Below are 72089 nucleotides of genomic sequence, written 5' to 3'. Positions count from 1 at the left end.
CCCCCAGTTTGAAATGGGTACTGTGGCAAAACATTATCTACACTGGTCCACTTTTTCCTAAATCCCCCATAAAATGGTATCTCCCGAAGTTGGTGGTGATGGATGTTTTAGCCACATATTTCAATGGAATTGTTTCAAAACTCACGTAGCATAAAAAAGTCTACATAGTTCACGTAAAAACAGCCCACCTTATTAAGGCTTTAATTACCTTATCCAACCGTCATTTACAGTTGGAAATATAACTCGTTCAAATATTAAATCTCTATACTTTCGTTAAGATTTTTATTTTTTCATTTCATGGGAAGGGAGAGATTAGCCAGAACTTACTTAACGGTTTTTTACTTGTCGATTTTTATTTTGATTCACAGTTGGAGATACATAGGAGAATTTTTCTGGCAAAAGTTATAGGCTGACTTTTGCATAACAGAACAAATCAGTTTAGGTTGACACAGATTAATTAAGGTCAATATAGCACCTCTGTTAAATTACAGGACAATTTCCGGGTCATGGTCTGGGGAAATTCCAGTATTCGTTAATAGATCAAAATCAAACCATTTTGGGTTCCCATGCCAAGGTTTTTATAAAATATTTTGCTCTATAGTTCGCCTAAGATGGGCTTTGGGCCATCTTGGTTTCTATGGGAGTAGAAAACCTCATCACAGAAAACTTTCAATGTGAGTCAATGTTTTATACCCTACAACACTATGTGGTGGAAACATTGGTTTCATATATAGGAAAGTATATATGGATCTTCCTATCTCGCTGAGCTGAGTCGATCTAGCTATGTATGTCCGTCCGTCTGTCTGTCCATGTTAATTTGTAATCACGCTACATTACGGCCCGATCCTCACTAAATTTTGCGTAGATGTGGGGTTATGGTCAGAATATAAGCCTATTGCTTTTGGTGTTGATTATCGAATAATATTTAGGGGTTTTGCAGATGCTCTACAGTGGGTGAAATAGACCATGCGAAATCACAAATATGCCGGATATATATATATATATATATATATATATATATATATATATATATATATATATATATTGTACAAAATACTTTGTACATACTTTTGAGTGCGATTGAGGCGCTGGGAAAATGTTGCAATAAAAAATAAATGTTCTAAAATTAAATATTTCCCAGCCGCCATAAAACATCACATGTGAAGAATTCGGTGATCTTGTGCGCTGACGCATACGATAATGCGTGAGATAATAAAGGTTATGACCCACACGCACAGATATCGATGCGCTCAGTAGATGTGCAAGACCACTTGAATGAAATGACTAGTAGCCCTGCAATGTTCTCCATTCAATATTAAAATAGATAAGAACAATCGTGTGGCTGCGACTAGGTTAAGTTAGATTAGTTTCAGTAGTACGTAAGGAACATATTTTTTAAATAACATCAGAATTGAATCAACAGCCTAACCATTCGGTTGGTTTTCTTTTCTCATTCATATATATATATATGTATTTGTATATATATAGCGAAATATATGCAATGTGTATATACAACTGAATGGGATGAGCTACAATGCTTATATCTCAAGAATGGCTGGACCGATTTTTACAAATTTTGTCAATTCAGAATGCCCTCGTGGCATAAAAGAATTAAATCTAAAAAAAATCATAAGAAGGCGCCAATAATGATGTTAATATAGATTTTATAGTATTTTGTGATATTTTTTTACTTTTTATTGCATGCAACTTTTTAACTTTGGCTTATAATATTGAAGAGAACATTTTGTAATATTTGTTCATCTTACAACACAGGTTGGGATTATACAATTACTGTCCGATCCTCACGAAAACTTTCATAAGGGTAGGGTTAGGCTCAGAAGGGCTAGGCCTATTGTTTTTATAGATGTCCGCAATATATTTAGGGGTTTAAATGGACCAACAACTAAAAATGTTCTTGATTTTGCAACCGTTTTAAAGGTCACAAGTAGAAATCAAAGGACAGGAAATTTCGCATGAAATTAAAAATTAGGACAGCGGGTAGTATGTTTGTGAAAAAATATCAACATTTTCATTCTACTGAAGCTCGGAAAATAACTTAGAGGCGAAATCTAAAATACACAAAAGGCGATCTTCTGGCTTTTTACGCTGTTTTTGTTGACGAATATAGCCAAATACGGTAGACAAGCAAATCATATAGATGATACACATTTGGAGACACAGAACGGTTTCTTGCTTTCGGAGATGATCGAAATATAATTTCAATAGCGAAATCTTCCGAAATGGATTTGGAAATAAGGGGGCTTTTAACATATTGCAGTGTTGTAGGGTATGACATGGTCGGCCCCGCACGACTGTAGCCTTTGTTTTCCAATCGATTTGGCTAAAAATTTGTATTTAGGCTACTTTAAGGGTAGAGGACCATCTTACAGAACAATCTCAACATCTATCTATATTAAAAAAAAGTAGTAGTGAAATAATTGACTGACTGAGCATCAACGTCCAGACGAAATGGATGGATATATAATCTGAAATTTTACACGAGGGTCAGTTTTGTGCTTACCAAAAGGGTACGAAAAGTACTAAAATGTACTAAAATTTTAAACTTGGTATTTGATAATCGAAATTAGCTAGAATTTTTAAAAAATAGGGATGAAAGTCACTGATGGAATGCAGGATAGCTGTACCAAAGGGTTTTTGGAAATTCAAACATAAGGGTACCAAAAAATTCTAAAATTGTACAAGGCTTCAAAAATATTATGTGAACGGAGAAATCTAAAAACTTTTAAGTTTCAAGGTTGGTAAGTAAGTTTGATATATGAAGGTGGTACTAAGTGTGCGATCTGTACTATTAAAGGGTATAACACTTGGAACAGTTTGGTTTAAGATGAACGCATAAAGCTGGAATTTTGAAACTTTTTACTGGAGTCCCTGTTGGTGGTAGGAGTGTGAAAAAATGTGGTTTTAAAATGTGTACTTCAAGTGCACGAAAAGTGCTAAACAGTACTTTATTTGGTATTGGGTGAACAGATAGTACATAAAATCTAAAATTTGGTATTAGGATCGTGGGCCATATGTAGCCTCGAAAAATACTGAATGGTACTATGTATATTTGGTATTGGGTGAATTTTGATATTTTGATTACTGATCGTATCTGTGTTTGAAATTTTACAGTGATTTAGAAATGCGTCCTATATTTGTACAAAAAGTACTAAATGGTACTAAAATTGGCATTGGGTGATGGAATAGAGCTGAAATCCTGAAACTTGATATAGATATCGCTGTTGGTGTCTGGGGTTAAAATATAAAGATGGTTTTGGAAATGTGTACTATAATTGTTCGAAAAGTACTAAGTGGTACTAAATTGGGTATTGGGCGAAGTGTTAGAGCTGGAATCTCGAAATTTAATATTTAGATCTCTGTTTGTATTTGGGGTTGAGATATGAAGGTGGTTTTGCAAATGGGTACTATAATTGTTGAAATAGTACTAAATGGCACTAATTTTAAATCACTGTTGGTGTCTAGGATGGAGAGATGTAGATTGTTTTTTGTTATATGTGGGGAGTTGAAATAGTTTTGGACAGAAGAATTGGATGTGCGTCCGTTGTGGTTTTACTAATATCCTCCTCGGTAAACTTCAAATCTCTTCTGGTTGTACAGGGTAAATGATTTTCTGCGAAAATTTTGAACTTTTGTAGGGGAGGTAACAGAAGGAGTGGACCGATATTGTCGAACTCTATCTCGGTCTAAGTTTGACAATAATATTACGATGTTACAAGTTTTGGTCAAATTGGATAATTCCTTCGAGAGTTACCGTGCGCACCAGCCAGACAGACGGACGGACAACCCTAGATCAGCTCCAAATGTAGATTTGGTTTAAAGAGACTCACATTGATCTAAACAGTTATTTCGATGAGGCACGATCAGCCATATGGCTGAGGGTATTATAATTTCAAAAATACCGAATATCTTGCGTCACCGGTATATGAGGCCTTCAGGAAACGTTTGACGAATATAGACAACGTTCTGATTCACTTAAGAATGTAGCTTAAATCTTCAAAACACCGAATATCATAAGGCACCGTTATATTGGGGCTGTAGTAAAACTGGACCTATACAGACAATGTTCTGCCATCGGAGGTATAACTCGTTACAAACACATATACCAAATGTGGAAAAATGTTAATTAGTTCCTCATTGATATTGCAAACTGGTATAACCATATTATATCGTCCTTTTTTTAACGTCCAGTAGGTAAGTCGCAACGATTTTTGTTAGATGGTTCAGAATCCAATAAACATTGGATACCACTGAAATAGATTTAAGTAAAGTCAAAATTCCATTTATAGGATAACCCTTACCGTTTGTACAGTTTCTATCATAAAAAGTTTCATAAAACAGATTTAATTTAATTCGAAATTTCAAAGTTCAAATTCATTCATGCCCATGGCTATGCATTGAAAATCATAGCGTCTATAAAACAACATGATTCTGAATAGCGGAAAATAATAAATTCAATGGTTTTTAATTTAATAATTTTCCAACAATTGATTTGAATTTTTGTTTTTTGTCAAATAAACACTTCATAATTTAAATACAAAATTCATAGAATTAAAATGAATTAAAAAATCAAAAAAAAAAAAAAAACAACCATATATGTTTGTATTTTATGCGTCGATTTCCTGAGTTTACGTCATATTTTGTGATTGAAAGATTCTGCAACAAAGGAAATTTCCAAATATTCAAATGTTTTGAAAAACTTCTCAATTTTTAATAATCCAATGAGTGGCGGTGCTACCTTCCACATTGACGAAATGCTAATAATTTTATCAACCACTAAGTAAACAATGCCGGCTGGCTAACACAAACGCTCCTTTCTGTCTGATACGAAAACGATAGGTTTCACCACTTTGTTTGTTTGTTGTGATCGCTAAAAGATTTCTTAGCTACAGTGGAACTTGAGTATTTACATATAACCTATTGAACATTGTAGTGAGGGATGTACTTAACATTTTAGTAATATGTCATATGAGGGCCGAGCCTGAATTGCCACACGTCCTTATGTACTACAATCATGATCCTGAAATTATGCTAGAATTTTGCAATTGTAACACCTCGAAATGTACATTTTAGACCCCACAAAGTATATATTCTTGATCAGCATAAAATTCTATGTCGATTTAGCGATGTGCGTCCGTCTGTGGAAATCACTCTAGTGAAGTAGGCTGATAAAATTTTACTCAAATATATATTATGTCTGCAGAACTTTTGGTATTGGAAATTATCCGTACAGGTCCACGCCTTCGTATAGCCCCCATATCACGGCACCTCCAGATATTCGGTATTTTGATGATTTTAGCGCCATTATTCACCGGAATTGTTGTAAATTTGGTATTTAAAGTTGGTAAGGGATACTAAAGCCTATGACATAAAATTGTCTGTGCAAATTTTGGTAATGGTACCTCCCTATATTCGGTATTTTGATAATTTTAGCTACATTATTCACAGATTTTTGTCAAGTTTCGCATTTGAATATAGGGTGAGATGAAAAAATTGCAAACAACTTCAGACTGCTGTCATTTCTAAGCCACTCGTCCGACAACTGTAAAAATTATTCCGTGGCAACTCATTATATTGTTTACAAGCGTACAAAAGTATTTTGATGAGAATTTTCTATAAAAAAGTTATTCCTGATGGAATTCAAGCGTGATAGTATGATTTCTTTATATTTAGGTAAAAAAAATACACATGGCTATCGTTAGAGCACTCCCGCATTTAAATGTGAATTAATGTTTTGTGTCTCGTACCGTGATACTGGTAGCGTAGCCCGATGGAAGAAAATGCAAGAACGGACGGAAGAAAACAGCAAAATCAGCAGAAATGGTTCGAAAAGTAAAGAAGCGACTTGATCGAAACCCGCGTCGCAGTGGCCGAAAATGACTCGCGAGCTGAACATATCGCAATATTCCTTTCGGCAAATATTGAAATTCCCAAAGTGCAAGAACTTATACCGTAACAGAAAGAAAATAGACTCCAAAGAGCTAAAGAGTTGCTTTGCTTGGCCGAAAGTGCTGAACTGCCGAATTTGGTTTTCTCTTCGTGTCAAAAGGTAACCAATTCGAACAAATCTAAACTTTTTCCTAAATTTGATGCTATTTCCGAAATTTTAGGCTTTCATTCAATAAAATTTGAAAAAAAAAAATCAAAAATTATGCTGTTTGACTATGTTGCAGTTTTTTATCTCACCCTGTACACCAACAATGACCTTGATACCAAATTTAATTTTTGCTACATTTTGTGGCATTTTGCACTTTTTGTACGTTTATAGTACGCATTTCGAAAACTACCTTCTACTCTCAACCACAGACACCAACAAATATATGCATATCAAATTTCAGGATTTCAGCTCCACCCCTTTTCACCCACTACCAAATTTTGTAGCATTTAGTTCTTTTCGTTTAGTTCAAGTACGCATAACAACAATGTCCTCAATATTGAATTTCAGGATTTCCGCTCCTTTACCAAATTTAGTACCATTTAGTACAATTATCGTACGCATATCCAAAACCCCTCCCTTCTCTCAACTATAGACGCCAACAGTGAAGTCTATATCAAATTTCAGGAAATTTTTAAAATTTCAAATCTCAACCTCAGATACCAATAGTTATCTAAATATGAAATTTCAGAGTTTTATCTCTATTCCTTCATTCAATACCATATACACATTTCCGAAACTACCACCACATTCCCAGGCTAAACAATAACACATTTCAGATTTCAAGCACTATTTGTTCACCCAATACCAAATTGTATCAAATAATAATAAAATATTCTAAATGTAGTACCATTTAGTATAGTTCGCACACATAGTACACATTTCTAAAACCAACTTCATATATCAAACTTACTTTCCAACCTTGATTGGCATACCAATCATACTTCTATCCGTACACATAATACCAAATGGTACCATTTTAGAAGTTTAGTATCATTTTAGTACTTTTCGTAAACTTAAAGTACGAGCATCCAAAAATTCCCTTTGGTAGATCTATCCTGCATACCATCAGTGATTATCATTCCAGATTTCAGCTCATTTTACCCATTCCATTTGTCTAATACAAAGTATTACATTTTTAGTACATTTTAGTATTTTTCGACATTATGGTACGAAAATCTTAGAGCCTTACACACGAATACGCACCTCGAATGGGCCTCGTGCAAATTTCAAGATTCTAGTTTTAAACGTTTCATCTGGGCGTTTATTCTAATTCAGTCTGAGAGAGGTTAATATAATACAAAAGACAGTATTTATCAGTGGTTGGGTATATTGCACTAGATTTTTAGTGCACTAAGAATTAAATAATTAGTGGTAGTGCTATTAAAATTTCAATGCCACTCAATTTTATTGATTGTTCAATTTTAATAGCACTACCACTAAATTTTGTGGATTTTTTAAAAATGTCCACTATGACTAATATATAGTGCAACCATAAAAACACTATGTTTAGTATTAAGTATTATATCAGCTATCATGAAATTTACTGAATTTAGCAGCGATTGCTTAACATTGATATTTTTCAATGGCACAAATTTAGTGAAATGTTTTAATACCACTAATTTAGGGTTCATTTTTTAAAAATATCACTAAATTTAATGCGAGTTCCATTGAAATTTTACTATTAATATCGATTTAGTGGTATTGAAAAATATGCCAAGTGGTTAATAGTGGTGCAATTGTTAGTGCACTAAAAATATAGTGCACTATGCCCATCTCTGGTCTTAAACAACATAAAAAAAATCATTACAGACAACATACTATTATTACTTTTAACTCAGGTGAAGATTTTGTGTGTAAACGCTTAAAAAAAAAAAAAAACACTTTTATAGATTAGTTTATTGTATTAATTGAAATTACCAACTATGATTGGTATTAATTCAAATTAATACATTTCGATCATAGCAATTCCGAAGATTGATTTGCAGTATCTCAATGACGTCATTCACATAGGAAATTCAAGTCATTCGATGAGAATAATAAATTATTGCAATTTGTTTCATTCACAAATTCGTATGATTAACTATCGCGCAGCGTTTCCTTTGGATTTCATTCAGGAATGCGGCCAATTTTACCGTTGCTTCAAAAGAATTTTTTTTGCAACCGTAGAGTGTGAAAGATTTGTTAGTAATTCCATGGGTATAGTATTCCGGTTATTAATTCGAAACATTATTTATTTATTCAATGAATGAATGGAATGGTAAATAAAAATTTCGTTAAAATCGCATTTTTGCCAAAAACAAAAAAAAAGAACAGCATTGCTCTGAAATATCAACACTTCGAGTTGATGTAATTAATAATGATGTGAACATTTTTGACTCTCCTCATAATTTTTTATTGCAATTTTGCGAATATAATGTACGTTCTTGTTAAGCAATTGAATTGTTATGAATAACATGTATATGGGATAAAAAAATCATGGATGCATTCACAAAATAATTTAATGGAAATGTTCAGGTCGTTCTTTGATATTTAAACCAGTAAGGAAAGGTCAAAAGTCGAGCGGCGCCGACTATATAATACCCTACACCACTACGCGTACTTAGTAAAGCTCCCGTAACATAAAATTTATTTTGGGAATTTATGTGAAGTAGATCATACCATCTTTGAACCAAATAACATTGATGTATAGTGCATGATATGACTTCGATAAGGATTATATTAAAACTTGAAAGGAAAAGTCAAAAGTCGGGCGTAGAATATTTAGCTCCCGTAACGAAAGAATTTATTTAAAGTATATCATACCACCTATCTACATTTGTCTTTAGAGCAGTTATAGTTTGGTTTCAGAGGGAAGGCATATCCAATTCTGAATTGATTTTCACCAAATATGACGGGGACATTTTAATCTTTTATAACATGTAGCATTGCTATAGAGTGCATGATATCACTTCGATACCTGTGTGGAATTCTAGCGTGATAGTGTGATTTTTTTTATATTTGGCTGGAAAACCACAAGTGGCTATCGTTAGAGCACTCCAGCATTTAAATGTGAATAAATCTACCATCGCTCGTTACCGTGATACTGGTAGCGTAGCCCGATGTCAAGGAAGTGGACGGAAGAAAACAGCAACATCAGCAGAAATGATTCGAAAAATAAAGAAACGACTTGATCGAAACCCGCCTCGCTGTGGCCGAGAAATGGCTCATGAGCCCAACATATCGCAATATTCCATTCGGCAAATATTGAAAAATGAGCTCGGGGTAAAACCGTGGAAATTGCAAAAAGTGCAAGAACTTACATCGCAATAAAAAGAAAATAGACTTAAAAGAGCTAAAGAGTTACTTCGCTTGGACGAAAGTGGTGAACTGCCGAATTTGAACTCAAGCGCCGGCCATGTTGATGGGGTGGGCCGCCATAACAGCCGATGGTCGCTTTCCGCTCGTATTAATCGACCGAAGCATCAGAATAAATGCCGGATATTATCGCGAAAATATTCTTGAGGGTTTACTTAAAGCCAGGACTCAGCATCATCGCACTCAGCACGCGCCACCCAAGAATGGTTACAAAATGAGGTTCCTCGCGTCATTTCCAGCGCACAATGGCCACCAAAATCTCCGCATACCAATCCGTTGGACTATTGTGTCTGGAGTATTTTGGAAAGCAAGGTTGGCACTAAAAAACACCAAAGGGTTGATCACCTCAAGCAAACTCTTCGCCGGGAATGGGCCAAAATAAAGCATGACAACATTCGGGCAGCGTGTGACGGTTTCATTGGCCATTTGAAGGCTATAATTCGTGCCAAATGTGATTAATTCGAACAAATTTAAATTGGATGCTATTTCCGACATTTTTTGCTTTCATTCAATAAGATTTACAAAAAAAATGTAAAAATTATGGCGCTTGACTTTGTTGCAGATTTTGTTATCTCACCCTGTATTCAAAGACATAAAACTATAAAGATTGGACAAAATGCATATGACCATATGGCATATGCTACGTCACAATATCATGACATGCCATACTTTTCTACTTCCAACGCCACCTATTCAATCAAAGTAACAATGAAATGTCCCATATTTTTTATATTATGCCTTCGCTCTATTCTCTTAAAACAGATACAATTTTATATACACTTTTGTATTGTTTTGAAAAATAAGGAAAAAAAATACAGTTGTAATAAAAATTATTTTTTTCGACATTACTGGGCAATAAATTTTAAAATTTGGCAATAAATCAACATATTTTGCTGTTTTTTAACAAAATAAAAAATGATTTATGTTTTAAAAGAATATTTGACACAATAAAACTTTCGTACATAGTCACATATATCCTAGTTGCTTTGTATTTTTTTTTTTTTTTTTTTTTTCAAACTGAAATGATTTTTTTTTTAAATTTTTTTTTTTTTTCAAATTTTCACAGAGCAAGAATCGAGCCCCAATAATTTAAAATATAACGCTTAATAATTGTCGATACATGCTGTCTTTGTCGATAATACTGTGTACAAAAACGCAAAGCATACTTTAAGGCATATATTTTATGTTGTACTAATGTAATGCTAGTTCACAACAGATGGCGCTATAATATTTAGAAAATTGAATTAACGCAACTACACCTAAACAGTGGTGAGTTGTAAAATTCAAATGCCAAACAAATTCAAAAATAAAATAAAAAAATATATTGTCATACTTTAAAGCGGGAATAAACAAATAGCTCGGTCAACCAACGCGTGAACATGAAAGGAACAGCTGACCATGAGAAAAGCAGGAACATGCCAAATTTTGTCTGCATATACGAACGGTTTGTCATTCGGATTTATTAATTCCATAGCAAATGCCAAGCGTGCAGGAAACTAATATTTTGAAGTTGAGTGGCATTTCTATTGCAGTTAGTAAATTCGAGGCAGCAACATACTACCCCCTAATAATCGTGTCCTCAATTAAATTGTTGTGTAGTTTTTTACTGTTAGCCTAATAACATTGTAAAGGGGTTGCTTCTTAATAAAATCATATCCCAATCTTAACCGATTTCAAAATATAATTTGACACAATTTACACCAAATTCCTCACACCTTCCATATTTCATTGAAATTGGTGTGTCAATTGTACCAAATTTAGTCACTCATGCCGAATTTCATAGGAATCGCACATACGTGTCGTGTTTGGTGTATCAAATATATGGAATCGGCCGAAAATATGTGTGGGAGCTATATCCAAATCAGTACCGATTTCAATATAATTTGGCAAATTTATTTTTTAACAAATTCCGTCACTCATTCTAAATTACATTGGAATCGAACATACCTATCTTGTTTGGTGTATCAAATAAACGAAATCCGTCGAAAATATATGTGGGAGCTATATTCAAATCTGAACCGATTTCAATATAATTTGGTACATTTATTTTTGTTTCAAATTCCGTTACGAATTCCAAATTTGGACACTGTATCTGCAATCGATCAGAAGATATGTTCATATAAAATCTAAATTTTTGGAAGGTACCTCCGAATCGGATGCTATATCTCCAGTTCAAAGTGGAATTTTGGAGTCCATAAATTACAAACAAACATTTTACTCTTTTATAGATATAAATTCTATTTCCCCCCGTTACTGGGTTCTGCTCAAGATTTCATGTAGCTTCAATTAGAAAGAACTTTTAGCACAGATTTTTGGGTACAGGAGACAGATCCAATTGGTGGGAATCGTTCCGAAAATAAAACGTCCTCAAATGAATGAAGGCGTATTTCGTATTGTATAAAATAGTCGTGCCTGCCATATGCCCGAAATTATATTTAAAGGATAAATTGTAAGAAATTGTCTACCAATTTTTTTTCACAATTGGTTTTAGTAAATTTCATATCAGTATGCTATTGGAAAAACACCCTTTACAAGAGTAGAAGTTTTTTATACTCTACACCACAAGGTGGTCAGGGTATTATGTCTTTGTGCCATAACTCCTTTTGATGATCTGCATAGAATCGTATTCTGAGTCGATTTATGTCCGTCTGTCTGTCCATTTTATTTTTAAAAATAAAGTACAGGTCGCATTTATTGCCTGATCCAGATGAAATTTTGTACAAGTCATTTGTTTTACCCAAATTGGTAAAAATTTAGATATAGCTTCCATATTTCCAATTTGCCGTCCGATTTGCCTTTTATTGTGCATCAAACGTGTAATTCAGTCCAAATGGGATGGACTTTGGCCCTTACGACCAAATTTAGCATAGAAACAAATAGGGTAAGTGTGCCTAAGTTCGGCATGTCCCAGTAGTCGGCACTTTTTATTTTTAAGCCCAAATAAATGAAACTATTATAACTAAACGTATTTTGTTTACTTCAAATATATTGTCAACCATCTTTGTGTACAATTTCGCTAAGAAAAGATGATTTATTCTAATAAAAATTAAATTTTTGTCTGTGAAGGTCCTCAACAATCGTCGAATCAGTTTAACTAAACAAAAAATATTATATTTTAATGAATTAATTTATTATTATTATTATTAATTATTCTTACAAAAAAAATTGGTATGCCGACTGTTGGAACATGCCATACCGACAATTAGCAAGTGGTTAATAAAACTACAAATTTATGAAATTTAATAAAAAGTTATTAAAACTTTATTTATTATTGCAAAAACTATACAAAATTTCGAATCTGAATAAATGAACTTGAATTAATAATTGAAAAGTTGCACTCAGAATGGTGAGCGATTAAAAACGCGAAAATCCTTAAAGTGCCGACTACTGGTACACTTACCCTATGTCAAATTTGGTGAAAATCGACAAACTTAGAACCAATGTGCTGAACATTGTGCACGATGATAGTCCCACTAACGGCACATAAAATGACATCAAAAACGAAAACTATGGAGTGTTCTGTGTGTATGTTCGAATCTTTAAGAAAATGTTCAAGATGTTACGACTTTAAATCTAAGCCCATTTTCAAATTCCACTGAGAAAAGCATGTTCAGAAACATTAGAAGCCCCTTTCTGATCAACGAGTCCTATTTTTGAAGTTCAGTGATAATAAAAGACAACAATTTTTATTTCATAATTATTAAACCACATTTCTAATGAAAAAAGCTTCGCGTCTTTGGCTTGTTTTAAGTAAATTGAATTACATAAAAACATAGAATTTTCCTACGCATTCATTTTTCGAAACAAAGAACCATTGCTTTTTTGTTTGCATACTTTTAGGATGACTAATATATATCGAGCCTACAACTTTATAAAGAGACAAATTTATTTGCAATTATATTCCCCCAATAGATGTCTCTAAAATAGTTTTTGTGCTGTGAAATCGAAAATTATTATACCCTCCGCCATAGTATGAAGGGTATATTATGTTTGTCATTCCGTTTGTAACACATCGAATTCTTGATCAGCATAAAATTCTATGTCGATTTAACGATATCCGTCCGTTTGTGGAAATCATTCTAGCTTCCGAACGAAATGAAGTAGGTTGATAAAATTTTACTCAAATGTATATGTATAGAACTTTTGGTATTGAAAATTGGCCGGTATAGCTCCCATATAATGGTACCTCTCTATTTTCGGTATTTTGATGATTTTAGCGACATTATTCACCGGAATTGTTTCAAATTTGGTATATGAAGTTCGTAATGGATACTACAGCCTATGAAAGAAAATTGTCTGTGCAGGATCACGTTTTGGTATAGCCCCCATGTAGTGGTACACCAATTTTTTTAAGTTTCGCATTTGAATATTGTAATGGCTTATGACAAAAGTTGCCTATTTTTTTGGTATTTTTAAGATTTGAAAAGAATTTTTAACGGATTTTATTTTTTTGAAAATTCAAAATTTGTTCCAAATGGTGGAGGGTATTCAAAGTTCGGCCGGCCGAACCTACATCTTTTTTCTTGTTTTCTTTTGATTGTTTACAACAATCAACCACACGAGCAGAAGTGGTTCTCTGGGTCGGTTCTCTATCATTTTGAAATGGGGAAAAAGTTGTCGCACTAGCACCTGTGACATGTACATACACCAACAATGTTGAAAAAAAACAACGTCAAAAATCGCTCGTAAGCACGGTCATCGTTAATTGAAGATCACCTATATTTGTCTACATAAACATTCCTCATTTATTAGCAAAAATCTTTCACTATTACCATTTTTGCAACTTTTTACTAGAAAAACATTCCCTTATCCGAAAATGCTTCTGATTGACTGATATTTCATTTTCGAGATAGACGACAATACCTAAAAAAAACTATTGGTATTTACACGAAAGTGAATGCGTAAACATAAGTAAATCAGCTGGGCGGCATATAAAGGGTGTTTTATTTATCGCCAACAAATGTTTTAATGTGGTACATAAGTCCATGTCATTTAACATTTAAATATAATTTCGGGCATATGACCACCACGACTATTTTTCACAAAACTCATTCTGAAGTCCCACCTTTTCAAGCATTTGAGGGGATATTTCAGTAATGATACATTAAATATTGGTTCCCAAAGCGTAAAACAATGACTTCAGGCATGGGTAGGTGCGCCTAAGTTATTAATGTCCCAGTAGTCTGCAGTTTTGAAATTTAAACTTAAATAACTAAGAATAGAAGTGACCAAATAATGGAATAATTTCAAAAAAACGTCTAAAGTTTTCTTTGCTCTCTTTCTGTAAAAAAAAAACAATGAGCTTCGATCATTTATTACGAGAGAATTTTTCTGTTATATTAGTTAATGCAGACGTTAGGGACAGGAAAAAAGAGATTTGCCAGTAGCCGGCAGGGGGTGGCGATTACTAGAAAAATATAATTTTTGACCAATTTCATCAAAATTAGATAAAAGTCTTAAAATATAATCCAAAAAATACTATAAAAGTATAGTTTTGAGTGGATTTAACCAGCAGTCGGCATAACTATGGTCCTAAAGTCGGTAGTTGCTTTTTTGTGATTTTTGAGTAACTTTTTTAAATTAATGTGTTTGTTTCTCTTTCGAGACGAGCTTAATGATCTGAAATTTGCAGTGAAAAGGAAAGCCAGATAGACACTATCACACACTCACCATTATGCGACGCGTTTCGCCGTTGGTTAAGCGGCTCATCAGGCATATTTGGTGTGGATGATGGCTTAGAAGGGCCGTTCTCTGGAAAGTAGTATATATTTCGAATATTCGAATTAAACACTAGAAACTCACGAAGTTCGACTCAAGTTCTATTAGCAGATCTTTTTCACAGCAAAGTTTGTTTTTGTAGTGATGGATTTTTTTGTCCACAACAAATGCATTGATTCCAATGCATACACTTGTTTTAGTGCTGCTTCAGGAAGTCGGGTTAATGGCTCTAAACGTAGAGACGACAACTTCTAGTTGGCTGCCCACCGAGGTCCGCGGTTCAAATCGCTTTTGTTTACTTTTTAAATCAGCTATTTGAGATGATGGATGGTCTATCAGAAATTCGGACGTCAAATCACAAACGCGGATGCCAATTCACTGATCCATTTCTCGAAACTGAAATCTTCCGCAGTATGACAAGTGACACCATGCTATTGAAGGATGAAGAAAGCGACAATTTTTGTAGCCTGTTCGATTCAAATCACTCTCAGACAGGGCTGCCATTTTTGCCGATTTATCAGGATTTTGACGATTTTTCACTATAAAAATGGAAAAACCCGATTTTCCAATTTTTGCCTCAAAAATTACGACATTTTAATGATCGACACAAATTGTCTCCAATTTTACTTTAATACGGAATGGAACGTTGCTAATTTTTTTTTAGAACTTCACAAATAAAATAAAATACAAGTCTTTTTTTAAGTATATTCTCAATGACTTATAAATTATTTAAAAAAAAATCAACATAAATTTACAATATAAAAATCAAATGGAGTTACTTTTTAGAAGCGTTTTAAGTAATTCCATAAAACAGGATGCTAACTGACTTTATAGACACAAAAAATGTTTTATAATATGAGTAAGTAGGTTTATATGTAAAATAAGTTATTTCTCAAATAAAACTTCACTGCAAAATAAGCGCTTAAATTTTTATATAGAACTTGCAAGTCAAATATTGGAACTTTGATTTTAATTTAAATTAATTTAAATGTTTAAGACTTTTTGATACAGGAAGAGTAGTGAGAAGAAAAATAATTCTTGGTTAGACATTTCTAAAAATCTTCAGAAAGCGAGCTTAGGGAGTTAAAATGTCTAAGTTTTAAAATGAAACCCACACGTTTCAAAATCAAGGCTTTTTCAATTTGGTCTAAATTCGTACAAAAGATCATGGCAAATTTGGAACGAACTTTTAGCTATGTAAACCTGCACAAAATTGAGATTATAAACTTACTTGAGGAAGGAATAATTTTTCCTAAAACTTACCTAAAAAACTTTGAATGCCCTCCACCATTTAGAACGAACTTGTAAATTTTCAAAAAATAACCTGCATAGACAATTTTCTGTCACAGACTGTACTTCCCATTACGAACTCTAAATACCAATTTTAAAACAATTCCGTCGAATAATGTCGCTAAAATCATCAAAATACCGAATATCGGGATTTTCTGTTATATGGGGGCTATATGAAAACGTGGACCTACATGGTCCTGCCTAATGGAAAAATAAACATGTGTGCAAAATTTTAGCCTTCTATCTCAATTCGTACGAAAGATAGCGTGATTACAACAGACAGTCGGACAGACAGACGGAAATCGCTAAATCAACATAGAATTTTACGCTGATCAACAATATATATACTTTGTTGGGTCTGACATGAGTATTTCGAGGAGTTACAAACGGAATGACAAAGTTAATATACCCTCCAAAGTATGGTGGAGGGTATAACAATGTATGAACGAATAAAAAGTAGGGTAAGTGTACCAGTAGTCGGCACTTTTAGGATTTTCGCGTTTTTAACCGCGCACCATTCTGAGTGGAAAATTTCAATTATTACAAAGTTAATTTATTCAGATTCGAAATTTTGTATAGTTTTTGCAATAATAAATAATGTTTTAATAACTTTTTATTAAATTTCATAAATTTGTAGTTTTATTAAAACAATGCGTTTTTGCCAGTAGTCGGCACCACTTGCCAATTATCGGTACGGCATTTTCCAATAGTCGGCATACCATTTTTGTAAGAATAATTAATAATAATAATAAATTAATTCATTAAAATATAATATTTTTGTTTAGTTAAACTGATTCGACGTCTTTATTGTACTTTTCTTAAGAAAATGGATTGTTGAGGACCTTAACAGACAAAAATTTAATTTTTATTAGAATAAATAGCTGACAATATATTTGAAGTAAACAAAATACATTTAGTTATAATAGTTTCATTTATTTGGGCTTAAAAATAAAAAGTGCCGACTACTGGGACATGCCGAACTTAGGCACACTTACCCTATACCGTTCGACAGAAATTTACATTAAAAAGAATGTAGTTTGTTTTCTCTCTCATCTGAGGTACGCTTCCTGCGCAGAAATCAGGAAACAATTGGACTGTTCCAGAACTGCAAGAATAGAAATGTTTTTTAAAACGATAACCAATTTTTCCTTTATGATATCGGAGAAAATTGTAAAACTAATAGATTCTTGCAGGTTCTGAAACAGACCAAATTTGAAAATAGAACACTACAAGTGTGGAATTAATGCTACAAATCTTTTTGAACAAAAGAATGGCATTTCTTCTTTTCCTAGCAGTGCGTATTTTATGTATTTTCGCTTCGTAAAACGTAAACTTTGGCTACCACTGCTGTAGACGTTCTTGTATTGTATTTACATACGACTTTGAAAATGATAAGATATTTGACCTTCTGATATATTTTCCAAACATTTAAAATGTTTTTTTTTATTATCGACAGAATTATTATGCATTTTCAATTGAAAGTACTTAGCGAAGTCTTATCGCTTAATCAACTAAATATTAAGCAAGCAAAACGGTAAGCGCGGTCGTATTTTTTGTTCCCAAACATTGAGTACTTGTACAAAGTATCTAGAAATGTACAAATAATTCTATTGTTAGGGCACAACTTAAATAGATGCGTTGAATAAAAAATACTCACCTTCTTACCACAATATTGCAAAAATACTGAAAGTCCATATATTTGTTGAAATTGGAAGTTCACTATGAGAAACTAATAGAAAAAAATTAAATTTGGTAGAAGTATCTTTATTTTTCATTCAAACTTAAATACAATTTTTCTATTTGTTAAAATTACAAAACACCCAAAATAAAAAATTTCACAAAGAACGTATTTACCTTCCGGCATTTTACAACCATATACACATGGTACTGATTTTCTTACTGTTCAGCATTTTTCAAAGACAATTGCTGTTTATAAATTTCGACATTGAACGACACCGCGGTCAATTTTTGGATGGCATCACTTATTGTCAAAGTCTTTCTAATATCGTATTTCGTAACAGCGTCGACTGTTTATCGATAATTTTAATCTGTCATCTCTAATATTTGCGACAGCTGATTTATTTTGTTTAATTTTGTTTTTATACCCTGCCCAAGGACGAACCCTATTGTATTTGTTGATAACCGGATCAGATTTAGATATAGCTACCATATATCTTCATTTCGATTTCGGGTTAACAAAATGGCCAATATAAGTCTAAATGACTTTTGGTACATCCCACCGAATTCAGTCTAGAAATCAGTATTTTAAACTTGGTGTAAATCGGTTTAGATATAACTTAGCTCCCAGTTATATGTTTTATCCGATTTGGGGTCTAAAGTCCCTCACAAGCGTAATATGCATTCCACATCAATGATCTTTGGTAGCAGATATCAGATACAGCTCTGAAATATGTGTATAAAATTTTGTCAAGATCGGTTGGATATAGCTCCCATATATATTTTCGACCGATTTCGGGTTAATTGTGTACCAAATGGCCAATATCAGTCCAAAAGTTCTGAATTTTGTTTTGAATTTTGGTACATCCGACCAAATTCAGTCAAGAACCAAGTACAACAAATTTGGTGAAAATCGGTTTAGATATAGCTATAGTTCCCACACATATGTTTCATTCGATTTGGTGTTTAAGTCCCTCACATTCGTAATACACACCCCACAAAAATGATGTTTGGTATCAGATATCAAATGCAGCCCAGAAATGCCTCTGTCAAATTGCATCAAGATCAGTTCAGATTTTGGATATATCTACCATATATACCATCAACCGATTTCGGGTTAATTGTGCACCAAATGACCACTATCAGTCCGGATGACCTTGATTTAGGCACGTCCGACCGAATTCAGTCCAGAAGCAAGTACATCAAATTTGGTGACAATCGGTTCAGATATAGCTATAGCTCCCATATATATGTTTCATACGATTTGGTGTTTAAGTCCCTTACATTCGTAACATGCATTCGACAGTCATAATATTTGGTACCAGATATCTTATAGAGCTCGGAAATAACTCTGCTAAGGAGGAGCGTACCAGCTGAGCGTCGGAAATGATTTGAACTTGGAACTATCACAGACAGTCGTGTCGAAGATTCTGACTGAGACTCTGCATGCCATGGCTTTTTGTAGTGGCTGTTGTACTTGGGCGTCTTTTTTGGAGTAGGCGTGTCTGGTATTGTTTTCAAAGGCATCCTATTATAATTTCACGTAGAACTGATTGCTGTCAAGGTAAAGTCATTTAAAATAAGCATACCAATCTCTGTATTTTCAGTAAATTAACCTTGTCAAATTTCACTGTATACAAAGCACGTTCTCATCTCTGATTGGTGTATATACAATGAATTTATAAATATACACTTGACAAACAGATATTGTCAAATGGATGAATTTTGAAAAATGTAACATACGATTGCTTGACGTTACCTTCTTATTTCTACCATAGAGGATTATGTATTTGTATGCATTGAATCACAGTGGAATAAAGAAGGTAACGTCATCCATCATATGATTCCAAAATTATACTTTTGACATTATCAAAATGTTTATATACAAATACATTGTATATATACAAATCAGAGATGGGAACCTGGGTCTGTTCCAAAAAAAAAGAATGTAAAAGATTTTACTACGATAACCGATTATCCTTTACGATATCGAAAAAACAAATGCAGAAGTAGTAGATCCTTGCAGTTTGCGGAAAAGAGAAGTTAAAATGAGGTTACCTTGATTTTATTGTATCATACATAGAATCAAAATAATCATAATGGACAAAGAAAAAATATGTGTCAATGACCTAGTTCCGAATATTGTAACATTGTCGTTCGTTACCGTCCAATTCATAGAATAAACTCTAATATAATATTTGTCACACCGAGAGTTTCGATAATTTGTTCTTTTTCATTGTAATATGAGGTTTGGGTTAAAAAATCATAATATGGAAATCGATTGTTAGAATCATAGATTAGATAGGGTAAATCATTTTGATTGTATAACAAATTTAGAACATTATCAATAGCTGCAAAATATCGCTGAGAAACAAAACAAATGGGGGATTAGATTATATTTTTATATTGTCGCGATGCCATTGTCACGGTGTGTGCGCCTAATCGCAATGAACTTTTAATACCTCAATATTTCGGGAGTAAGCAAATGCCATAGAGAATACATGGGGGGTATTTGATGCATATCAGTCTAAACAAGTTCAGGTAAACAGTGGAACAAACACCAACTGCCGGTACATACATATCGAAACGAAGACGTCTATATTGGAGAATCCAGAAAATAGTCAAAAATGATGTGCCGAAAAATACAATAGGGGGATAAAAAATGTCAACAAAGTCAAACGCCATAATTTTTACATTTTTTTTTTAATTTCATTGAATGAAAGCAAAATATGTCGGAAATAGCATCAAATTTTAGAATAAGTTTAGATTTGTTCGAATTGGTCACCTTTGGCACGAATTATAGCCTTCCCGGCGAAGCAATTGCTTGAGTTAATCGACACTTCGGTATTTTTAAGTGCCAACCTTTCTTTCCAAAATGCTCCAGACACAGTAGTCCAACGGATTGGTATCCGGAGATTTTGGTGGCCATTGTGCGCTGGAAATGAAGCGAGGAACCTCATTTAGTGGTGCTGAGTCCTGTAGAATGTCCAAGGTCTGCGTGTTAACCCTCTAGGGACCGTTCTCATATATTTTCTTTATAATTCAATTTTGTTATCCCTTTTGAAAAAGTAAAGAGTAACGTTCACATTATCGGTTTTCATTATTACATCATTTCCTTAAAATAGGTGCATTTTTTCAGATATATGGCAATAAAACATAAGTGTAACTGGTAGTCACCGAATTTTTAACAGTGGCATCTTCATTTCAGTTTATAAAAACACAAAACGATTTTGTAATTAATTTCGTGAAATAAATATTCAATTCAATTTTATACCCTCCACCATACTATGGAGGGTATATTCATTTTGTCATTCCGTTTGTAACTCATCGAAATAATGATCTTAGACCCAACAAAGTATATATATTCTTGATCAGCGTAAAATTCTAAGACGATTTAGCCATGTCCGTCTGTCTGTCTGTGTGTCTGTCTGTCCGCCTGTCTGTTGTAATCACGCTATCTTTCGAATGAATTGAGATAGAAGGCTAAAATTTTGCACACATGTCTATTTTGCCAGTAGGCTTAAGTTTAGGTTAAGTTCGTAAATGGGCCATGTAGGTCCACGTTTTCATATAGCCCCCATATAACGGTACCTCCCGATATTCGGTATTTTGATGATTTTAGACACATTATTCACCGGAATTGTTTCATATTTGGCATTTGAAGTTCGAAATGGATACTACAGCCTATATTCGGTATTTTGATGATTTTAGCGTCGTTATTCACCGTAGTAGTTTCAAATTACGTAATGGGAACTACAATCCGTGACAGAAAATTGTCTATGCAGGTCCAGGTCTTTGTATAGGCCCCATATATCAGTACCTCCTTATATTCGGTATTTTGACGATTTTAGGTACAATACTCACCGAAATTGTTTGAGATGTCGTAAGTCGTTAAGTTCGTAATGGAAGCTACAGCTTGTGACAGAAAATTGTCTATGCAGGTCCTGGTCTTCGCATAGGGTCCATATACCAGTACCTCCCTATGTACGGTATTTTGATTATTTTGGCTACATTATTCACCGTTTATTTCAAGTTTCGAATTTGAATATGGTAATGGTTTGTGACAAACAATGCCTATGTAGGTGCACGTCGTACAGGCCCTGATATAACGGCTATATTCGGTATTTTTAAAATGTTAACAGAATTTTTGGCGAATGTTATCTTTTTCGAAAATTTTCAAATTCGTTCTAAATGGTCGAGGGTATTTAAAGTTTGGCCAGGCCTAACTTACTGCTTTTTTACTAGTTTTATGTATTTTGCTGTTATTGTCATATTATCAATATAAAATATGGCAACATTAATTCAGTAAACTTTGCGTTAACAGATAAAAGGAAGATAGCCTGACCTTTTGCTTATCGGACAATTCATATTTAAATGAAACTTGTAATAACGAAAAAATTATTTATTAGTCCTACATAACGATGTTTGTTTATTAGTGGGGTAAGGCAGGGAATACAGGATTGCTCATATTCGGCGGACCCATCTGGCAACGCCATAACTTTTGACAGAGATGTCACATCGCTTAATGACATACCGCGTTTGAAGCGTTAGTCCAAGCAGATTTTTACTATGAACCAATACATGCCACGCGAGCGCTCTGAAATAAAAAATTGCCGTTTTTACGCCACTGAAAATCCTCAAATGCCTCTTCACGACGAAAAAGTCACAGTTCGGTGCGGCGTTAGTGCGAAAACGGTCATTGGGCCGTTTTTCTTCCAAAATGAAAATGGTCATGCTGTTATCATCAATCAGGAGCGTTATCGCGACATGATGACCAATTTTGTGATGCCAATTATTCGTCGAAAGCGAATGAGGCAGTTCTGGTTTCAACAAGACAGCGCTCCACAGCACACAAGTCGCATAACAAAACATGGGTCCGTCGAATATGGGCAACCCTGTACCTAGGTTTCGGAAAGAGCCACCAAATCTCATCAGTTCACTTGTTTTTTGCCTAATTTACCTCCGTTTTGCAGCAACAAAATACTATGGTATCCCGAACAAACAAGCCAACACTGTCCTAGTCATACATAACTTTTAACTGGCCTAAATCTATTACGCCAATAGTATAAAAGCGCTATTCTGTTTGTATATCATGGTGGAATACAGTTGAACGCATCGACACAGCTGATTGGACAATGAACTGTCAAACCAATTATGAAATTGAATATTTTGGATGAAAACCTATTCAAATTCGTTAAAATAGTTTTAAAATGCATATCATAACAACCTCCGATTGGTGTTGTATAAGAAAACAGATAACAATCTTCTTATTTTTGAAAAAAGAAAACATATTAACATTTTGATATATCAAGCGTTGATGCCCCTGGGTTCTTCTACCACGTCGAAGACTTAAAACTGCTTATGTACCCGAACCTTAACGAAGTAGAAAACACTCAAAACATTTCGCTGGGCTTTGACAATTTACCACATGGATGACGTGCTTAAAATTTGTAGACTTGCGTACCTAAAACTCGATAGTAAAAATTGTGGCAACGACAGAAATAAAGCAAAACAAACAAATTAAAACAGCTGACTATATTTTATTGTTCATTTTATTTATTTTGTTTACCACACAGTCATGGGCACAAACACACCAACTAAATGAAGCCCCCAATCCTCCCATTTTATGACTTGCATGACTAACGAAAACAGCTGTTTTGAGTGGAGAATACTTTTTTGGCCATAACAAAATACCACCACGTACTCTGCCATCGAAACGTGAACAAGAGAGAGGAGAGAGATTTTATCTCACAAAATACGAAAGAAACCCTACTCAGCCGCTTATCACATGGTTCTCCCTCGGCCCGGCGACTTCGAATGGAGCCCCATGCATGGTTGCTCCACACACAGTATGGAAAAGAGTTTTAATATAACGAAGAACTGGGTATTCCGACCAGTTGTAGAATAGCCGCGTGCATTGAAACATCGCTTGCAATACAAACTAAATTTGCTTTTAATTGCCCAGCTGTTGTACGTTCAACATCAGCCGTATTAAATAGAGAAGTGTGAGTGTGTGTGAACGACAGAAAAAAATAAACTGAAGAATAAAACAAAAACAAACTTTTGAAGGCAAACCACAATATTTGGCTATTTAGCAAATATTTTCTGACACTGGATATTCTTGGGCTGTATTTTAGCTTCGACAATTGTCTGCTGAGTCCGCCCAGCGTCAGCCTATATGTTTGTTTGCTTTCGAAACATTAACATACTAATTCATGATTAAACATTACAAGGGCATGAAAAAGTGGTGTTGTTTTGTTCCTCAATTTCACTTGCCATAAAAAGAAAGTTATAAAAGTGCCCAATTCCATAGAATAAGTCCACAAGCACTTGAGTTAATTTACGATTGAACTGTGTATGAAACAAACAAGCAGGCAAATCGATTTATCTCAACCATTTGATCTCATACAGTGAACCTACATAACAGCCAGCCAGAGCGGAACATATTGTGCGATTAGTGTTAAGTTCGCACTTCTAGATATCGATTTGTTGTTATTTTCGCGTCTTGGAAAAAATCTCAAAATATATATACATATTTATTTGATGGTCCTACTTTTGTCAATCATTCAACCAGGCAACTTATCCAAAATTAATTATTTACCTGCAGGTAGATAGCTATTCGATTCATTGCCAATAACAACAACAACACAGAGCATCGCAGCAGAACATTGCACCACAGAATCCAACAACGCAAATTGAAAATGTCAATGGTACCAGAACTCACTGAAAGTCAGCAACAAACACTCGCTGAGGTAAGTAATGTCGTCGAATGTGCTGTCATCGACAAGCGCATTTGGAACTAAGTATTTTACATATCGACATGCATACATATCTGAATGTTATATATACATATATTCATTTATTATTCGGAAGTGTTAAAAGATACATACATATGTGCAACTAAATATGTTGTAATTGTAATGTAGGTCAGTATGTGTTTAAAAACAAGGAATACGAGATGTGTTCTGAAAGTTTAGAACGTTGTTTTGGAATGAAATTTACTCAGAATGGCAATCAACTTTTATTTTTAAATATCTAGGTAAGGTTTTTCAAATGTGTTTCATTCCAAAGATAATTTTATACAAATACCACAGAAATGAAATGTTATCGACAAAAATCATTAAACATATAAATTAAATTTTTAATGTAAAACAAAAAAAATAGGAAATTGTTTCCGCCTTATTTTATTTTTGACGCTAAAATACCGAATTTATGAGTAAATTCAAATTTGCGATTATCAAAAATAATCATTAATTCTATTTTTAAATACTACAGGAGAGACAGGTGAACCTCTTTTATAGAACAAGTAGTACTGAATAGCGTTATATTTGTTTCAATATTTGTAAAAAAAATCCTATTTTAAGAAGATATAACCAGAGATTTCATGCTAAGACCATTACACCATTGTGGCGCCCAATGATTGCATAACGACAAAAAGACATCCTGTTATAATAAGAGATTATAGTAAAAGATATATGTAAAGTCGTATTGAGAGTTAATCTTAAGGGGCAATCTGAATATGTGTTTTCTTCCAAACCTTTTACTTTAGGTATAGTACTAGTAGAGAACACCCCAATCAATATTTCTGTCAAATTTTATCCACAATCAGCGAAGAAGTTGGCTTTGTCGTCTCTAGAATTTGAAATGACTTTGCCTTCTTCATTTTACCATGGTCTCACCCTTAAATACATAAAGATAAGAATGCATAAAGGTGAAAATACATAAAACATTTTTTTGACTGGCTTCGGAAAAGAACAAAGGAGCTTAGAGCAAAAACCGAACTAAGTTAACCTAAAACTCTTTTGTTCCCTCACGAAGAAACCAGCCGATAGCTTATGCCAGTCATAAAAGCGTTTTATGTATTCTCACCTTAAGAGCATTTTTTTTGCCATAAGTCATCGGCTGGATTTTTCGTAGAAGAACTTTAGGCTGACCAAATTTAAATTAGGGATCGAAATTAAATTAAATCGCGATACGTTCCTTTGTTTTTATACCCTACACCAGAAGGTGGCCAGGGTATTATGTCTTTGTGCATTTGTTTGTAACAGGCAAAAGGAAACGAGATAGACCCATAGTTCCTTTTGATGATCTGCATAGAATCACATTCTGAGTCGATGTATGCATGTCCGTCCGTCCCTCTGTCCATGTATTTTTGTAAACAAAGTACAGTTCGCATTTATTGCCCTAACCAGATGAAATTTTGCAAAAATCATTTGTTTGGACCAAGGACGTACCCTATTGAAATTGGAGATAATCGGTAAAAATTTAGGGGAAATTTTTGAGGAAATATATCAAATACAGCTCAGAAATGCCTTTGCTAAATTTTATCGAGATGGGTTCGGATTTGGATATATCTCCCATATATAACTTCGTCCGATTTATCTTTTATTGTGCACCAAACGTCTATATTTGCCCAAATGGGATGAAATTTGACACTTACGACCGAATTGAGTCTAGATGCTTGTATGTCAAATTTGGTGAAGATCGGTTCAGATATAGCTATAGCTTCATCCTATTTGTTATATTTGTTACCAACAGCCGTAATAAGCACTCCGTAACAACGATATACAGGGAAATATATGAAATACAGCTCAGAAATATCTTTGCCAAATTTTATCAAGATCGGATCAGATTTGGATATAGCTCCCATATATATCAAATGGGCAATACAAGTCCGAATTTAAGAGATACAAATGCTTCGGCATATTTAGCCTTTTGAACTTTAAATTATAATTATAATCACAGAAAATATACAAAAAATATTTTTTCATAGAACAAGAATTCAGCGCCAGGTATGGAAGGCGATTGTCATTTGGACACAATCCATAGCAATTCGAGTACATTATTTGCGATTTCTCCACTGTTTCTTGCTTAGAATTAGCAATAGCAGCATATTTTAAGATAAAACTACCAATGACGTAGTATGTTGTATTCAATGTTTTCTCAATTCTATTTTCTGTATTTCTTGGTTCTCCTACATGAACTTTATACCATTTCAACTTAGTTTTAAATTCAGAAATGTTTAAACCTCGAAAATGAGTTACAATATGTTACAGTTTTATTAATATCTCAGACATTTAGTTACATATATACATCTCTAATGTGTAAAAACCACCCACTAGGAGTGCTAACGCTGATAGTCTTTTAGGTTCCCTATCCACATTCTACTGGCATCTTGTGTGAAGAGGGTTATATTTATATCAGCGCCATGTTTACATATATAAATATGTATACAAGTATGTGTATGTATGAAACATTACATAGTTAAACGTGGTCATAACAAACCCTTAGTTTAGTCTATTTTTAACGAGAAATGGGAAACATTAAGAATACTGTATACGGCGAACAGCAATATCAATCCTAGGAAGTGTATTTATTATAAGCAAGTCTGATACACAAGTAATTTCAATTTGGCTGAGTGACGAAACTGTGTGCATATTTTTATGTACTCGTTATATTCACTTTGTTGCATTATGCGTTTATACACCCTGAAGTCATTGATAGTAAGCGTAAAGGACAAACTATTAAAAGAACATAGATTACAAATGGAATAAAATTACATAAAGAAATCAAAAATTGTACAAAGCACTGCTTTTTACTCAAGCATGCCTCTTTGGAAACTTTTTATGTCCTCCAGCTTGAACATCCCTAAATATTCGTCGAAGACCCCATAAAGTATATAAATTCTAAGTCGATTTAACGGTGTCTGTCTGTCTGTTGAAATCACAATACACATTATTTGACGTAGAGCTTCACAATTTGGCAGAATAATTTGTATTGTATCTAGGATGATTGGTATTAATAATGAGATATATCGGTCACGTTTTGGTATAGCCGCCTACCGATATTCGGTATTTTGATGATTTTTTGCCACATTTTTCTACGGATTTGTCTAAAAATTAGTATTTGTAGGTCATAATGATTTCCAGCACCGGTGGTAAAACATTTTATATATAGGTCCACGTTTTGGTATAGCCGCTATATAAAGGTACCTCCCGATATTCGGTATTTTGATGATTTTTTGCCATTTTTCACGGATTTTCCTAAAAATTGGTATTTGTGGGTCATAACGGATTCGGTGGCGAAACATTGTATAAATAGGTCCACATTTTGGTATAGCCCCCATATTTCAGTAGCTGACGATATTCGCTATTTTGATGATTTTTGCCCTATTTTCCCACGGATTTGTCTAAAAATCTGTATTTGTAGTTCATAATGAGTTCTAGCCCGGTGGCAGAACATTGAATATTGAAGTCCACGTTTTCCTATAGTGCACATATTACAATACAAATATAAATATACAATTATCTATATAGGTTCCCGTTTTTGTATGGCCCCCATACATATAAAAAAATTTGTTTTCTTTACCCAATGGTGGAGGGTATTAAATGTTTGGCCCGGCCGAACTTAATGTTTTTTACTTGTTTTAAGAAAAACAAGTTAAAAAGCACTAAGTTCGGCCGGGCCGAACTTTTAATACCCTCCACCATTTGCAACGAATTTGGAAATTTTTAAAAAATAAAATCCTTAAAAAATTCTGTTAAAATTTTAAAAATACCGAATATAGCCGTCATATTGGGGTCTATACGACGTGGACATACATAGGCATTGCTTGTCATAAGCCATTACCATATTCAAATTGGAAACTTGAAAAAAGCGGTAAATAATGTAGCTAAAATCATCAAAATATCGTATATAAGGAGGTGCCGTTAAATTGGAGCTGTGCAAAGACCTGGACCAGCATAGACAGTTTTCTGTCACAGGCTGTAGCATCCATTACGAACTTCAAATACCACATTTCAAACAATTTCGGTGGGTATTGTACCTAAAATCGTCAAAATACCGAATATGGGGAGGTACTGATATATGGGGCCTATACGAAGACGTAGACCTGCACAGACAATTTCCTGTCTTAGGGTGTAGTATCCATTTTGAGCTTCAAGTACCAAATTTGAAACAATTCCCGTGAATAATGTCGTTAAAATCACCAAAATACCGAATATCAGGAGGTACCGTTATATGGGGGCTATACGAAAAAATGGACTTGCACAGACAATTTTCTATCTTAGACTGTAGTATTCATTACGAACTTCAAATACCAATTTTCAAACAATTCCGGTGAATAATGTCGCTAAAATCATGAAAATACCGAATATAGGGAGGTACTGATATATGGGGCCTATACGAAGACCTGGACCCGCACAGAAAATTTTCTGTCACAGACTGTAGTTCCTATATCGAACTTCAAATACCAAATTTGAAACAATTCCCGTGAATAATGTCGTTATAATCATCAAAATACTAAATATCGGGAGACAATTTTCTATCTTAGACTGTAGTATGCATTACGAACTTCAAATACCAATTTTGAAACAATTTCGGTGAATAATGTCGCTAAAATCATCAAAATACCGAATATAGGGAGGTACTGATATATGGGGCCTATACGAAGACCTGGACCCGCACAGACAATTTTCTGGCACAGACTGTAGTTCCTATAACGAATTTGAACCAAATTTGAAACAATTCGCGTGAATAATGTCGTTAAAATCATCAAAATACCGAATATAGGGAGGTACCGTTATATGGGGGCTATATGAAAACGTGGACCTACATGGCCCATTTACGAACTTAACCTGCCTACTGGAAAAATAAACATGTGTGCAAAATTTTAGCCATCTATCTCAATTCATTCGAAAGATAGCGTGATTACAACGGACAGACAGACAGACAGACATCGCTAAATCGACTTAGAATTTTACGCTGATCAAGAATATATATACTTTGTTGGGTCTGACATGAGTATTTCGAGGAGTTACAAACGGACTGACAAAGTTAATATACCCTCCATAGTATGGTGGAGGGTATAAAAAGGGGTTTCTAAACGAGTAAATTGTTGTAATGTTTACTAGACAAACTTGAGAGCATAAAAAATAATTCAGGAATCAATGAGAAAATGTTGCTTGTAAGAATTTGCAATCTCTCAATAGCTCAACTGTCAAAATTACTAACTTCACTTGTTTTCAAATATGTGCAATATGTGCAAATAATTGCGTTATCGTACACACCTATTATCTTCAATTTTGCTTCTTATTGTTTTCCGCTAGTATCACGAATGCACGAACAAAGTTATTATACACACAGAAACCGGAGTGTATATCAGAAATCAGATTAACGCTGAAGATCTTGAGATATTCTGAAATTTGCCTAAGTAAAATTTTTTGGATTTAATTAAATTAAATAATAGACAACAGTGCTTGCAGTACTTGTGTTGGGAATGTTAATGAATTTATAAAACAAAATTATTGCAATTTTATTTGAAATTTAATTAATTGCTAAATCAAAGGTTAACTTATTTGGCATTAAATATTATTATTACAAATAATAAAAATTAACACGACGTTCTGGTCGACAAGGTCAAACATTTGATACCCTTAGCCGTAAGAAAAACCAAAAATATATATTTTCGAGAATGAATATTAAATCTATGTGAAACATTATGAAATTAAATGGGACTTAAACTTAGATGAAATATATATAAAGGTACCATTGTAAAGAAACTTGTATTAGAGCAATAGATTTTATCTACAAAAGTATCAAATTTTAATGTAGATAACATTTCTGTATCTTGATGCTTTACAGAGAACATCCACATATTTACAGTTCTGACCACAATTTTTCTTATCTCTTGTGATGACGTATATCGGGCAAATTTAAACCTATATATATTCTACATTTCTTCAACACGAGTAATCGAATTCTTTGTTTCATGCATACCCATATACATACTCTATAAACACATGTGTATGTTTGTATTTATATTTAGGAAGTAATTTAAATTTGACATGTATGACTGTAATAGCCCGCTACTCATGATTAAAAATAAATGCCAATTAAAGTCTTAACAATTCTTCCATTACTTTTTTATTCCCTTTTCACATTTTGCTATTAACACAACATCTCGTTAATGTGTTTTTTTTAGTAAGAAAACAAAACGAATCGTCATTAACTGGGGTTCTAGTAATTGAATAAATACATTTAAGAAGATTTTGTTTTCGTTCAAATATCCAATATTTACACATGTATTGATTCTAAGCTATTTTAAAACCGGTCGTTGGATTATATTTAGTGAATAATGGGTTCTTTTATTTTAAGAATACACTCTATTTTTTTATTTTTCCGTAAAATTAGATTGTTTATATGTGTTTGTATATTTACAAAACGACTTGTTATTGAGCAGCTGGCGTTAGTGGGGAAGTTTTCCCAGTAAGAATTTGTCTCACTCTCCCTCTCATTTTGCCCTCACTTATTGGCCTTATGAATGAGCGAACAGCTTTCAGTAAAATTGTTCAAATTATCGAGGAAACGAACACTCCTTATGTCAACACACCGATATTTTTCTCCTAATAAGAAGAAGCATAAACAATAACAGCTGATACACTCTTCTTCTTCTTCTTTTACAATTTTGGCGGTTGTGAAAAGTTTTTGGTGAAACAGAAGTAAACGAACTTGCAAATTTAAAAATTATTGAAAGCGAAAAAATTATAAATTTGTAAAAGAAAAGTATGAACCAACGAAATTATAAGAGACTTGTCAATTTTACATCGACAGAAAATATTTGTGGCAAAATCCGAGATTTCTACTTTTTTGGAGCACTTAGAATAAGTTGTGTAGTCTGTTGATGTTTCTGGGCATTCCTTTTCCTTACGAAGTTAATGTACAATTTTAAAATTCTCGCGAAACGCAGAGATAAACCCACATTTAGTATTTGGCACTCGATTACCATGAATTTCTATATTCATAGATCGTTCAAAAAGGGAAAAACTGATTGTCACGTTTTTACGCCACTACATGATTTTCTTATACCCTCCACCTTGAAAAGGAGGGTATATTAGCTTTGTATATATATTCATAATCAGCATACAATTCGAAGTCTATTTAACGATGTCCCTCTGTCTTTCCGTCTGTTGAAATCACAATACAGCCCACATTATTTGAGGTTATGTTTCAACAATTTGGCACAACAATTTGTATTGTGTTTAGTTGGTATTGAAAATTATATATACGAGATACGTTTTGGTATAGCCCCCATATAACGGTACCTCCCGATATTCCGTTGTTTTGATGATTTTTGCCACATTTTCCAACGGATTTGTCTAAAAATTGGTATTTGTAGATCATAATGGGTTATAGCTCCGGCGGTGGATTATCAAAATACCTAATATCGATGGATGGTATTTTGCACGGATTTGGTATTAGTATGTCATAATGGTTTCTAGCTGCGGTGGTAGAACATTGAATATCTAGGTCCATGTTTTCATATAGCGCACATATTCGATATTTTGATAATCTTAGTCACTCACGATTTTTTTTTTTCAAAATTTGGCATTTAAGACTCGTATTGGATAACACTTGTTGTAATATAAAGATGTCTATATAGGTACCCGTTTTGGTATGGTCCCACATAACGGCCCCACTCTCTTTATGATTTTTTTATACCCTCCACCATTCTATGGAGGGTATATCAGCTTTGTCATTCCGTTTGTAACTCCTCGAAATATTCACAATAGACCCTACAAAGTATATATATTCTGGATCAGCGTAATTCTAAGACGATCTAGCGACTGTAGGACTGTCTGTCCGTCTGCTGTAATCACGCTATCTTTCGAACGCATGGAGATAGAAGGCTAATATTTAAGTTAAGTTCGTAAATGGGCCATGTCGGTCCACGTTTTCGTATAGCCCCCATATAACGGTACCTCCCGATATTCAGTATTTTGATGATATTAACGACATTGCTCACCTGAATCATTTAAAATTTCGTATTGGAAGATCTTAAAGGGGACTCCAGCCTATCACAAAAAAATTTTGTATTCTGGTCCACGTCTTCGTATAGCCCCCATGTATTACTCACCGTAATTGCTTTAAATTTGGTATTTGAAGTTCGTAATGGATACTACATCCTATGACAGAAAATTGTATGTGCAGGTCCACCTTTTGGTATAACCCCCATATAATGGTAACTCCATATATTCGGTATTTTGATGATTTTGGCTACATTATTGACCGAATTTTTTTCAAAATTCCCCTTTGAATATTCGTCATATACATACGGGTACTGAATTAACTGAATTTTTAACGGATTTTATTTTTTGAAAATTTCCAAATTCGTTCCAAATGGTGGAGGGTATTCAAAGCTCGGCCCGGCCGAATTTACAGTTTTTTTAATTGTTTTTATCTTATAATCATAAAAAAAAACATTTTTTTTACTTTTCTCACGATTTTAATGGTAATAATGGGCTGGTTTAGAGTGAATATTGTTCTAATAACACATTTATACGTGCGAAGGCAACAAAATCGTTATTCTCTTATAATTTTTTAAAATTTTTTATTTATGGATTTTTGTAAAAATTCCTAGATGCTGCAAAATCTAATTAATACCACCTTTGAAACCGGTTATAAATTTCCAGTCTAATAGGACAGTCTATAATTTATTGGATTGTCACATTTTGAAAAAAAAAAACATAATTCCTGTAATTTAGCTATGAATTGCATTTATTTATTCCGATATTATCAGTGCGTTTTAATAAAATTAAAATTCTCTACCAAGTCAATTACACTTCGAATCCAAGTGCACGAACCCTGATTCATATTGGCACTTGTTTTCATTTTGACTTTGTTTATTTTGGTTTTTTTGTTTTTCTCGCCATAATACCTATTTATTTTGTGAAAATTTTACCAGTCATTGCACGTTTTTTCAAATAACCACCCCAACACCCAATCGCCTCCAATTGTTCATTCATGCAAAAAATGATTCGAGAAAAAACGTATTTCTGAAACTAGTAACGGCTAAAAAACTAATATTCCTCAATGCCGGTAATACTAGACCATTTGGGGGGTTTTAAAATTCGTTCACGGAAGTAAACATTTTATTGTTGTTGTTTTTTTTTTTGTTTGTTCGAATGTATGTGATGGCCGCTGCGCTTAATGATAGATTGTTTGTTGTTATCTATTTAATGGCTAAAATCGACGTTTCTCCAAATTGTTGAAAATCCGTTTTAAAAATTCATAACATAACACAGACAGATATTTTTGACTATACCCAGCCATACATAAGCGTTTAATGGTGTGTGCGTGTTTTTGGCTATTCTGCTTGGCCGCCAAAGAAGAGACCTCGCTATTGAAAACAAAAACACCAATATCACAACAAATAACCATACCATAGTTTGGCCATAATACGCCATAGCCAACAACAACACTTTAAGTTATTTCTAACTATTTTCTTGTGAGAATGATGTCGAATCAAACAATATATGAATAAAATGCCCTAGACCCACCATTGTTATCTTAAATATACACTCTAGAGTATTTAAATATGTACAAAAGGCAGACAATTTAAGTTGCGAAGATTTAAGTCGTTATTTTTAAAGAAAATTTTTCTTAGATCAGATGTAAAAATGTTATTGTACCTCCCCACTGTGGGAAAGGATCGTATATTATATTTGTCACGTTTATGACGTATACCTTTGAAATTTGGCACAAACGTTTATATGTGACAAGGATAGTTGGTATATCGGTCCACATTTTCCTATAACCCCTATATAACGGTGCCTCTAGATATTTAGCTTTTTGAGGATTTAAGCCACATTTTCTATCGGATTTGTCTAAAATTTAGTATTTATACCCTACACCACATAGTGGTAAGGGTATTATGTCTTTGTGCATTTGTTTGTAACATGGAAAAGGAAGCGAAATAGACCCATAGTTACTTTTGAGGATCTCCATAGAATCACTTTCTGAGTTGATTTATGCATGTCAGTCCGTCTGTCCGTCCGTCTGTCCATGTATTCTTTTGAACAAAATGCAGGTCGCATTTATTATCCGATTGAGATGAAATTTTGTACAAATCATTTGTTTGGCCCAAGGACGAACACTATTGAAATTGGAGATAATCGGTAAAAATTTAGTTATAGCTCCCATACATATCTTCGTCCGATTTGTCTTTTATTGTGCACCAAACGTGTAATATCAGCCCGAATAGTATGGAATTTTGCACATACAACCAAATTAGGCCTGAAAATAAGTATGCCAAATTTGATCAAAATCGGTTCGGATATAGCTATAGCTCCCATATATATGTTTCATCCGATTTGTTATTTTTGTCCTCCGCAGCCATAATATGCACTCTGTAACTACAATATTTGGGGAAAAATACAGCTCAGAAATACATTTGCTAAATTTTATCGAGATCGGTTCAGATTTGGATATAGCTCCCATATACTAAATTAGCAAAGTGGTGTAGGGTAGCATAAAGTCGGCCCCGCCCGACTTTAGGACTTTCTTTACTGGTTTTAGTTCTTAATGTGTGTCAGAACATATAACAGTACCAACCAATATTCGGGTTTTTGATGATTCCAACCATATTTTTCCACGAAATTGTTTCAAATTTGGTATTTAAGATTGTCTATATAGGCTCCCTTTTAAGTTTTACCCACATATACCGGGTTACAACCATTTTATGATATTTTGAAAAGTTTAACTTCATTCTCTAACCGATCTTTTTGGTATTTTCTGAATGAAGTCAAACATTTTCCAATACTGAATCCAGGTCCCCTCATTTATAATTTTTATACCCATACATACATAGTATGGAGGGTATATTGAGAATTCTAAGACGTTTTAGCCCTTGCCGTCCGTCTGTCTGTTGTAATCACGCTAGAGTCAGAAACGGATAAAAATAGGAAGCAAACATTTTGCACAGATCAGTCTTCACCCCCTGGAAGAGAAATGTTTATGTAGGTCCACGATATCGTATAGTCCACATACAACAGTACCTCCCACCCCCAAATTGTTACGATTTTAGGGACATTATTCACCGAAGTTGTTTCCAATTTCGTATTTAGAATTCGTAATTGGAACTACAGCCTATGACAAAAAATTGTGTATGCAGGCCCACGTCTTCGTATAGCTTTCATATAAGGGTACCTCCCAATATTCGGTATTTTGATGATTTTACCGACATTATTCACCGGAGTTGTTTCAAATTTCGTATTTAGAGTTCGTAATGGGAACTACAGTCTGTGCCAGAAAATTGTCTATGCAGATCCAGGTCTTCGTAAAGGCCCCATATATCAGAACGTCCACATATTCGGTATTTTGATGATTTAAGGTACATTATTCACTTGATTTTTTTCATGTTTCGTATTTGAATATTATAATGGCTTACGACAAAGAAACCAGTAGTGACTTCTATATCAAATTTCAGCTCTATCCCCTCACCAAATTCCAAATTTAGTACGCATATCCAAAACAATCTACATCTTCCTCGAACACATCAACTGTAATCAAAAATTTGTACATACTTTTCAAACAATAATATTATGCATTTGCAAAAACTCCGCCAGATAGCAACAGAGATCTCAATACCAAATTTCGGGATTCCAGCTCTATCCCTTCACCCAATAGCAAATGTAGTACCACTTAGTACTTTCCGAACAATTGTAGTACACATTTCCAAAACCACCTCCATATCTTAATCCCATGATACCAACAGAGACCTCATGATTAAATTTCGGGATACCAGCTCTATACCTACAATCAATACCAAATGAGTACTATTTAGTATTGTTCGTACTATGGTTTTGGGAATGTGTACTATACATTACCAAAACCACCTCCATATCTCAATTCCAGATACCAACAGTTTTGAGAATTTCAGCTCTATCCCTTAATATAGTACCGTAAAATATAGTACCGTAATTCTCGCCAAATCCCAACACACAAATATCTAACTTCAGAATTTTAACTCCATCCCTTCACCCAATACCAAATATAGCACTTATCGTCCAATTTTCACATTTCCGAAACCATATCCATATGTACAACATTCGTCCTAATACCAAATTTCAGATTTTAAGCACGATCTGTTCACTCAATACCAAATTGTACCAAAAATAGTATTTTTCGTGCATTTGTAGTACACATTTCCAAAACCACCACCTATTTATCACAAATCTACTACCAACAGGGAGCCTAATACAAAATTTTAAAATTCAATCTTCATCCGTTCACCCTAAACCTGTCTGTTCCAAATTTAGTAATAATACCAAATTGTACCATTTTATAAGTTTAGTACCATTTGAGAACTATTCGTAACAATAAAGTTCGAAAGCCTTTTGGTACATCTATCAGTGACTTTTATTCCAAATTTTAGAGTTCTAGCTCATTCCAAAGTATTAAATATTTACTACACTTTAGTATTTTTCGTATCCTATTACAACGAATTTCCAAAAACCCAGCTTTATCACTGACGTTCTCGTAAAATTTTAAGAATCTATCTAAAAAGCTACTAAATTGGAAATTTTTCCTTTTTTGACTCATTTTCCTTTCTTTATTTTCAATAAAATACAAAGTCGAACGGACTTTGACACCCTTAAGTATCCCCACATCTTGTATTGAACTTGTAAACAATTAAACTCTATGAGTAATATTATTGCTTAAGTATTTTAGTTGCAATTATTTAAAATACCATTGGAATGAATCACTACTTTACAGCCACATGTAAAATAGAGCATTCTAATTGGAATAACAATTTTTCACCCTTCAAAATATTAATTAATACTCCAAGCAATTACAATGAGCAATATTTTGTAAAAAGTACTGCATTCAAGAATTTGCCGTAGTTTTATGATATCATAGCAAAAGTTCAAAGTTCACTCACACTTAACATCTGAGTCTACAGTTCTCCCCCATATCGTTATTCACTCGTTATTTTCATCATGACTATATAGAATACTATAATTTAAAGTTATTTACATACAAATAAAACTTAAACTGGTTTTGATTCTCAATTACCTGGGGATGAGAGGCTACATAGGTCAACTGAGAAATGTAAAAAAAACAACAAACATTGGCTTGCTTATAATAGGTATGCCTTTTTATTTCACTGGTAAGATTTGCTCAGTTATTTATTTTGAAAGGGTTAAAGAGAATTTTTTCTTTCGTGCAGAAGAAGATAAAAGAAAATTTTCGTAAACAACATGGTATAAGAATATACCCTCTGTAGCCATAAGACTATCATTTGATACGGCCAAAACGTGCATAATCGAAATACGGTTATAGACCCTAGATCTCTTTGGAATCCTTTTCCCGTCCGTCTGTGTGACTCTCGAAGGTAGTATCAGATTCGATCCAAATTTGGCACATCATAATTTTAATGTCAAACTTAGATCGAGTTCGGAGATGGGCAATGTCGGTCCCCTCCTTCTGGTACCTCCCTCGCAATAGTCAAAAATTTGCAAATCCAATATTTTGTATCAGTGCTACGTCGGGTGCGAAAATGGACAATATAGGTCCACTCCATCAAGTATCTACCCCACAAATGGTCAAACTTTTGAATAATCATTACTCTTATAAAACGTGAAATAAAGGTCCTGTTGCGCAAAATTGCGCACATCCCTATATTTCTGCGATTATTAATTAATTATACTTCTTATAAAATGTGAAATAAGCAGGCGATTTACTCAAAACTTCACACATTCAAATATTTCTTCTAACCCAAGACCTGATGTGAAGATAGTAGATATCGGCCCACTTCTTCTGGTACCCCAACAACGGTTAAAATTTTGAATAACTATACAGCTTAAAAAACGGGAAAATAGCATCCGATTTCTTTCAACCTCAGTATATCCCAATATTTCTATTTTTACAAGATCTGATGTGAGTATGGAATATATCGACCCACTGCTTCCTGTTTACCCCACAAAGGGGTCAACATTTTGAATAACCAAAATGCTCATAAAATGCGACATAAGCTTCTGATTCTCTTCAAATTTGACGCATACCAATATTTCTTCCAGCACAAGTTCTCTTATGAAGATAATAGACATCGGTCCACTCCTTTTTGTACCTCCCCCACAACGGGTTAACATTTTGAATAACTTAAAAGCTCATAAAACCGGAAATAAGCAGCAGATCCAATTCAAACACGGCCCATATCAACACAAGATCTAGTGGAAATATGGAATATATCGGACGATTCCTGCTGGATAAACGATAAATGCGAAAAAAAGTCAGCGATTCTCAATGTTTGACTAAACTCGAGATCTAATGTGAATATCAAGCCCACAAGGAGTTAAAATTTTAAATAAGTCAAGTGTGCACAATGCATTGACATTAGTTCATGTGTGAATATGGAACACATCGACGTACCTCCCCCAGAAAGAGTAAAATATTAATATTTCTGTAAACCATAAATATAATGTAAATATGGAATATGTTGGTCCACTACTTCTGGTATCTCCCCCACAAAATAAAAAAAATGCCTGTCAATTAATTCCACAAATCTTTAAATAGTTAATTATTGCACATCTCACTATTTATATATACAGGGTGAGATAAAAAAACTGCAACAAAATCAAACGCCATAATTTACATTTTTTCGAATTGGTCATCTTTGGCACGAATAATGGCCTTCAAATGACCAGTAAAACCGTCACACGCTGCCCGAATGATGGTCTGCGGTATTTTGGCCCATTCCCGGCTAAGCGTTTGTTTGACAATTTGGTATTTTTTAGTGCCAACCTTGCTTTCCAAAATACTCCAGATACAATAGTCCAACGGATTCGTATCCGGAGATTTTGATGGTCATTTTGCGCTGGAAATGAAGCGAGGAAACTCATTTTGTAACCATTCTTGGGTGGCGCCGAGTTCTGTTGGAATGTCCAAGGTCTGCGGCCAAAATGTTTGCTTGCACAAGGCTTTGATATTTTGATATTTTCACTATTCTGATGCCACGGTCGATTAATACGAGCGGAGAACGAACATCGGCTGTTATGGCGGCCCACACCATCACCATGGCCGGCGCTGGAGTTCTGGTGGCCAACCAAAGGTGCATATTTTCAGCTGACCTCTTTGGCAAGTAAACACGATAATTTTGTTTGTTTACAAATTGCTGGATAACGAATGTTTTTTCATTGGAGAAAACCAAATTGGGCAGTTCACCACTTTCGGCCAAGCGAAGCAACTCTTTAGCTCTTTTGAGTCTATTTTCTTTCTGTTGCGGTTTAAGTTCATGCACTTTTTGGAATTTCAATGGCTTTACCCCGAGCTCAGCTCACGAGCCATTTTTCAGCCACTGCGACGCGGGTTTCGATCAAGTCGCTTCCATATTTTTCGAACCATTTCTGCTGGTGTTGCTGTTTTCTTCCGTCGACTTCCTTGACGTTGGGCTACGCTATCAGCATCACGGTAACTAGCGATGGTACGAAACACAAAAGATTTATTCAGATTTAAATGATGGAGTGCTCTGACGATAGCCACTTGTGGTTTTCAAGCCAAATATAAAGGAATCACACTATCATGCTTAAATTCCATCACGAATAACTTTTTGTTCTGGAAAATTCTCACTAAAATGCTTTTGTACGCTTGTAAACAATATATTAAGCTGTCACTGGAATAATTTTAAAAGCTGTCGGACGAGTGGTTTTTGTAAAGGTTTTCATAAAATATATATTTATTTTTTTATTGTAACAATTTCAACTTTGTACATTTCAAGATAATTTATGATGTTCCGCAGAAATTAGGCACAGATTTTCTCGTTTTATTGACGTCAAATATTACATTACGTCAAAAACATTTGAAAAAATATTTTTAAAAAATCGGAATAATAATATTGTACATGTACATACACACAGCAAACAATCGTTTTCCGGTAACAATTACTCAATAACTTGTTCTGAGAGAATTTTCTTTTATGTGCAAATATTGCAAAAAGTCATTAAAACATTTAAATAATACACAACATGCGTTATATTTTTAAAATTTTGAAAAGCTGTATTAAAATTTGTATTATTATTATCTGAAAAATAATTAAATTAAAGTAAATTATCGCCTGAATTCCTAGCTAGATGCTAATCCTAAATAATTTCCACTGAGAAAATTTTCCCAAAAAGTATTTGCAAACTCTCAGTTACTTAACTGCCAAGACTGCTGTTCTTTTTACTCGTTCACATTTGCTAGTTTATCGAACAACATTTTTCGAAAACTTATACAAATTATTGGGTTTTTGTACACACCTAATAGCAAACCACTCATTGTTTCTGTGGGAAAGTGTAAGGCTACGGTTAAACCTTGAACACATTGTATAGATTTAATTAGAAACTTCAACTTTTATCAAGATATTTACCTAGACTTTGTATGAGTTATTTATCTGGTCAGAAGCCCTTCGTACGTTAAATTCTCATTGAATAACCGGTTTTATAATCTTCTAATCAGAATTACTCGATCATTTTATGAAGCAAAATATTTTTATATTTTACACTAGATTTTAAAATCTGTTCGTTTCAATTAATTATTATTGAATATTCGCTAAACGTGTGTTGGTGTTAAAAATGAAATATCGAAACGCCTCCAATAATACTGTGCAACAGTAGCTATGTACGATAACTTTTCCAGTAAAAATTACTCATTGAAATTATTGAAAAAAGTTATTTAACAACATTCAATAAATTTTAACAAAGAACAGCTGTTTCGAAAATTTTTGAATTTTTATAGTGCGAAATCTGTTATCTTCATTCGATCTCATTAACTGACATTATATACAAACTATTGCGTTATCTCATAGAAAGTTTCCATTTGATGTGGGTTTTGAGCTCTCAGGCTAACATTTAGGAGACCAACCAATATATGGAATAGACTTTGACTAAAAAAAACATAACTTCGACATGAATATCAGATGGGAGATTCCAATTTTTTTTTAAATCGAAATATTGTTGAAACCATTTCGATAGGGAAGGCGGTGCAACATACAGAAAATAAACTTTTTCAAGCAAAATTATCAGATTATGTATAAAAATTGACCTTTTCGAAGGGAGCTGCGGTAGCCTGGGGCTACATGGGTGTAGTACGGGGTATTTGACGGTACGTTAATAAGAATACACCTTTAGTAGTTTGGTTAGGCATATAAAGATTCTAAAACTTGAGTAGTATCGGAAACCAAATATTAATATCTTGAAAATGTGATAATATAATATTTATGCCGGCAAGCAAGAACCACAAGTATAATTAATTTAAATAGCAAGGGAAAAATGTAATAAAGCAAGTAAAAAAGCAGTAAGTTCGGCCGGACCGAACTGTGAATGCCCTCCACCAAAAGGAACGAATTAAAAAAAAAACGTTAAGGATTCTGTAAAGTATTAAGAATGCAGAATATTGTTAGTCACCGTTATATTGAGGTCTATACGAGAACGTGGATGTGAAAGTTGAAACAATTCCGGTGAGATGAAAAAACTGGAACCAACTTCCGACTGCTGTCATTTCTAAGCCACTCGTCCGACAGCTGTTAAAATTATTTCAGAGACAAGAGTACAAAAGCATTATTGTTAGAATTTTCCAGAAAAAAAAGTTATTCGTGATGGAATTAAAGCGTGAAAGAGTGATTTCTTTATATTTGGCTGGAAAACCTCAAGTGGCTATCGCTAGAGCACTCCAGCATTTAAATATGAATAAATCTTTTGTGTCTCGTACCAATGCTCGTTACCGTGCTACTGGTAGCGTAGCCCGACGTCAAGGAGGTGGACGGAAGAAAACAACAACATCAGCAGAAATGGTTCGAAAAGTAAAGAAGCGACTTGGTCAAAACCCGCGTCGCAGTGGCCGAAAAATGGCTCGTGAGCTGAACATATCGCAATATTCCATTCAGCAAATATTAAAAAATTAGCTCGGGGTAAAGGCTTTGAAATTCCAAATAGTGCAAGAACTTACACCGCAACAGAAAGAAACTGTTGTCCAGCAGTTCAGCAGGTCAGCTGAAAATGTGCACCTTCGGTTGGCCACCAGAACTCAAGCGCCGGCCATGGTGATGGTGTGGGCCGCCATAACAGCCGATGGTCGCTCTCCGCTCGTATTAATCGATCGTGGCATTAGAATAAATGCCGAATATTATCGCGAAAATATTCTGGATGGTGTATTAAAGCCTTGTTCATGCAAACATTTTGGCCGCAGACCTTGAACATTCCAACAGGACTCGGCGCAACCCAAAAATGGTTACAAAATGGGATTCCTCGCTTCATTTCCAGCGCACAATGGTCACTAAAATCTCCGGATACCAGTCAGTTGGACTATTTTGTCTGGAGTATTTTGGAAAGCTAGGTTAACACTAAATAATACCAAAGTGTCGATCACCTCAAGGTAACCAATTCGAGCAAATCTCAACTTATTCTAGAATTTGATGCTATTTCCGACATTTTTTGCTTTCATTTAATAAAATTTAAAAAAAAATTTAAAGATTATGGCGTTTAAATTTGTTCCAGTTTTTTTTAACTCTCCCTGTAATGTCGCAAAAACATCAAAATACCGAATATAGGTAGGTACCGTTATACGGGGACGGTAATTTTCTGTCACAGATTGTAGTACCCGTTACGCAGCGCAAGTACGAAATTTGAAACACTTTCGGTGAATAATGTACCTAAAATCATCAAAGTACCGAATATAGGAAGGTACAGTTTTATGATGGCTATAACTAAACGTGGACCTATATAGCCCATGTTAATACCAAATGTCCTGCGGACCAAACACACATCTGAGTAAAATTGTATCAATCTACTTCAATTCTTTCGACATAGAATTTTATGCTAATCAATAATATATATACTTGGTGGGGTCTAAAATATATATTTCAAGGTGTTACAAACGTAATGAGATATACCCTCCATACTATGGTGGAGGATATAAAAATAAGATTACTCCCTAATACTTATAGCTTTAACCACCGGAATATATACGAAAGCGTAAAAAACTGTTAACCCTTTGTGTCTAATACGGCCATTCCTATTATTTTACTGCAGAGGGTGGTTCCCATTAAAAATCAGATAGTCCAATTAAAGGCAAATCACGTATATGTCTTTGGCTGGTTATGAGATTTTAATTTTCAGATAAACTTTACATAGCTTTAAACACTGTTTTAGCCCTGATCATTTCAATGTATTCAAACACACAATTCATGTGTCAATATCATTTAAATGCTTAGACATATTCAAATATGCAATGGTGTTGAAAATCACAAACTAATAAAAAAAGTTATGGTTTTTTATTAACTCGCAGAAAATCAAAGCAGAAGAAACCAAAGGTCTTTTTAACTTTTTTGTGCAACCAACGTTCTTAGTAAGACGAGGTTACTAGATCACACCTAGATAATGACCTGACCATCAAACAGTCGCGTAAAGTTACCTAGTCAGCACTTTGTGGCGGAAATGACCATTCAAAATGAATAGTTTTGTTTTGACTTTGTATTTTTTAATTTTAAATGAAACTACCAAACGAATAATAGCCTTAAATTCATGGGATTTGCAGGGCTGGTAAAACATTTTTGTTTTGTATTTTTTCTTCTTAAAATTATACGAAACATAATCACTTGGTTTTTGGAACTATGTTGAAATTGAATTTTTTTTATCGAAATTTGGCACAACGATTTTATGTTTTTAATATTGTAATTTGTTATTATGTTTTGTCGTTTCTTTTTTCTTTCTCATTTTCGCTTTCTATTGCTGTGGCCAAATTACTGCTTGCTGTTGGCAGATATTTCACAATAAACCTCCGTTGCAGCAAAAGAAACATAGTTTATTTTCTTATTTAGTTTTTTTTTTTTTGCTTACAAAAACTATGTATTAAATTAAAAATTTTATGCATTTTAAAATACACAATTCACATGTTGTGGTATTTTCTGTGCTCAGTTCCAATTCCGAGTGAAAGCTTGTCACACAAATTGCATTAATGTTTTTATTTTTTCGCAATAATCTTTGATTGATTGTTGCATAATTTCTTTTGATACAAGATACAAATCTATTTTTGTCATCAAAAATTCACGCTTAAAATACGTTTTCAATCGTACGTGGTGCCTCCCAAAATCTATTAAAAAATATTATTGAGCATCATTTTTGGCCCACAAACAACTATATAGCCAATTTCTTCTATTTTAAGAAAACATTGAATACCCTCCACCATTAACTAAAAAAAACATTTAAAAAAAAAGTATCTGGATTCAAACGTGTTCCTCTTTAATCTACAAATATCAGTGTAGTCGGCTGGATAATTCAGTTAAAGCTTTCAAAAAACAATAAAGTGGTTGAAGCCGCTAGAAAATGTTGCTTAAATCGTCAAAATACGTGCACTATAGGAAAACGTAGACCTACATATTCAAAGCTTTGACACCGGAGGTAAAACATATTACGAACTACAAATACCAATTTTTAGACAAATCGGAGGCTAAATGTAACTAGAACCATCAAAATACCAAATATCGGGAGATACCATTATATGAGGGCCATAGTAAAACGTGAACCTACTTACCCGATGTTATGCTACCAGAGGTAGAACCCCTTTAAAAACTATTTATATTAAATTTGGAACAATTCCGTGGAGTAATGTGGCTAAAACCATTAAAATACCGAATACAGGGAAGTACCGTTATAGGGGAGCTATACCAAAACCTTGACCGATATATCTCATTCTCAATACCAGCCATTCTAGACATAATACAAATTATTGGGCCTAATTTAAAACAAGTTAAAAAGCAGGAAGTTCGGCCGTGCCGAACTTTGAATACTCTCCACCATTTGGAACGAATTTGGAATTTTTCAAAAAATAAAATCCATAAAAAAATTCTGTTAAAATTTTAAAAATACCGAAAATAGCTGTTATATTGGGGCCTATACGACGTGGACCCCAACATACATAGGCATTGTTTGTCATAAGCCATTACCATATTCAAATTCGAAATTTGAAATAAACGGTGAAAAATATAGCTAAAATCATCAAAATATCGTATATAGGGAGGAACCGTTATATAGAGCTGTGCGAAGACCTGGACCACAGGCTGTAGCATCCATTACGAACTTCAAATACCAAATTTGAAACAATTCCGTCGACTAATGTCGCTAAAATCATCAAAATACCGAATATTGGGAGGTACCGTTATATGGGAGCTATACGAAGACGTGGACCTGCACAGATAATTTTCTGTCTTAGGCTGTAGTATCCATTTCAAACTTCAGATACTAAATTTGAAACAATTCCAGTGAATTACCGTTATATGGGGACCATACCATTATATGGGGGCTATATGAAAACGTGGACCCATTTACGAACTTAGCCTGCCTACTGGAAAAAGAAACATGTGTGCAAAATTTTAGCCTTCTATCTCAATTCGTTCGAAAGATAGCGTGATTACAACAGACAGACGGACATGGCTAAATCGACTTAGAATTTTACGCTGATCAAGAATATATATACTTTGTTGGGTCTGACATGAGTATTTCGAGGAGTTACAAACGGAATGACAAAGTTAATATACCCTCCATAGTATGGTGGAGGGTATATAAAACGTGATTTCAACAGACAGTCAGACAGACATCGTTAAATCGACTTAGTATCTTATGCTGATCATGAATACAAATAATTTATGGGGTCTACAATGAATATTTGGAGGCGTTACATACAGAATAACAAATTTAATATACCCTACTTACCATGGTGATGCGTATAAAAATAATTGTATATTGAAAATTCGGTTAAAATTCTCAGGTTTGAATTTTGTATTAAACATCTAGTTCTTAATCTTTCAAACATGTATTCAATTGTAATTCAATTGTGGCTTTGTTGCTTTTTGTACTAACTCCAAAGGTGAAGTGGGGCAACGAACTGTAGATGTAAGATTTTTATTGTAAATAAAGTGGTTTAATACTCTTGATATAAATAAACGCGACTTCAAAGGTCATGCGTTTAATAACCTCCACCCTAAAAATATTGCAAATTCTTCTAATTCATTATTGTCCAAATGAAATTGTTATCTTTGATACTGGCATAAGAGTATTGTCGCCGGCCTTTTTCAATACACCCAATATACTAGATCAACGTACGAAAAGGAGCATGAGTTCTTTCAACCGGTTATTCATAGAGCGATAGACGAGCTCTTTCAACCCTTGACGCAATAGACGTTAGACGATTTTGTAAATGTCAACAAAAGCGTAAATCGTCCCAAGCACTCTATTTCGAAGGAATTCCGCCGGACATTTTATACCAATTGGAAGAAAATGGATTAAATTAATAAGCCTAACTAATACTATTTGAAATAGATTTCTAAAATTCTCTTTGGCCACCTTAAATGCGAGGTGAAGTTGTTTCTGAGTTGTATTCGATATATTTCCCCGAAAATCGTTACTTGGTTCACAAAAATACATAAACAGACGGAGTACGGACGCGCATAAATCGACCTAGAGTGTGATTCTATGCAGATCATCTAAAGGAACTACATACAAATATAGGACCAACCGTCATTTTTTTAGATTTTATTGAATGAAAGCAAAAAATGTCGGAAATAGCATCAAATTTTAGAATGAGTTTAGATTTGTTCGAATTGGTCACCTTTGACACGAATTATAGCCTTCAAACGGCCAATGAAACCGTCACACGCTGCCCCAATGTTGCTTAGCGGTATTATGACCCATTCCCGGCGAAGCGCTTGCTTGGGGTGATCGACATTTTGGTATTTTTTAGTGCCAACCTTGCTTTCCAAAATACTCCAGACACAATAGTCCAACGGATTGGTATCCGGTGGCCCTTGTGCGCTGAAAACGAAGCGAGGAACCTCATTTTGTAACCATTCTTAGGTGGCGCGTGCTGAGTCCTGTTGGAATGTCCAAGGTCTGTGGCCAAAATGTTTGCGTGCCCAAGGACTTAATACACCCTCCAGAATATTTTTGCGATAATATTCGGAATTTATTCTGATGCCACGGTCGATTAATACGAGCGGAGAGCGACCATCGCCTGTTATGGCGGCCCACACCAACACCATGGCCTGCGCTTGAGTTCTGGTGGCCAACCGAAGGTGCACAATTTTAGCTGGCCTCTTTGGCAAGTAAACACGATCATTTTGTTTGTTTACAAACTGCTGGCCAATGAATGTTTTCTCATCGGAGAAAACCAAATTCGGCAGTTCACAACTTTCGGCCAAGCGAAGCCACTCTTTAACTATTTTGAGAAAATTTTCTTTCTGTTGCGGTGTAAGCTGTTGCACTTTTTAGAATTTTAATGGCCTTACCCCGAGCTCATTTTTCAATATTTGCCGAATGGAATATTGCGATATGTTCAGCTCACGAGCCATTTTTTGCCAACTGCGACGCGAGTTTTGATCAAGTCGCTTTTTTACTTTTCGAACCATTTCTGCCGAATTTGCTGTTTTCTTCCGTCCACTTCCTCGACGTCGGGCTATGCTACCAGTGTCACAGTAACGAGCGATGGTACGAGACACAAAAGATTTCTTCACATTTAAATGCTGGAGTGCTCTAACGATAGCCACTTTTGGTTTACCAGCCAAATATAAAGAAATCACACTATCACGCTTGAATTCCATCGCGAATAACTTTTTTTCTGGAAAATTCTAACCAAAATGCTTTTGTACGCTTGTAAACAATATAATGAGCGGGGAACGGGTGGCTTGAAAATGACAGCAGTCTGAAATTGGTTAAAGTTTTTTCATCTCACCCTGTATGTTTACATTTTTTTCAAAATTATTCATTTGACAACCCAACATTTCTAAAATACCCATTTTGTACGTAAATTCAAAAACTCTAATCGTTGCAATAAATTTTATTTTGCAGTTCCGCAAAAAAGTCTCCGACTGTTTGGTGGACAATGAAGTCCATGACGATTACTTTCTGTTGCGCTGGCTTCGAGGTAAGATATCCAAACGTTAGTGTGTTCCATATATCAGCTTCAATTAAATTATGTTCTCACCCCACCTTCTATAGCCAGAAAATGGGACGTCGATGCTGCAGAGAAAATGTTAAGAAATGTAGGTATTAAAATTCTTATACCGGTTTCTTTTAGTAGTTAAAAAAAATATTTCATTTCCCTTTCCTTTGTCCAATTAGGCTATGAAAAATCGTATTTCCATCAATATTGACAGTTTGGATAAATGGGAAGCTCCTGAAGTTTTGAGAAAATATTTACCATATGGCGTGGTGGGTTATGACAAAGAAGGATCACCAAGTAAGAAAGGAATACTCCAACGCAAATGTAATGTTCAAATTATTGATTTACCATATCATTTCAGTTATTGTTTGTCCCTTCTACCAGTTTGACATCTATGGCATGTTACACTGTGTAACACGTTTCGATTTCATTCGTTATGTGGTTAAAATCTTGGAAAACGTCATGAAACAGGGCTTCGAACAGAGTAAGACACATGGTGTCAAAGCTCGCCAAGTTGTGGTGATTTTCGATGTAGCCGATTTCAATATGACCCAATACGCCTGGCGCCCAGCTGTTGAATTGGTCATGGCCATGATCAAGGAGTATGAACAAAATTATCCTGAAATATTGAAAATGTGTTACATTATAAATGGTAAGCGTAGCTGATGGAAAATTCTCAATCAATCCTTAGCTAATACTTTTTATTTCAGCTCCCAAGGTTTTCTACTTTGCATTCAATTTTGTTAAGAAATTATTGGATGAATATACCATGAGCAAAATCAGCATTTCCAAATATGGTTCGGACAAATGGAAGGAGGCTGCATTCAGTCATATTGATCCCGATATTATGCCCAAATCATTTGGCGGCAATTTAGTGGAGAATGGTGATGAAAAATGTCCCAGCAAAGTAAGTACTTCAAATGCGCCCGCTTTGTTTTATTAACTGAAGTTATTTTCAATGTAGATTGTCTGGGGCGGAAAAATTCCCAAAGAGTTGTATGTGGAACAGAAAGATGATGATGACAAGAGTTTCATTGAAGCTATTGTGAATAAGGGCAACAAACTGAAATTGGAATTCGATGTTGGCTCCAAGAAACCTACTGAAGAGGACAAATTACTATCGTGGGATTTCCGTACTGTTGATCATGACATCAAATTCGGTATTTACAGCATTGACAATGCCACAGGTGAAAAACGCAGTGAAGTGCCATTAACCAAAGTCTACTCAAATGAAATGAATGAAGTTGGTTTTATTACTACCCGACCCAATACCAAATGTAAGTTCTTTTTTGGCGTTACCGGATTTAGGCAACAATAAACAATCAATCTCTTTTGCAGATACTGTTGTCTTTGACAACTCCGGCAGTTATTTGCGTAGCAAGAAACTACGCTATTGGGTCTCATTGATATCAGAAAACGATGACATGTTGACATTACAATCACAAGTTGGACAAACTGAAGTTGTACCCGCCGATAATAACTGAATCCAGAAAAAAAAAGAACAGCACAACTCCAAATCTTGTACAGTCTATAAAGTAAAACAAACTATTCAACTCATTATATTAAAGAATGTGCAAATCATAGGATCAGATGCTAGCAAGCCAAACATTCCAAACGGGTTATCAGTTTAAGTAGGAAAACTTTAAAATTTATGACAACAAGATAAGAATCCTTTGATGTGCAATATTAGAATGCCTTAGTTAGCAATTATTACCCATCCATCTGTCATCAATATGTAAGCAGGTGTAACTTATTGAAAATATTTATATTTGTGTGTTTAATGAAAGACGTAGCCTTTTTTTAAATATTTGAATCCGGTGTATGTTTAGAATATTTATGTATACAAAACTACCATATGTATGTATGTACGTACTCTTCCGCCTCTCTATTAAATATTAAATGAAATGTGATACTTAATTTGTTTTTGTAATAACTATGTATTTTTGTTTTTGTTTTTTTATTTGTTTCTTTTCTTCTTGTGTATTATTTTTTGTAAATATCTTAAATTTATGGTTACTTTTAAGTAAATGTAGTTTTTTTTTATTTTTTTCTTATTTTCCCTTCTTTAAATTTGTTTGTTTTTGTTTCTTTATGTGTGTATTAATAATTAATAAATTGATTGTTTTTTTTAATGAAATGTTAACAAATGGTTTCTTTTTTGGAAAAAAGTAAAAAAAAACAAAGTCCTCGAAACTGAGACTGTGCGGGTAAGATTTCTGTTTTTTGTTTGTTTTCTAAATTCTATTTAAAAAGGAGCTGTGTATTCATCAGCACAGCTCTAAATTGTCGAAAAGCCTAGAATACATTTACGAAATATTTATGTATGAATGTTCATATATGTATATATTTATAGAAGTATGTATGTGTAGTGGTTGTTTTAATTTAATCAGCCGCCTGTGCTGCATCATACATTGTTATTGGCTGCCGAGCGGCGTTTTCGCCTTCATCACTGAGGGCCGGGATTTTGGGGCATTTGTTGATATCCGGGGCCCACTTGCGGTGGACCCACTGGTCCGCCCATTTGTTGCATTGGGGAATGCATTATTGGATTTGGACTTGATCCAACCATGGGACCAACTGGAGGACCAATTGCCTAAAAAAGACAAAAATACACATTAGTAAATACAAATAAAACGTGAAATTTTATAAATAATTAAAATATAATATTTATATGAAAAATATAACTGTAATAATGATCGTAAGGGAATTCGCGCATTATTTAACTGATCAACCACATACTTAACGTTTTCGTTATTTTCAATAAAAAAAACCAATAAGGAAAAGTTAAAAGTGCCGACTATATGATACCCTACACCACTATGCATATTAAGTAGAGCTCTTGTAACAAAAGAATTAATTTGAAGTAGATCATACCACCTATCAATATTTGGCTTGAGAGCAGTTATAGTTTGGTTTCAGAGGGAACTAATATATAAGAGGCATATCCAATTCTTAATCGATTTACACTAAATTTGACGGAAACATTTTAAACTTTTATACCAAATAACATTGCTATAGAGTGCAATGTTATTTGGTGTTCCACAAAATGGAAACGTACGTCCAGAAATTCACTCCATTTGAGTTGATATTAGCCATTATTTGCACAATAAACCTAAAATCGGATAATGGATATATATGGGAGCTATATCCAAATCTTAGCGGTTCTCAATAAAATTTGACAAAGGTATTTCCGAGCTCTAGAAGATAACGGATTTTCTCCAAATTTGATGTACTTGCTTCTAGACTGAATTCGGTGGGATGTAACAAAATTCAGGTCATTATGACTTATATTGGCCCTTTGGTGCACAATTAACCCAAAATCGGTTGAAATTTTAAAGAATGTTGTATTTTTTGAAATATGATAACACTGAGCTCAAACTGCTTTGTTCAATAAATAGGATTCGAGTATTAAGCGAAATGATTATATTAATACACATTTGTTTGGCGGCTTCACTGGGAGACCTTTGGTTCATTGTATTCATCAAAGGAAGAAATGAAAAATTTGGAGATAAGAGAGATATAGAAGCGACAAGGAGAAGAAAAGTTTGATAGAGAGAAGTTTAGTTAGGATGGTGGTCTGCCTAGTCAGGAAATGGCTTTGGGAAATTTGTAAATGACGGTGGGTTCTATTCGCCAGCCACTTTACTCCCTACTATATGCTATGTCCTGGAACCCAACAAAACTAAATGAGCCCACGTGTTTCAAGGAGGGCTCTCGATTTAATGACACTTGACTTGCATAGTCATAAAGTTGTATATTATTTAGGAGTTATATTAGATGCATTTAGTCTGGCGAATTCTTGTACTCCCAAAATAAACGGTCAAAAATTCGGCCCTGGCACAAGTCATCATGAAATCAGTTTAAATCGGAAATTTGCTCTGTTCCAGAAACTGAAAGTATCTACAAATTTTGATTTTTTTTCCATATCATAAAGGAAAAATCTTTTTTGTAACACATAAACATTATTACAAATGCAGTTCTGGAACAAAACAATTATTAAATTCGGATTAAGACTTCTAATACACATGATGATTAATTATTTACTAATCTTCGGGTCTTCGCGCTTCACGTGCAAATAACAATTAAAACTTTTCGTTTTCAGTTGATATTGTAAATTCAATCAATCACTTGGAATTTAATAAGAAATCCCTTTTATGTTAAATGTTAAAATTTTAGATATCTAAAAAATAAAAAAACAATACCGAACATACCTGGTTTGGTGGTGGTACGTCGTTTGGTAATTGAAGATTGGTCAACAAATCTCTCACAGCCGGAAACAATGAACATTGTCCATGTGGAACGCCATATTCCGAAAAACGTCGCAACAATGTACTAGCTGCAATGGCGCCTGGTGACTGAGGTTGTTCACGCTTTTCAGCCAACTGTGTTAAATTCGAATTAAGATCGTACACCATGGGTAAAACAAGTGAGGGGCTATCCTTCCACTCCTTGCCATTATATGGTATTCTTGTGATTTGTAACTGAAATTAAATGAATTCAATTTTGAAACAATTAAATATAATTACACTTTAAACGACTTCTAACTTACAAAGAATAATATTTTTAATCGCACTATATGCACGCCAGCATTTCCAATGGGCACAATTGGAGCCGCTGATGGTGGCACTCGGGTGCAGAACTGCACTGTCCATTTCAATTGATCTCCTCCCAATTCTGGCTTCATTTCCAAACGCATGATTTGTACAAAATCTTTTAGAACTTGTGGTGCACAACTTAAAACACGAGAAAAGCCGTGCAATGAATTCGGACGATAAGGTGGCGCAGCCACTCTTGTATCAAAAAATTGCTCCAACACAAGAAAATCCTCGGGACTTAATTGGAAAGGTTGCTTGCCATCCGGCGTTGGTGGAGGTGGCAATGGGGCAATTTTCATGTGTAGAGATTGCATGTGCACCTGATTTAGAGTCACCTGACATTGCATGCCATCGACTTTGAACAGGACTACGCCGGGTTCGTTGGAGTTTAATAGCTGTAGAGTGTCATCACTTTGAATGTTTCTATAGAGTTGACGCCTCATGTAGACACAACCAAGAAAACGTTCCAGTGGGCTTATGTCCGGTGTTACACCGATATCTTTGTTAGGATGCGGACTCGGACGACAAAGTAAATCCAGCTTTTCGTGTGTCAATATAGTTGGTATGGCGCCAGCCCATGAGCGGTTTGCTTGAGGCATTCGATTGAGACTTTGTGAATTGCCCGGGTTATTGCCTGTCGGATTTTGGCCAGCCGTACCAGATTGGCTAGATTTGTGATCAGGACTTTGGCCAGGTCTAGGCGACGGTCTGGGCATACTCGGAGATCCGGGCCAATTACTATTGGCTGGTGACATAGCCGCAAATGGTGAATCTTGGTGACCTTGCATGTACAATGTATTAGGGCCAGGACTATGCACCATATGTGGACTCGGCTGAGGGTTCAACGGCGATGAGGGCATAAGTCCACTCGGCGAGGGATGTGGCATATGCGGACCTGGCGGTGAAGTTAGATTATAGTTTGGGTGATTTTGTCCGCTACCAGCACCTCCAGATGATCCGCCGCCAACAGGATGAGGACTAGCTGGGGTGTGGGGATTCGAGCTTGAGGGTGGTGTATGTGGTGCCGGAAAACGCAATCCACTATCTCGTGGGGATTGAGGTCCTCTCATACCCGCGCTAAGAAAAGGCGATGAGCCTCCCGTACCGCCGCCTGAAACGCTACTTGGCCCACCAAAGTTGTCCTCCATTCCCAAAGGCGAGGGAGGGTTGTCATCTTCACTTTGTGATCGACCGCGATAGACTGCATTCTCGTCAACATATTTGGAAAGGAATCCCTATATATGATATTTATAAGCAAAATATTGCAAACATACAATGCATTATGTCATACATACCTTCAATCCTTGTATTGGCGTGAACTCGGCAATTAAGTTACGATCGAAACGACTAAAGGCACCATCGCGTATTGAAACCAAACGTCCTGACTTGAAACGTATCTCAAGACAATATATCGATTGATATGCCAGGCGTATCAGACAAGGCGATTGCGGAAGAATACAGAATGATAACACGGGAACGTGTGGACGCTGCCAAATAGTTGAGAAATGAGAATTAGAAAATTAATTGAATTACGGCTTTTGGTAACATTTATTAATAATTTACCGGTATTCCTAGATGGGGAATAATTGGCAGTTTAGCAATTGATGACAGAGGGTTATAGGTCTCATGTAAGATGCACACCATTTGTGCCAAGCTTTGTTGGTTATTCAGATGAGTAGCCAATTGATCTCGCATCATCGCATGAGCATTTACCGTTGTTATTCCACCCATGAAAGACAATCGGAAACCATGCGATTGTGCCGACCAATAAATATTGCAAATCACTTCTTTTTTGGGACCATAGCCGAGAAGAAGATTTATATAATTGTACGAATTTATACTGACCATATCGGCAATATTTAATCGTTCTAAAAATGATGACGATATCATTAGAAAATTGATGTATTAACGTTTTCCAATGACTTACTGTTTTTGATGTGCTCAGCAAAGTTGTACGCTAATGTATAGAGATATACTATTTTCGACCAGTCTTTTAGTAGATCATCGACAGTTTTTGAAAAATCGTGATTACTTTGTTCATATGTAAGGTAAACTGTTCGTCGGTTGCCTTGCTCCTTGGCATGAGTACTTTGTAGGGGAGTGCTGAAAAATACAAATTCTACAACCCATATACGAATTTGATTATTTTGTTTCATTTGAGAACGAATAGATATGGACAGCAATCGTTTCATTAAATCTTTCCAAATGTGTGGCTCAATGGTGGGCAATGTTGGTCCATGAGGCTGTCCCTAAGTGGGAAAACAATGAAGTTATTATTCTAACTTGTTTCCCTATGTTCAAATTAACACTTACCTTCGCCTGTTCTTGGCTATGGGGTTTTCTGGGCTTTGGCAAGGCGAGTATTTTTAATACTAATGAAGTGGCATTAGATTCCACTTGCAAACCACTATGCGGAATATTGTGTTTGGTCAAGGCTTGTGCTAGATTCAAAAAAGGTATTTTCTCGTCACACATGGCCACTACATGAGCAAGTTCTGGTATAAAGTAAGCCGGATATATAGTCTTTGCCTGTTTTGCAGATGGTGCTCCATGTTCAAAACCCGCTTTACGTTTATGTGGTGGTGTGTCTAAACAGACGAATGTTATTTCAGGAGGAAAATTATTTCTAGCGAGGTATAACTCACCGTCAACATCTGTGCCTGGGCCGTGAGTAGAGACAAAAGTATCAAATTCAATAAGCTTTAGAAGTTTTGTATAAACTCTTGGCACTTCGGCATTTGGAGCGTTACCCGTAGATTGTTGGTTCATATTGGCATGTACTGGGACCAATTGTTGTGAGGATTCATCCACAGTTGCATCGGTTTCTTTTGTCTGGAAAGCAACGAAACCTAAGTGGAATGTATACTCCATTTCATTGGGCGTGTTGGGCTTCTCCTTTAACTGTACAACCTGTAAATAAGAGATAAGTTTGTACATAGATTGTAATTCACTTTTCCAACAGGTGCACACATACTAATATAAAATTTGGATGACGATGAAGTTTAACGAAAATTTTATGTCTGCCCGCCTGGAGCAATGGATTGTCTGGTGCCTTGAGAAATGGCAAAGTTTCCGTTGCAGTGGCAGGCAAATGCTGCAATGTCTTTTCACAACGTCGATGAGTTATCCAGTAACGTAGCTCTGACATTATTTGTGGCAATTTGTTGCGGTCTCCATTAAGGCATGCCTGCATTTCTGGCATTATTGGGCAGTCTAAATGTTTGGGGACGTGGCAGCGTAACATACCCGTGTGGGTGTCGATTGTTATGTGAATTTGTTCGGCCCTTAAGCAGGGCGTTAACACCGGCACTGTTAGTATAGCTGGGGTACCTTGTAAGTTAACTAAATAAATATAGAGTAAAGTAAAAAAGTTATTTCTATAGCATTACAGCATCAACTCTTCGACATTTACACTCACAATCGACATCTTTGAGGAAAGCTTGAAATTCCAATTTCAAGTCAGATAACCGTGATACTGATCGGATATAAACAGTATGTACAATAAGGCGTTCCATGGACAAATGATCGGAACGTACAGCACGATCAGCAACCTCAGCTGATTCTTTCGCTCCAAGAGAAGGTATATGCACAACCGCTAGGGGACGTCCGATTTCATTTGGGTCAGATTGTACTGTCAAACGGTAACCCAATTCGGATTTGGGATCCTTACTGGTTAATTCACGCCAGTATGAAACAGTTACTTTGACACCCGGTATATATTCCTCGACTTGTATGTTATCGTCCAAGCGCTCATAGCTAAGACGTAATGTTTGTGTGTACAAAACCTCCAGTTGAAGTGATTGACAGAAATAGTGCAGGCAATTGTAAACTTCACTAAGGGCATTTGGATTTTCCACAAGACGTGCTTGTATAAGTTGATGTATATAATTGACTTGAAGCGGATGAACTAGGGCCTTTCCATCTATTTGGTAATTAATTAAATATGAAATAGAAGCTCAATATTAAATGAAAGCATAATTCAATCACCTCCTGTTTCCTTGTCTTCAACCAAAACATCAATATCAAGCAACCGCCAGGGAACAGTTGGACTATCGCCCATCACTGTCAAAGAAACTCTAAACTCATGTTTCACCTCAAATGTGACGCGGCCGTTTCGTATCTATACAAATTAAAAAGATAGTATAAATTATTCCGAATTGTAGTTAAGGACTTGTAAGACTACCTTAAACTCCCTTAACTGAGGCATAAGTTTTCCCGTAACTAGTCTGTGTTGTATAACTTGATTGAGACGTTGCAAAGTCTGGCGTTTTTCTTGAACTGTAATTGGATCTGGTGGAACAATGCGCTCTCGGATGCAGGTTGGTAAGCGATTGTAAGTTCCTTTGGTTAAAACTTCGACGGCAGCGGGTATATGAAAGTTGGGCAAACATGCCCTAACCAGTGTTTCGCGGGACATGCGTGCCAGCATGTCTGCCGTCTCTATAAACAGCATATTTTGTTTGTCCAAAAAGCTCATTATATTCTAAGAATCAATTTGGAAAGGTTAAATAGTAATACCCAACGCAATTGGTTATATGTATTACTCACCGCTGACTTGTCCACTTTGGATACAGAATTTGCCCATTTCACCAGAGCTATGAGACGTATAAATAACTGTCTTGTGCGTGCAGCGAAATTGTAAATTTCAATTTTACGTTCCATATCCGACTTTCGGGGCAGCCTAAAAAATTAAAAATTGAGTATTATTGACATGTGTCAATTTTCTACATTCACATATGGAGTCATTGGGAAGATCACTTTCCCCAACAAATTATTAGAAATGTAGCACTTACAATTCTGCCAGGACGGTCAGATCGTGATAGGTTCTCTGTATGATGAAATCAATGAGGACTGCCAAGGATATAGTGTTCATTCGAGGACTTCCTTCTTGGCCTTGCGGCAGATAGCCTGCCGCTAGACCCTGTTCCAGTGGCTGTGGTGCCATCATGTAGATAGTTATCACAGCTGTAGAAAATAGTCGTTAGTTTTATGAATACTTTGAGAAAAATTCACAACGAGTCCTTAAAAGTCACATTTATTTGATATAAATAACAATATTCCCGCAGATTTAGAGAATTAAACAAAAACCTGACAAAATTTGCAACCAGGGATATGTAAGTCGACATTTGACCAAAGGTAACTCGATGTAGCGAATAATCGAAAGGAAAATCGATAATTAGTTATCGATTTTTGTTTTGCTTGTTTGCGGTGTATGTCATTGAACGATAATACAGGTTCTCCATTAAAATTGCCTCCTGCGTTAATACAAGCCAATTTGAATTCGGCAATTTTGTTTTTCATATGTAAATGTAAAAATATGTATTTAAAAATAAAATCACAAAAGATAATACCAGTATGAGCAATTTTTTGCCATTTTTACACTTAACCCTCTCTCCGACAAACAAATACTTGTCATAAGTAAACTTGCCCAATATACATTCGGACTTATAAAATCGCATGAATTATGTTTTATAGGAAAGATAAAACAATAACATTTATTTCCCAGAGGTTATTTAACATTTTTGATTTGCTAATGTCTTGCAATATATTTACAGACCAAATACCAGCTGTCAGCAAATATTTTGAATTATGAGTTGTGCAATTAAAAGACACTTTCGGGTTAATATGTAAAATTGGATAAACAAATATCCCCTGTAACTGGATCAATAACTCAATGTACTGCAGAAATTTAAAGTGTTATCTTATAAATAACATTTTTATATTATTATAGCCCAGACTTCCGACAAATTAGTTTTGTTCCAATACCAGCAAGAATTTACTAGTTTTGCAATGGCTAAATAAGAAAGGTTGCTCAACTTCAAAGAAAGTAGAAAAAATGCAACTCTGTGCTGGAGTCTTGTAGTGTCAAACATACCTTTAAATATGCAACAGTTGGCATTGTTTATTTTTTAACAAAATTCTTATATTATTAAAAACCCGCCAAACAAGAATGGAATTTCGGGATTATTCCACAAGATCGAATCTAAAATGGTGGGACAATACTGTTTTATCAAAAAATTGTACAATTTACTACCCATTTCGTCGAAAATTTGCATTTATTTTTCAACCAAATTTGAAATTATTGTATTTTTTTTTTTTTCAAGACAATACACACACATATACAAATGGTCTTTTCCAGAACTGCAAGGATGTAAATGTTCTTACCATGATAACCGATTTTCCCTTTATGATATCGGAGAAATTGGCAAAACTAGCAGATTCTTGCAGGTTCTGGAACAGACCAAAAATGTGTATATGTTTTGACAGAATAAGGACACAAAAAGAAAAAAAATGTATGCCATGAAAATTGGTTATCGTAGTAAAATTTTTTACATTCTTGCAGTTCTGGAACAGACCAATTATGTATCAATAATTTAATATAGAGACAATTGATGTCGAAAAATAGGAATTAATTCGCATTAACGACCTTATATAAGGAAAATAATGCATCTTCCAATGTTTTATCATAAGAAAATCAAATTTTGAATTTTTTGTTATTGTTCGAATGCAAAATGTAAACAACGCCTTGCCGGAAAAATTTGCGACTTTGGAGTGTACCAGAGTACTAATGCTGTGTGATGCTTTCAGTTTGTATGTAGATTCCGCACCGGACTTAATATAAACCCGGTCGTGAGAAGATCTATTTTTGTATGCTAAATCTGTTGAATAAATCCATATTAAACAATAAAGCCTGAAAAGTATCGTCGTCAAAAAATACTTGAAAGTGGTGATAATAATTTATGCAACATGTATGTGCAGTAAAATTCAACTCTAATTCAAAACAATTTTGTGTAAACGCCAGGATACCTACCATGGTAGACGATTACAGGTAGTTGCATTGACGCAGCTGCTTCGACATTACTGTCAAACCACTTTTAAATTTGAAAATTTTGTATGAAAAATTATTCAAATTCGTTAACCTTCCTATACTCGCGCATTGTCGGTGAGACAGACTAATAGTGTTTTAAGTTTTTTCATACGAACGAAGAACGAAATGAAAAACTATAAGTCATAAGTAATTTTTTTCTATTAAACTTTTTTTATATTACTCAAAACATACATTCCTAATAATACATGGGTTTTTAATAATTATTTAAAAAAAGTATAAGTTAAGAAGGCTATGAAAATATATCTTAGAAAAAATATATAAAAATATATCTTATCTTGACTACAACGCATGGTAGAAGAATATAGGTATACGCATCCACTCAGCTGCTGGGACAATGAACTGTCAAGCCAATTTTGGAATTGAAAATGTTGAATGAAAAATTATTTCAATTTGTAAAATTGATCTATATAGGTCCACGTTTTGGCATAGCTGTACTGACAGATTTAAGTTTTTTTTTTTGGTGTTTTAGTCAATATTTTAACCCTAAAGTGGAAGAAACCCTGTTGCCTAGATGTTCAGTATTGTGGAAAATGTGTGCCACACTTTTCACCGGAAATGTTTCAAATTTGGAATTTGAAGTTCCTAATGGGTACTACATCCTATGACGGAAAATTGCTCACACATGTCCACGGGTTCGTATATCTCCCATATATCTAACTATACCTGCCTATATTCGGTATCGTAATAGTCTATGACAAAAATTACATATGCATGTCCACGTCGTCGTATAGGTCCCAATATAACGGGAACTCGTGGTCTGTTCCAGAACCTGCAAGAATCTAACAGTTTTACAATTTTTTTTGGGTATCATAAAGGGAAAATCGGCATCGTAGTAAAAACTTTTAAATTCTTGCAGTTCTGGAACAGATCACGAGTTCCCGTTATGTTGGGACCTATACGAATACGTGGATCTGCATATGCATTTTTGGCATAGACCATGAGGATATTCAAATACAAAAACTATAAACTCCAAGAATATACATCAATACAATAAAATAATAAATTGAAAATTAATGGATTTTTTTACATTTTTGAAAGACTGACACTAGCATTACTCACAATATCGACTTTCTATATTGTTGATTGTATGTTTCTGTTGCTTCTTTAATGCTGTATTTTATAAAATATGCATATTTGAAGAAAGAAAATGAGAGTACTCTGACATGTACATCTAAGCATATCCATCCAAATTAATAAGAATTGTCTAACGAATTATGTACACATTAATCTAAATCAAATAATTGGGAAATTTTTCCAAACAAGTTTTGATGAAAAACATTGGCATTTTTAATCAACTTCCTGACATAACACATAACTTGGTGCGGACGTTTTATGGCCTAGAGAAATTTATAAATAACCTCGGTTAATGTTCGAATGATGTTTACTTTGGAGCAGAACATTAAACATTTCGGATGCAGCACGAGATTCTTCCGTGCGTGCATTGGTGTCTTCTGGAAATGCAATAACAGCGCCACTTTAGTGCCTCCATTTTTAATTTCCTGTTTGGCTTTTTTTAACGTTGGTGTTGTTGTTATTTTTCTTATTTCATTTTCTGTTTTGATGTGCTGTTGTTGTCTTTTGGATTATGTGGAAAACATAAAACAACAACACTGTGCCATGTGATGTATTTCCATATTTTCCACAAAAAAAAGAGAACGACTCGTGCCACTTGAAAAATTAGTAATTTCGATGGAGGAAGCGAGAGATTAGATTGATTTGTTCCAATCATTGAACCGCCAAAGAAAAAGTATATTCGGATATCTTGCGTATTTATTTTTTAACAGTATGCAATCAATTTTCGGTATTCTTTTTGAAATCGTCAATTTTGATTTATTGAGAAGTTCCCAAATATTAATATTATTATGCATCGGACTTCTATTGATTTGAAGAGGCTATAAACGCGATTTCAAACTTTATATACCCTCGATCCTACCCATATAAACTTTTAAATGAACAAACCAAAATTGTTTACCTCAAAAGTCATTATGTGGCTCAAATGAAGTGGTTAAAATCACCAAAAAATATAAAAAAATTGAGGGCCTAATCCAGCAGTCTTCTGCCATAGAAGACAGAAACCTTTACAAACTCTACATACCGAATTAAAACGAATTCCCCTAAAAAAAATTGGCTAAAATCATCACCGAATATAGGGAGGTACCGAAATATGGGGGCTGTAGGAAAACGTGAGTATACAGGGTGAAATGAAAAAACTGCAACCAACATCAGACTGCTGCCTTTTCTAAGCCACTCGTTCAATAGCTGTTAAAATTATTCCACTGACACCTCATTATATTGTTTACAAGCGTACAAAATCACTTTGGTGAGAGTTTTCCAGAAAAAAGTCATTCGTGATGGAATTGAAAACTCGTACCATCGCTTATTACCGTGATACTGGTAGCGTAGCCCGACGTCAAGGAAGTGGACGGAAAACAGCAACATCAGCAGAAATGGTTCAAAAAGTAAAGAAGCGACTTGATCGAAACCCGCGTCACAGTGGTCGAAAAATGGCTCGTAAGCTGAACATATCGCAATATTCCAAAAATTCCAAAAAGTGGAAGAAGTTACACCGCAACAGAAAGAAAATAGACTCAAAAGAGCTAAAGAATTGCTTCGTTGCCCGAAAATGGTGAACTGCAGAATTTGGGTTTCAACGATGCGAAAACATTCGCTGTCCAGCAGTTTGTAAACAAACAAAATGGTAGTGTTTATTTGCCAAAGATGTCAGCTGAAAATGTGCACCTTTGGTTGCCCACCAGAACTCAAGCGCCAGCCATGGTGATGGTGTGGGCCGCCATAACAGCCGATGGTCGCTCTCCGCTCGTATTAATCGACCGTGGCATCAGTATAAATGCCGAATATAATCCGAAAATATTCTAGAGGATGTATTAAAGCATTGGGCACGCAAGCATTTTGGCCGCAGACCTTGGACATTCCAACAGGAGTCGGAACAATCGCACTCGGCACGCGCCACCCGAGAATGGTTACAAAATGATGTTCATCGCTTCATTTCCAGGGCACAATGGCCACCAAAATCTCTGGATACCAATCCGTTGGACTATTGTGTCTGCAGTATTTTAGAAAGCAAGGTTGGCACCTCAAGCAAGCTCTTCGCCGGGAATGGGCCAAAATACCAAAGAGCAACATTCGTGGTAAAGGTGGCCAAGTCGAAGAAATCTAAACTTATTCTAAAATATGATGGTATTTCCGACATTTTTTGCTTTCATTCAGTAAAATTAAAAACAAAAAATGTTAAAATTATGACGTTTGACTTTGTTGCAGTTTTTTTATCTCTTATCTGCGAACCCCTTTGGTACCTCATCCACAGAGGGTCACAATGTTCAATACTTTTATCTGTCATAAATTGCGAAATAACTCAGCGATTCTCTACAACTAGAAACCTGAGATGAATATGGAATTTATGATTTCACAAAATATTGGATATAAATGATGAATTTTTTTGTAATTTTGCCCATACCAATATTTTTATCCGTATTAGAGGAAGTTTGAAATGGATACTTCAGTCGACTCCATCTTCTAACTCATACACATTTTAATTATACCCTCAGCCATATGGCTACAGAGGGTATATATAATTTGATACTGTCAAAACGTGCCTAGTCGAAATAACGGTTTTAGACCCTAGGTCTCTTTAGACCAAATCGAGTCGATCTAGCGATGTCCCTCCGTCTCACAGTCTGGCAGGCTGGTGCGAACGATAACTTTCGAAGGGAGTATCCGATTTGGTCTACACTGGGTACATCATAATATTTTTGTCAAACTTAGATCGAGTTCGGAGATGGGCAATATCAAGTACCTCCCCCACAAATGGTCAAAATTTCGAATAATTACAACTCTCATAAAATGTGATGTAAGAGTGCGATTGTCTTCAAATTTCACACATCCCAATATTTATTTTATCCCAAGGTATGGTGTTAAGATGGACAATATCGATGGTAGAGATTGGACCATTTCTTTTGCTACCTGCCCCACATAGGGTTAAAATTTTTGAAAAACATAACGCTCAAATATATCTATAACGCTATATATATTTGGTCCGATACCGACCGATACTTTTTTACTTTTAATTTGAATGATTAAAACAGAAGTCAAAATACTTATTAACTTGTTTTGATTACAAAAATACATGGAGAGACGGTCGAATTTGCTTAAAACCATGGTACAATAACGAGGTAGAACAGCTTCGTAAAACTGCAGAAATACAGCCCTGAGGCTATGCCCGCTTCCTGTCAGAATTATTCAAAAATATAGGCAACAAGTTGTTTTCATTTACTTCATATTTTTTGTTCATTTCTAAAATGAGTCAAATAACGCGAAAGATGAATGAAATGCCTGGGTGTTCTCTCAAAAATATGATCCTAAGTGTTTAATCTTTCAATTCCATGGTAAATCTCGTTATTATTATTAATGCGGGCCCCGCAATTTAAGTTTCTTCCAATCATTGACTTTGAAAATATTTTGTTTTTATTTTTCAAAACAACAAATACATACACAAAATTGGCAGAAGTCGGGCACACTTGGAAAAAATTTGTAATCAGCTGGGAGCTCTACCTTTACCTTTTTATTGTACCATGCCTAAAACTATTCAGAATGTAATTCTATGAAGTATATATAATACCCTGTACCACTGTAATACCCTGTACCATAGTGTGGTGTCGGGTATAAACATTGGATATTCATTTCGAATAACAACGAAATATCAGATCATCCATCACAATAAAAATCAATCCTCTCTCTCTCTCCTTTCGTGAACAATCAATCCGATCGGCATTGAAACATACACACACGATGTAAATAGTTGTCGATTGGCTGTTTAAATGTTAAACAACTTATCTATAAAATTGAAAATTCGCCGAGTGGGATCTACATCGAACATTCAAGTACTTGCATTGCATAGACATATACACACATGTTCGTTGGTACAGATAAACAACAATTATTTACATACAACAACAATAACGTAAAACTAAACATTCATACATTTCGTACCTACGCAAAATTGTTGTTCATGAAAATGCCCATTTTAAAAATATATTTTTACAACAGTTCGGTGTTATTTTGTTGGAATGCATTTCGCTGCATTGCCTGGCACGGCATTACTTTGCAATGCATGCAGTGCACTTTTTATGGTGCATACATACCAAGATGCCAGTGTTGCCGATGATTCTAGGCGAAGCATTAACATGTATGAGTATGAGTTTTAGCGTCGGTGTAGCTCGCATACCTTTGGACAAAAGGACCGACTTGGTCCCCTTTGGTTGGTCTTTGTCCAAATATATGTAAAATGCAAAAGGAAAGAAGATAGAGCTGTAGATCCTTTTGATGATCGGCATAGAACCACATTCTGAATCGATTTTTGTAAGAAGATAATAAATCGATTTATATATAGCACCCATGTATTAGTTCGATCCGATTTACAGATCAAGCCGTAATACGTACTTAAAGACGAAAATAGTTGGTATGATTTGCTTTACACAAATTCCAAACATAAACATATATTTATTAGAAGATCCCGTCCAACTGTCATCATTCCCGTAATAATTGCGTGGCAAAACTAGTAAAAAAAGGAGAAAAATAAAATTCGCTCTGAGCGAACTATTTTGATTGGAAAGTAAAGGGACAGAAAACTAGATATTTTCAGATTTCTTAGATTTCATTTCTAATACAAACCGTTTCATTTGTAATAAAAACTTTTCCACTTTTTATACCCTCCACCATACATAGTATGAAGGGTATATTAAGGTCGTTTGTAGCTCATCGGAAGAATTTTAGGCCTAACAAAGTAGGCATTTTTTTGATCTGCGTGAAATTCTAAGACGATTCGGCCCTGTCCCTCTGTTGTAATCACCCTAGAGTCAAAACGAATTAAGATAGAAGCTAAAATATTATACAGATCAGTCTTTTGCCTGCAAGCAGGTCAAGTTCGAAGATGGGCTACATCGGTCCACGATATCAGATAACTCCATATATCGGGTGTAATTCGTTATTTTGATGATTGTAGCCAAAATCCTCTATGGAATTGTCTGAAATCCACCAAAGGGGTTTTTTCTGAGTACTTTACCCCCTGGAAGAGCATTGATTATATAGGTCCACGATATCGTATATCCCGTTTAGGGATATTTTATTTTGATAATTTTAGATTCCTTTTTTAATGGACTTGCCTGAAAATTTACACAAGAAGTTATTTTAGTCCCCGGAAGAGAATTGTCTCATACAATGGAACCCCCCAGGATTCGGTATTTTGATGATTTTAGGATCATTATTTACCGGAGTTGTTTCAAATTCATATTTAGAGTTCCTAATGTATACTACAGCCTATGACAAAAAATTTTCGTATGCAGGCCCACGTCTTCGTATTGTCCCCCAATATAACGGTACATAGCCCTCATATATCGATACCTCCCTATATTCCGTATTTTGATGATTTTGTTTTTGAATTGTTTCAATTTTGGTATTTAAAGTTCCAAATGGATACTACAGCCTATGACAGAAAATTGTCTGTGCAGGTCCAGGTCTTCGTATAGCCCCCATATAACGGTACCTCCCAAAATTCGGTATTTTGTTGATATTAGCGCCATTATTCACCTGAATTGTTTCAAATTACGTATTTAGAGTTCGTAATGGGTACTACAGTCTGTGACAGAAAAATGTCTTTGCAGGTCCAGGTCTTCGTATAGGCCCCATATATCAGTACCTCCCGATATTCGGTATTTTGATGAGTTTAGGTACAATACCCACGGAAATTGTTTGACATATCGTATTTGACGTAAGTAATGGATGCTATAGCCTGTGACAGAAAATTGTCTATGCTGGTCCAGGTCTTCGCACAGCTCCGATATAATGGTACCTCCCTATATACGATATTTTGATGATTTTAGCTACATTATTCACCGTTTATTTCAAGTTTCGAATTTGAATATGGTAATGGCAAACAATGCCTATGTAGGTCCACGTCGTATAGATCCCAATATAACGGCAATATTCGGTATTTTTAAAATTTAACAGAATTTGTTAAGGATTTTATTTTTTTTAAATTTCCAAATTCGTTCCAAATGGTGGAGGTTATTCAAAGTTTGGACCGGCCGAACTTACTGCTTTTTAACTTGTTTTATCATTTTAGGGACATTATACGTATAGCCGCAATATAACGGTTACTCCCTATATTCGGTATTTTGATGATTATAGTTACATTATTCACCGGAATTTTTTCAAATTTCGTATTTGAATATTCTGATGGCCTCTGACAAAAGTTGCCAATGCAAGACCACGTCTTCATATAGACCCGACTTCTTATATTCGGTATTTTCTAGATTTTCTACGCATTTGCACTTGGGAGTGAATATTGCTCGCGATCAGAATTGCTTAAAGAGTGTGTGAGAGGGGGAGCAGAATCGCTCAAAAACCTGGAAAATATGCACCCAGCTATTCGAGCGACATCGAAAAATTGAATTTGCTCGATTTTTTCTGATCGCAGGAGCTCTCCCGCTCCAATTCGAGTGAGTTTCACTCTTTGTACATTCGAGCAAGTTTATCATAAATCTGCTTGCACTGGAATCGTATTTTACTATCCCCATGTACTATTTAAAAAAAAAATAATCTGTTCCAGAATCTGCAGAAATGTAAAAAATGTTACTACGACATTTGTGATACCGAAAAAATGTTACTAAACTAGTAGATTCTTGCAGGTTCTGGAACAGAGCAATTGTATTCGGAACACTCAAAACATGAACCCTATTGTCTAGTCTTTTGTAAACACAGGGTTAGGAATGAATGATTTTGAATGAATTTTTACTCTTGTATATCTATTTTGATTTCGAATACGGTACTTTGTTTTTAAATAGTAAAGGATATTTACGATAATTTTTGTGATTATCCAATCCATTCACCCGAACCTTGCTAGGGTGTTATGGATGTTGAAGTACATAAACCAGCAATGGATCCCAAAAGCAACAACAGTGTCAATGAAATAGACTCGACCACTTCAAATCCATTCATTCAATAGCAATGGCAACGATCTCATGAAGGCTGTTGCTGTTGCTGTGGCTGGTGGCAGCAGTGGCGGCGGCGGCTGACTGCCACATACCAACTGACGCGACATTGCACTGAACTTTTTACATCAACATTGCCCCCTTCGCAAGTGTAAACGACAAAGAACGGATGCGTATTTAGAAGAAGTCTGTACCCAAAAATAGATTAATTACTCAAAGTCTACGGATACTACACACACACGCACACATGCATACTTGTCCGTATTTATCATAGCTGTTAGCAGTGCAGAGCTATGCAGAGCAGTTCACAGTACTAAATTTGATCGTGCTCCCATGCAATGTCATCGAACTAGGCGGTGTTGGCGGCTACTGAATGCCACCAACCATCCATCCATCTATCCTTCTATGCGCATCTATTGGGCGACAAGCAACCACAACGCAGGAGTGTACTGATTAAACGGATGTGGTGGAAGAGTTGAACTGACGAACCGAACGCACGAACGAACGAACAAACAAACAATTGCTGGGTGTGTGCCTTTTAATGATGTGCCAAGAAATTGAGCTTGACATACGGCCGAACAGACAGACCGACACACAAACAACAACCCGACGAAGGTAAACATCATAAATAAGTACGAAAACATGTTCATAAATATTTTTACCCCCCCTACCTAAATTAACACCAACTCTATCTCACAGTAGCGGAATAGATTCAGGGCGAGTGATCCCAAATGTCAAGTGTTTATTTCTGTTTATGTCACCGGTGGGGATATTTGGAAACCTTTAGGGTATCAAATTGTAGCAATTTGTTTGTGTAACTAGAACATTGTGAGTCCTACCCCCCACCCTCCTTTGACATTTGAACTGATACAGAAAACATATCCGTGAATATAGAACGACATAAATCTCTAGCTAATATTGAAATGTTACGATTTGATTGTTGAAAATTGGAACTACAAACAAAAAACAATTTATTTGTTACGGATGCACTTGAAAGTCGCGTGAGGTTACGTTGGGTTGAAGAGAAACAATAAAAGTCATAGAAAATTATAAAGTCAAACCCGAAGTGTGTTTTTGTTTAAGGTACCATTTCCTACTGTTCTATTAGAATTGAAGTTATTTCTGTACGTAGTAAATGCAGATTTTAGTTTTATTAATACAACTACTACAGATGGGAATAATTAGATTTTATCATAAGAATTTGTATGTTTTTAACAATATTATATTACCTTTTTGCAGGAACTCTGTTTTGGGAGATAAATTTATGAGTTTATAGTTGGTCTGTTCCAGAACTGCAAGAATGTAAACATTTTTACAACGACAACCTAATATACCTTTATGATATCGAAAAAAACTGCAAAAATACTTGATTCTTTCAGGTTCAATATGCAACAAGTCCGCATTTGACCACATTTATGTATGCCTAATTTGGGGGTAGACTTTCTAAGGGTAGATATAATATTAATTCAAATTGGAGAATAATTTTGCATTTTATATAAGTTATGATTATTAAACAAATTAATCCTTTGTGTGAGTGGTATCAAAAGAAGTGAAAGACAAATCGTCATGCGAAATCTAATGGCAGCGTTTGGAGCATTTGATGTGTGAAAAAATGGAAGCTGACTTCACATTTTTATGAGAGCTACATGAGAAAACATTCATTTGGAACCCTTTTCATATCTGAAATATTTACGCATAGCATATTTTTCACAAAAAGTAAATAATATATTATTTTTGGCGTTCCTAGGCACTTACAAACAGTTGTATCTTCCATATCTTGGGGAGACGAGTTTTATTTATCTTGTCTTAAGCTTTAAATTTTAAAAATACCGAATATAGTCATTTTATTGGAGTTTATACGACGTGGACCTACATAGGCATTGTTTGTCATAAGCGACATCTCAAACAATTTCGGTGGGTATCGTACCTAAACTCGTCAAAATACCGAATATAGGGAGGTACTGATATATGGGACCTGGACCTGCATAGACAATTTTCTGTCACATACTGTAGATCTCATTACGAATTCTAAAAACGTAATTTGAAACAATTCCTGTAAACAATAACGATAACATCATCAAAATACCAACTATTGGTAGGTACTGTTATATGGGGGCTATACGAAGACGTGGACCTGCATAGACATTTTTCTGTCATAGGCTGTGATGGATACATCACGAACTTCAAATACCAAATTTGAAACAATTCCGGTGAGTAATGTCGCTAAAATAATTAAAATACCGAATATAAGGAGGTACCGTTATATAGGGGCTACACGAAGACGTGGACCTGCACAGTAAATTTTCTTTCTTAGGCTATAATATCCCTTTGGAAATAGGATTATCAAAATACCGATGATAGGTGGATATGGTTATATGTGCGCTATAGGGAAACGTGGAACTAAAATTCAATGTTCTGCCACCGGGCTAGAACCCATTATGAGCTGCAAATACCAATTTTTATCAAGTAGTAGTATCCATTTTGAACTTCGAATACCAAATTTGAAATAATTCCGATGAATATTGTCGCTAAAATCATCAAAATACCGAATATCGGTAGGTACCGTTATATGGGGGCTATAACAAAACGTGCACCTACATGGCCCATTTCCAATACCAAAAGTCCTGCAAACATAATATACATTTGAGTAAAATTTTATCAATCTACTTAAATTCGTTCGGAAGCTAGAGTGATTTTCATAGACGGACAGGCGGACGGACATCGCTAAATCGACATAGAATTTTATGCTGATCAAGAATATACAGACTTTGTGGGGTCTAAAATATATATTTCAAACGGAATGACAAACTTAATACTATGGTGGAGGGTATAATAAATAAATAATAATAAAACACATAAAATTCCAAAAATGTATTTATTTGAATTGGCTCATGCTGCTTTATGACTATATTATAGACCAAACTGAAGATGTGTGACAGTGAAACAATAGGATAGTGTTGCCAAAAATATAGCTATTTTCATCCATTATGTACTTGCAGCGCCTTAAGAGATTATTTCGAGGAGTTGCAAACGGGCTGACAAAGTTCGAAAAAATTGGTAAATCGGCTGAATCTTTGCTAACATGGTTAGTACACTCGAAATTGTGCCACTCGAATTTTAGAAATATGAATATGAGAGATCCAAAGAATTTTACGCGTTGAAAAGAGCAGTTCTCTCAGCTAATTAGTAGAGGTTTTGTAGGTGTCATCCAAACGACGAGTTAAGAATGTAACAAAAGTATTTAAATTACCATTGGCCATCGATACTGTTAACAAATCCTGGAAATAGGAAGAATTTTAAAATTTTTTTTGATGCCAGATTCTGCTTTTGAGGAATCTAAAACGTTAAAGAAACTTCCAAAGTTGGCTGGTGCATGGTTGCATCCAATATAGTTCAAAATGTTGTTATTGTGACGTACATTTCCATTTAATTTCGTTAATTATGACCCACTAAACTTTGTAAAAATGTGTATGCTGGTTCCAAAGAAAAGTTAGAGTACATAAAAGTAGATATTCTCCTTTGACAATAATTCATAGAAATCCTTACCACTTTCTTGAGCGAGACTTTAGCACATGTCACACACATCCGGCGGCGTCTCTTTTTACTTTTTCCCGATTTCTCAGCATTGCAGCAATAAATTTTAAAAAATTGCAATTACAGAGTGGAAAATCTCGACTTTTTACATTTCTTTGTTACAACACACATACACACGCGAACACAGAGGAGCAGTGTCTTCAACATCCGCATCTTCATCAGCCATCTGCAACAAAGACAATTTATAGCTGCATACAAAGAAGCAGAGTCACAACGGTCGGCTATTAATAAGATGACGATAATTAGACCATCTTCTTTGTGAA

General features: G+C 34.8%; 2 protein-coding genes across 2 annotated transcripts; one reads left to right on the top strand and one right to left on the bottom strand.

Annotated features, from left to right (window-relative positions):
* The first annotated feature begins 23842 nt into the window (after positions 1-23842).
* On the top strand, positions 23843-50881 carry LOC101892804 (SEC14-like protein 2). The gene is made up of 9 exons (XM_005186163.4): positions 23843-24000; positions 24603-24747; positions 48649-48724; positions 48799-48842; positions 48922-49039; positions 49104-49394; positions 49453-49649; positions 49707-50019; positions 50081-50881. Exons 2-9 carry the CDS (start codon positions 24697-24699, stop codon positions 50224-50226), a joined length of 1236 nt encoding a protein of 411 aa, XP_005186220.1. The 5' UTR covers positions 23843-24000; positions 24603-24696; the 3' UTR covers positions 50227-50881.
* LOC101893212 (mediator of RNA polymerase II transcription subunit 14) lies at positions 50660-58465 on the bottom strand. Its single transcript, XM_011295345.3, has 14 exons — positions 58131-58465; positions 57886-58018; positions 57521-57820; positions 57325-57457; positions 56756-57259; positions 56312-56679; positions 55983-56247; positions 55651-55925; positions 55265-55586; positions 54901-55205; positions 54633-54824; positions 53292-54572; positions 52954-53223; positions 50660-51335 (listed from the first exon to the last, which is right to left on the bottom strand). Exons 1-14 carry the CDS (start codon positions 58283-58285, stop codon positions 51189-51191), a joined length of 4650 nt encoding a protein of 1549 aa, XP_011293647.1. The 5' UTR covers positions 58286-58465; the 3' UTR covers positions 50660-51188.
* Between the last annotated feature and the right edge of the window lie 13624 nt (positions 58466-72089).

The sequence above is a fragment of the Musca domestica genome, unplaced genomic scaffold (assembly GCF_030504385.1).
Source record: "Musca domestica strain aabys unplaced genomic scaffold, Musca_domestica.polishedcontigs.V.1.1 9, whole genome shotgun sequence".
In the NCBI taxonomy this organism is placed as follows: Eukaryota; Metazoa; Arthropoda; class Insecta; order Diptera; family Muscidae; genus Musca; species Musca domestica.
The sequence above is the reverse complement of the archived record's forward strand: the minus strand, read 5'-3'. Positions and strand labels throughout refer to the sequence as shown.

Excerpts from the sequence above, each read along its gene's own strand:
- LOC101893212 (XM_011295345.3), bottom strand. The coding sequence starts at position 58,285 with ATGATGGCACCACAGCCACTGGAACAGGGTCTAGCGGCAGGCTATCTG. Across the intron at positions 58,019-58,130 it reads CTGACCGTCCTGGCAGAATT|GCTGCCCCGAAAGTCGGATA; the intron begins GTAAGTGCTACA and ends TTAATTTTTTAG. Across the intron at positions 55,587-55,650 it reads ATAGCCAAGAACAGGCGAAG|GGACAGCCTCATGGACCAAC; the intron begins GTAAGTGTTAAT and ends TTTCCCACTTAG.
- LOC101892804 (XM_005186163.4), top strand. The coding sequence starts at position 24,697 with ATGTCAATGGTACCAGAACTCACTGAAAGTCAGCAACAAACACTCGCT. Across the intron at positions 48,725-48,798 it reads TCTGTTGCGCTGGCTTCGAG|CCAGAAAATGGGACGTCGAT; the intron begins GTAAGATATCCA and ends CACCTTCTATAG. Across the intron at positions 48,843-48,921 it reads CAGAGAAAATGTTAAGAAAT|GCTATGAAAAATCGTATTTC; the intron begins GTAGGTATTAAA and ends TTGTCCAATTAG.